At 37.4% G+C, this 72,089-nt stretch overlaps 3 protein-coding genes and 1 pseudogene across 4 annotated transcripts; 2 read left to right on the top strand and 2 right to left on the bottom strand.

Annotated features, from left to right (window-relative positions):
* Positions 1-24,345: 24,345 nt before the first annotated feature.
* Positions 24,346-26,781, top strand: LOC132619532 (DNA repair protein RAD16-like; annotated as a pseudogene).
* Positions 26,782-26,926: 145 nt separating this feature from the next.
* On the top strand, positions 26,927-32,131 carry LOC132618790 (ATP-dependent helicase rhp16-like). 2 transcript variants are annotated; one of them, XR_009574320.1, is made up of 13 exons: positions 26,927-27,060; positions 27,707-27,828; positions 27,911-27,984; positions 28,226-28,289; positions 28,375-28,521; positions 28,610-28,695; positions 29,111-29,171; positions 29,973-30,167; positions 30,688-30,792; positions 30,900-31,052; positions 31,283-31,371; positions 31,438-31,515; positions 31,655-32,131. XR_009574320.1 is itself a non-coding variant. In XM_060333798.1 (12 exons), the coding sequence occupies exons 1-12, from the start codon at positions 26,973-26,975 to the stop codon at positions 31,660-31,662; spliced, it is 1,143 nt and encodes a 380-aa protein (XP_060189781.1). In that variant the 5' UTR covers positions 26,927-26,972; the 3' UTR covers positions 31,663-32,131. The 2 variants fall into 2 exon arrangements, 1 of the variants encoding a protein (XP_060189781.1); XM_060333798.1 differs by lacking the exon at positions 30,688-30,792 and having other exon boundaries at positions 31,460-31,515.
* On the bottom strand, positions 31,764-35,334 carry LOC132619530 (uncharacterized). Its single transcript, XM_060334407.1, has 2 exons — positions 35,050-35,334; positions 31,764-31,859 (listed from the first exon to the last, which is right to left on the bottom strand). The coding sequence occupies exons 1-2, from the start codon at positions 35,332-35,334 to the stop codon at positions 31,764-31,766; spliced, it is 381 nt and encodes a 126-aa protein (XP_060190390.1).
* Positions 35,335-42,003: 6,669 nt separating this feature from the next.
* On the bottom strand, positions 42,004-44,827 carry LOC132617554 (S-type anion channel SLAH1-like). The gene is made up of 2 exons (XM_060332576.1): positions 43,968-44,827; positions 42,004-42,465 (listed from the first exon to the last, which is right to left on the bottom strand). The coding sequence occupies exons 1-2, from the start codon at positions 44,802-44,804 to the stop codon at positions 42,187-42,189; spliced, it is 1,116 nt and encodes a 371-aa protein (XP_060188559.1). The 5' UTR covers positions 44,805-44,827; the 3' UTR covers positions 42,004-42,186.
* Between the last annotated feature and the right edge of the window lie 27,262 nt (positions 44,828-72,089).

The raw sequence follows: 72,089 nt of genomic DNA, 5'->3' as shown, positions 1-72,089 counted from the left end.
ACTCGAAGGATAACAGCCAACAATCACTCAACCTTTTTCGTTTTTGGTTTTGAAACTTTAACTACTTTAATCGGGTTCGTTCGGTTCGAGCGTAGATTCGAGACGTCGACACCCACGTCACTGCGCACAAAAAAGGTAAACTTCGACACATTTATCGCTTATCGTCTTTAATCTCTGCTCGGTTTAAGAATTCAAGTTATTCTGCCGTCTTTAGTGGTTATATATTTTCTTTGTTGCTGTATCGTTTGTTTGATGTTTAGGAGCTGTTAGGATAGGATATTAATCGCCAAAAAAATGGAATTCGAAAGATGTCTGTTGTAGTTGGATGATTAGAATGAATTTACAGGATTTAGGACATATTTAAAACCGCATACACATAGGATACACAGTGGGTTATCAAGATAAGAAGAAAATATACATTCGATATACATTTGATATACACACCACTGTGGGTATATCTTAGGTATATTACGTATATGATTAAAACATGCCAGCATTGTCTCTCTTTTACTCTATTTGTTCAAATAATATACCCTATCATGAATGTAATCCGCTTAGATTTAAATACGATAAAATGATTATACAACATGTCGGTATTGGTTGTTGAAATCTGTTTGGTTCCAATCCGAATTTTGTGTTTAGTTTTCCTGACCAATGTTCTGGTATTAACATATTTGTTGCTCTTTTTGTTGTTCCATTGTTGTCTTTTCATTTCATTGCTTCAAACAATCCATATGCAATGAACTACAGGTTTATAGCTGCTGATACACTTCAAAAAATCATAGTCATGTTTGTGTCAGCCGTTTGGTCAAGAATTAGTTCAAGAGGGTCCCTTGAATGGTCCATTATTTTGTTTTCACTTTCCACTTTACCAAACACTTTAATTATGGGAATACCTTTGTTAAAAGGTATATATAGTAAGGAATCAATGAGTTTAACGGTGCAAATTGTTGTTCTTCAGGGAATTATTCGGCACACTTTGATGCTTTTTGTTTGAGTATAGAGGTGCTAAAATGCTTATGGCTGAACATTAAGCGGTTTTCCTTAAAATTGGTTGAGGCAGTTTAGGCACCCGATGACTATATATTTACATAGAATATATATGCTCTGCCGATTTATTTGAGTTAGTGTTTTATATGTTTTAACATTATCCATTGATCGTATACTAATCCTTTTTCTTTTTATTTTCTATGCATGACATCTCGCATACGAGTCCGAGCGACTTGTCATCTCCTCCCGCATTTGGCTTCGGGCAAAGCCCAACAAAATCTTCTCGAGTCAGCCCACCCGCAGCGAAAAAATAAAATTCTGGGCCGAGGCCCATAGCAGTGGCAACGAACAGCAGCAACCCAAAATGGGCTGAGCCCATTTAAATCATTTTACTCCCCTATTTTATTTTATTTTGTGCATTTAATTAGTAATTGTATGACTGATACTTTTACTTGTTTATTTGCTTAGATTAAGTAAACCTTAGCGAAATTAGTGGGGTTTGGGTTTTAATAATGAGTAGTTAATTTAAGGAAAATCAACTATTAATTCCATAAGTTTCAACTACTTATAATATCTATACTGTCATTTTCTATTATTAGAATAATTTATTTTAGAATGGCATGACTACATACTTTGAGAATCAAGATTCATTCTTACTATTTTAGAAGTTTTAAAACGTTACTAATTTTACATTAACGTTAGCTTATTCTAAAAAAGAGGCAAACTAGTTTCAACGGATAACTATTCCACTTTAGTTCTTTTCCAACACTTCAAAAACACATTTCGTTTAAAACAGTCTTTGCATAATATACATTGAATTAATAGCCATTCTATAAAACCTTTAAAATTTTATTAAATATCTTTTAAATTTGTTGGTCATTTTTTCCAAATACTTATAAACATTACACATCTCGTTTCTTTTAGTAACTAAACTCTTTTATGCAACTATTACTTTTCTACAAGTTTTATTTTGAATAATATTCTATTTCTATTCATAACTTTAACAATACTTACAAAGCTATTTTCTTTTATAACATTTACACTTAGCCTAACTAATTATAAGTCCGGTCGGTTAACCATTGTTAATGGGTCTTAAAGGGTGCCTAATACCTTCCCTTTAGACTAATTGAACCCTTACCTAGAATCTTTTGGTTTCGTAGACTTTAAAATAAAATCAACTTTAGATAATTACTTTAATTAACTTTAGGTGTCCTAATTCACCGTAAATAATTAGGTGGCGACTCCTTAAAACAAATAAACAAAAAACAGGAATCTCCAATATGTCGTACTTCTAATTTAACTCTCCGGGGTTAAAATGGGGTATGACAACTTGGCGACTCCGCTGGGGAATATTACCTAGGTTCTAACCATGACGGGCTTGTATTTAATTAGGATTTGTGTGCTAACTTTATTTGCTTAAACTATTTTTACATGCTTAACTGTCTTTTCATGCTATTAATTGTTTGTTTGATATAAACTGTTTGTTCGATATAAACTGTTTATGTGTTACTGCTTTGATAAATTGTCATTCCGTTCATATTTCTTCCACTTCTGGAAAACTCACACTATCACACGTACACACGAGGTGTGTTTTGCGCACCCGCAAATTTCTTTCGTAGAATCCAAATTTTAGGAGAGTTGGCGTATGCGCGGGGTGCCCGAGTAACGGGGACCGCGTAGCCTTCTCACTCGAGTAGTCCGCTCGGGAACCTTGCGTCTAGTAAACCCACTCTTAGTCAACCTAAGATAGAGCTAAACCAACACCCTTTATTAAGAGCATACATTTCATGACCTAGGAGGTTTAATACCCTTGGTGTATTAAGCCCATTAGATGACTTTACCTAAACGTCCAAGCGGGTTCACAACCCCAAGCGACAATAATCATACTTTATATGCATATTTGAAGGATAACTGTGCCTATATATTGACTATTTGCTCTAATTAATTAAACTTTAGGAGGGAGGGAATAACTAACGTTTCTATGACAGGTATGGATTTGCATTGGAGTACAATGAATGACGAAAACATCACAAATGGAGTTAGAAGTTAGACATAGGAAACTGTATTTACTTAGATTAGGAAACACTCCATGTTGTATTCATTTGATATTTAATAAATATTACACAACTTTTGTACTGTATTTTTGGGAAATATAATTTGTTTAATTAATCAAAGTAACGGGATGACGTATTATGGCACACTTGACCCTTCAAACAAACGTTAGGCCTACCTCTGGCACAAAGAGGTCACATGCATATTAGGACGCGTTATTGTTTGATATACTTGTTTGACTCTATTTGATGAATTATTTGCTACATGACTTACTTGACTCTATGTGATCATGACTTTACCTAGATATGTTGTGAGACTGACATCATTTTGCATTTTTATGTTCTTATATCCCTAAAAAAGTTGATTCGGGTCGACACCGAGACACCGACCATCCAGGATGCCGAACCAGGAGAGACTTTGAAGAATTGGATTCTTACTCCACGAGTCTTGGTAGTTTGAACATGTAGAAAACTTTTGAAATAGCACAATTTTAAAATTGAGGTTTGAATCATGCTCAAGACTTTTGTTGCTTTGCCTCATCTTTTGAAAACTTAATCGCAAAATCTATGCATTTCTGATTTTCCTTAATCATCTATTATTATTTTCTACTTTATTTATCAAATCTGCCAACTCTATGATTGTGACATAAGATGAAACATACATCCCGAAAGAGTAATAAAGACATTTGAGGACAAGACAAGATTACACTCGGAAGAAATTGAAATAGCCGATAGGTGATGACATACGCCGGAAAGCTAGAAATCCAAGAAGAAATCAAAGGACGACATTAGGTTAGACAGCCTAGTTTGCAACCTTTCCTTTAACAATCGGTACGAACTACGCTGACCTGATTCCCGTGGCGGGATACGTAGGCAGCCCACATAGGGTTCGGTTGCATTATAACATAAATCCTTATGTAAGGAGAATTACACATGACTTGATTCCTTTGGCGGGATTCGTAGACTTTCAACATACGGGTTAGTCATATTTAGATAGAAAACCAACAAACCTTTTACCATTTACACAACAGAACTACGCTGACCTGATTCCCTTGGTGAGATACGTAGGCAATCCATATCGGGTTCGGTCCCTTTATTAAATTCTCAAACCATATTTTATGAACCTCACGAACTACGTTCTGACCTGATTCCTTGGCGGATACGTAGGCAACCTATACAAGGTTCGGTCACACCACAACATAAATTTAGCATACCCTTCTAAACCAAAAACTGGGGCATATTTTGAAAAGATACAGACAAAAGAACGGTTGGACATCGACAAGATTAAGGCTACCAGACAGGAAGTATTATAGACCATTTACTTTGGAAGTGTCACAATCTAAAAGTTGGCAGAATATTTTACAACTTACATATATATTTACACGTATATATCTTTCCTTATACATACACTTACAAATGAAATACTTTTTTTTTCCCACTACTGTTCATCTACCGAGGTTTGAACGGAGATCACAAGATCCAAACAAACAAGACGAATGGAGCGCCAACAACGTCGAGCTTCGAGTCAACACGAATCAACTTCCCCCTCCCAAACTAAGAATTTTTCTTTGAGTGCAGGAACCTAAAATCGCGAGATCAACAATCAAGTCTATCAATCAGGGCCAAAAAGCATCATTTGGCTCATTATGGCCTCGCCTTAAAAGCCAAACGAATTTATTTCTAACTCTATCTTATTTTTATCACAACAACTTTATGACTTCATTAACAAATATACCTGTTTGCAGGTTAAAAATGAATCAAATCAGGATTACGTGCCATCAATTCAGCCTGTCACGATACCGTCAAACATCATCAGCCAAACGGCTATTCTATCGCTTTACTCCATACTTTATCAATTATTTTATCATATACTTTACCAGCTTTAACCATTTTACTCTGAACTTTGCAGGAATCATTGTTAAGTTTCCAAAGACAGCTGAAGGCATCTCCCAAGACTGCTTGAGGCATCAATATCACACCCCGAGGATAACTATACATTTAGGCTCGTCCACCTTTAATAGGACATCATTTCTTCAAAAGCATCGCACTGCATATGCACTACTGCTTTCAAATGCCCGCACTGCAAAGGCACCGCATCGCATTGCATTATTACTTTCAAATGTCCGACAAAGGGACAACATCATTGTTCGCAAACGCACAGCATTTAGGCTCGTCCACCTTTAATAGGACACTCTAGGATTGTCCGCCTTTAATAGGACACTTTAGGCTCGTCCGCCTTTAATAGGACACTTTAGGATTGTCCGCCTTTAATAGGACACTTTAGGCTTGTCCGCTTTTAATAGGACATTTTAGGCTCGTCCGCCTTTAATTGGATATCATTTCTTTAAAATGCCTCACACGGCATATGCATTATGTCCTCGAAAACAACCGGAGACATACTTGGGTTCGTCCACCCTAAAATACGACATATCGGGTTCTTCCACCCTAAAATAGGATACTTGGGTTCGTCCACCCTAAAATAGGACATTTTAGGCTCGTCCGCCTTTAATAGGATATCATTTCTTTAAATGCCTCACACGGCATATGCAACATGTCCTCGAAAACAACCGGAGACATGCTTGGGTTCGTCCACCCTAAAATAGGACATTTTAGGCTCGTCTGCCTTTAATAGGATATCATTTCTTTAAATGCCTCACACGGCATATGCAACATGTCCTCGAAAATAACCGGAGACATACTTGGGTTCGTCCACCCTAAAATAGGACACTTTAGGCTCGTCCGCCTTTAATAGGATATCATTTCTTTAAATGCCTCACACAGCATATGCATCATGTCCTCGAAAACAACCGGAGACATACTTGGGTTCGTCCACCTTAAAATAGGACATATTGGGTTCGTCCACCCTAAAATAGGACATATTGGGTTCTTCCACCCTAAAATAGGATATTAGGTTCTTCCACCCTAAAATAGGATACTTGGGTTCATCCACCCTAAAATAGGATATCGGGTTCTTCCACCCTAAAATAGGATGCTTGGGTTCGTACACCCTAAAATAGGACATATTGGGTCATTCCACCCTAAAATAAGACTTCACATTTTTATCTTGAATTTTACAGGAATTAGCATCGAGTCCCCGAAGACAACCGGAGACATAGCATCAAGTCCCCGAAAACAACCGGAGACATAGCATCAAGTCCCCGAAGACAACCGGAGACATAGCATCAAGTCCCCGAAAACAACCGGAGACGTAGCATCAAGTCCCCGAAGACAACCGGAGACATAGCATCAAGTCCCCGAAAACAACCGGAGATGTAGCATCAAGTCCCCGAAAACAACCGGAGACATAGCATCAAGTCCCCGAAGACAACCGGAGACATAACATCAAGTCCCCGAAGACAACCGGAGACATAGCATCAAGTCCCCGAAAACAACCGGAGACATAGCATCAAGTCCCCGAAGACAACCAGAGACATATCATCAAGTCCCCGAAGACAACCGGAGACATCGCATGGCTACACGGCCTCACCTGCATAAAGCCAAACGGCTATACACTTACTTCATTCCTTTATTTCGTCATCTACTTTACCACTTTAATGAATTTACCTTAAAATTCGCAAATATCAGTTATCATCGAGTCCCGGAAGACAGCCGGAGACCTTATCACTATCATCTTCAAATGCAACTAGAGACATTATCACATCCTCAGCATACGCATCACGCATTCATTCAAGTCCCTGAAGACAACCAGAGACAACATTGGCCACACGGCTTCATTTTCATTCCCACACACATATTTACTATCATTTTACACTCTTTATAATTTTACACTCTCAACGTTATTATTAATTTTGACATGAATTTCAGTTTTGGCAGAAAATACAACCTGCAGGGACGCAACACAACGTGGAACTTTATCTTACGCAGTGAACTGGGGCAAATTTGCTGAAGAGGAATACCAAACTCACAAGCAAAGGTCATGAATCTACTCTCGAACTCGATCAGTCTACGTCCACAAACATGTGATACGTAGGTTAATTTCTCTTTCACATCCTCCAACTAAAACTCTACTAAATCTACTCTTTTCACAATCTCATATTCCTTTCTACATCCCCAGCGTCTCCATAACTCAACACTGGGGCATTTTTGGAGAATTTACATCATGTCTAGTAGAGTCCTACTTAAAGGTGTGTTGCGCGCCACATTTATAATTAGGAGGCTATAAGCATATGTTCCATTCTTGAACGTTCTCATCACCTGTCTACAATACCCGCAAGATTACGAATCCACAAAAACTTTCGAACTACACATGGCCTGATCCTCGTGCAGCCCAAGATATGTAGGCAACTCGAAACTGAGATTCGGCCATAATTTTCCATAATTCCTTCGGTCCTCACAATATTTTCCGTCAATTTTCCTAAACCGTACTTTCTTATAAATTCATATTCGTCGGTCCAAACAAAATTGGCTACTACGTCAACTTCTTCGCCCGAAGATTCTTACATCATCTCCGGTCGAAGAGGGGCATCTGTTGACACCCAATTTTGTCCCTCCCTTATTTAATTTTATTCACTCGGGCATCTAAATTTATTGACGAGCTAAATACTGTATTTTCACTACTATTATTTTCACTACTTTCATTTTCAACATCACGAGCATTACTTTATCACAAATTTTTAAATATTCGTCATCGTTCCATTTTTTTCGGGTTTAGAATCGTTAAAATTAATTACAAGACAACACTTTGTTAAATCCTTATTTTTCTACATATTAATTATTAATTGTCTTCACATAGTATATATTGTACTAGTTACTAAATTAGAAACCCAAGAATAATTAAATAGAGGAGGAAGAATCAACAATTTTCACCTCATAAGCAATTGCTCGGAAGTATATCAATGTTGGACTCATTTTGAAGCTCGTATTTTAAAACAACGTATTATAATTTTTATTTCATCAAAATATTATTTTACAAGGGGTAAATCCTTGATAATAGCTATCTACCCCAAAAGAAAAAAAGAAAAAAAAAAGAAAGAAAGAAAACTTTGCATTTGTATTCCTCTTTCCATTCCACGCCACACATTTCTGTAACGACCCGATATTTTTACTCTCAAGTGAATTTTAGAGTTATTCCCTTAATTATAACTAACTAATTTTAACGGATTTCATATCGGAGGGGTAACTATGGAATATAGTCCACATCATAAGCTTATAATTATTTATTTTCTTGAAAGTGTTAGTAGTATATTTATATAGTTTAAGATAGTACATTTACATTTATATATATATAGTTGAGATAGTCAGTTAATTATGCATAATGGGCCAATATCATTATATGGATTGAATAATTAAGGATTTAAATATTTTTTTAAAGAGAAGGAGTGGGCCGAGTCACCCCCAAATTGCAGGCCACGTTTAAGAGGTTATTAGGGATTAGAAAAATTTCTGGTATTGAGAAGGAAACATTGTAGCCTCAGGAAAGGAGTTGGTAACGTGTACTGAAAGGGGGAGAAGTAGAAGTCCAAACTGTCGTATTCAAGTACTATGCTAAATTTATTCTATAGCTATGTTTCATGAATTGAATTAGAATGAGAGTACAGTAACTTTTTATGGCATAATGTAAAGAATTTAGTTTTTGGGGGACACAATGATTATGGGGTAAGTGATGGTGTTTAATAGGCATTGGGAATAGCGGTATAATCTTTTTATAATGGAAAACTTTTCAAGATTTTAGTTCCACTTTTATTTGCACAGAGAATTCGTTTGGGGCTATTGTTAGACTAGTTTTATAAATTACAACTAATGGGTTGGTAAAGATTAGAAAGATAGAATCTGTACCGTAGTCTGTAGGGAAAGCATTTTTAAAACCAGTGCATTTTTTTTATGTGAGTAATTGAAGGGATAAGTCGACTAATAACATGTCAATTATTGGACTTTGAACCCGAGGTGTCTTACAATTATGGGATTAGTTTCTCTTCACTAATTTGGACTCGTTATTTATGTTTTGAATAGATTGAGGCTATCGGATATAGTTTGAAGAGATTTTGGCGTTTCAAGAGAGGTTTGCGCATGCTTATAAGGCAAGTGAGGCTTAAACTCTTAGTCTACTTGCTTTTCATAAAAAGCATATGGTTTGTGTTGTATGTATGCGTTTAAACCATTTAGTTCGTGTGAGTGGGCAAGCATGATCTAAATTGGATAATTTCCAAATTTCTAAAGTAATGACCGTATGAGTCCTTTAGCGTAATTTCGCTTAAATAGATACTATTTATAAAAATGTAAAGTTTAGAAGTGGTATTGAATGGATGTATGTCCCACTTATCATATCATCAGAGGGGCATACTTCTACAGGTCCCATTGATGTTCGGTGAGAGATAGATGTTAGAATTTTAAGTAACCCGGGTAAGATGGGGGTAAATAATGCCCTCTCCGGAAGACGGGGTAAGACATAGACAAATACGTACTATGTCCCGTGAGCATACATTCAGATTCAGTGTATTTCATGTATTGTTCGTCCGGGTAAGATGGGGGTAAATAATGCCCTCTCCGGAAAACGGGGTAAGACATAGATAAATACGAACTATGTCCCGTGAGCATAGATTCAGATTTAGAGTATTTCATGTTCTGCTTGGTTGTGCTTCATGATTTTAGCTTAGCTTCAGTGTTTGTATATATTTAATATACTTGTACTGTGTAATTGCTTTTATGCATTATCAGGAATTTCAAAGACTTGCCCCAGGGGTAAGCTGAGAGTGTCGATGATCTTGCTGGGTCTTTTAGACTCACACTTGTTGATGTGGTATGTGTGCAGGTGTGGTTAACGGTGACCAGGTAGCCGATACTTGATTCATTCCAGCTTTGTTCAGTCCAGTTCAGTGGAGGTGAGCCACCATTAGATCATGTCGGCCTCTTCTTCTTTAGTTGACTTAGTAGTATTCCGAGCTACGTCTCGTACTTTTATATTCAGACTAGTAGTTCTATGACTTAGACATTTTTATGCGGTTTATGGGCAAGACTCAGTATTTGTATTTCGCTTCCGCACTTTTCTTTAAATTATGAGACTTTGCGTATTATTCATTTTATTCGTTAATTTTCGCATGATTAGCTTAGAGGGTTCGCCTCATGGGTAGAAGCTCGTCAGGTGCCCGGTCACGGCCTGAGTGTCAGATTTGGGTCGTGACAAACTTGGTATCAGAGCCCTAGGTTTCAATTTCCTTGAAGTCATGGAACGATGCCTGGTAGAGCCTTGTAGATCGGTACGGAGACGTCTGTACTTATCTTCGAGGGGCTGCTTGGGTATTTTAGGAAAAAAATTCCCTTCTTTCTAATTCTTATCGTGCCATTAAAGTTGAATCAGGAATTAACCCTTTTCTTGTTCTGGAACAGATGGCTAGGACTCGATCTTCTGCATCTGCGGGGCGAGGGGGTGCACCAGTAGCACGAGGGAGAGCCGGGTCACGAGGACGGCCTCCAGCACGACAGGCTGCTATGCCTAGAGGTAGACCCCCAGCCGCCAGACAGGCACCACCCGAGCTCCCGGCAGAGGAGGATGTCATGGACATACCAGCAGCAGGCCCAGTTGAGGGAGCTACAGTTTCAGTACCACCAGAGTTGTTGGTCAGGATGGTTTCAGTTTTAGAGGCTATTGTTCCTCGTCTAGGTGGAGTTATGCCTCCAGCTACTTCTCAGACTCAGGAGGGTGTGGGTGGTCAAACACCAGCCACTCTTACCACAGAGCAGCGGGTCGCACAGGATTTTCAGACACCACCACCCGGTTTAGCTCCACCACCAGCTGAAGTGGTAACACAGCCAGCAGTTCATCTAGGGGGTACAACTTCAGTTACTGGTAGGAGGGCAAGTGCTACAGAGGAGCTTAAAGCTTTCATGGGTTTTGGACCACCAAACTTCGATGCTACCCCTAAGTCGGTGGGTCCCCAGAGGTTCATAGACAGGTGTGAGAAGATTCTGATGACTCAGGGTATTTTACACACTCACGGGGTTGACTTCACAGTTTTTCAGCTTTCTGGATTGGCAGAGTCATGGTGGACTACCTTGAGTCGTAATAGGCGTGCAAATTTGCCCCCAATTACTTGGGCCCAGTTTGTGACACTTTTTATGGACAGGTTTCTACCTCCTAGTCAGCATGATGCTTTGCGCGATCAGTTTGAAAAGCTTCGTCAGAACGACATGACTGTGGCACAGTATGATGCAGAATTCACCAGGTTGTCTCGTTATGGCCTTGAGATCATTCCTACTTAAGAGGATCGGGTCAGGAGATTTGTGAATGGGTTGAAAGGGTCCCACCGTACCGCCTTGGCTACTGAGGTGCGGAGGTCTACTTATGATCAGGTTCTAGATAGTGCTATGCGTCGAGAGGTATACTATTTAGAGGACAAGACTGAGCGAGAAGGGAAGAAGTCGCGCACATCAGTGGTACCCAGTTTGGCTCTATCTGGGAGCATGGGTGTTCAGGGTAAGAGGTCAGCTAGACCTCCTCAGTTAGCTTCACATAATCATTCTCAGGACTCACTTAGTTCTCAGTCAGCCCGGCAGGGGCAGGGGCAGCAACACCAGAGACGTAGTTATTTTCAGAACAGGGCTTATCATTGTTCTTCTTGTGGGAAGAACCATTCAGGCAGGTGTATGAGGGGTTTCACTGGATGCTATACTTGCGGGGAGCAGGGTCATTTGTCTTTTGCATGTCCTAGAGTTGTAGGCGCAGTCCAGCCGGCAGCCCAGTAGCAGGGTGCCATTGCGGCGCCACCTATAGCCGCAGTTCCAGCTAGATCAGTACCACAGGCAGGTCGTGGAACAGCTAGACAGGGTACTCAGGGTGCACAGGCAGTGGGTGGACAGCCCCGTTTCTTTGCTTTGGCCAGACAGGATGTTGATGCATGTGATGCAGTAGTCACAGGTATTCTCACAGTTTGTTCTCATCCGGCATTTACCTTGATGGATCCTGGATCCACTTATTCTTATGTATCCCCATTTTATGCTACTTGTTTGGAGCGGGTACTCGATTACATAGATGCGTCTTTTCTAGTATCTACCCCAGTTGGGGAGTCTATAGTGGTAGATCGAGTATATCGTGATTGTATAGTATCTATTCAGAGTACAGAGACCTTGGTGAATCTTCACGAGCTTCAGATGGTCAGTTTTGATGTCATCATGGGTATGGATTGGTTGGCAGCCTGTTATGCTACACTTGATTGGCGCAACAAGCTAGTTAGATTTGATATACCTAGAGAGCCGAGATTAGAGTGGAAAGGTACCACAGCCGCTCCAGAAAAGCGGATCATTTCTTATTTCAGGGCCCGTAAATTGATTAGCCAGGGCTGTTTGGGATTCATAGCCACGGTTTGAGATACTCGAGCTGAGACAGTGACTATAGACAGCATTCCGGTTATACGGGACTACCCGGATGTATTTCCTGAAGATTTGCCAGGATTGCCTCCCACTCGAGAGATTGAGTTTTGCATAGATACTTTATCGGGGACTCAGCCTATTTCTATTCCCCCGTATCGTATGGCACCTGCCGAGTTGAGGGAGCTGAAGGAACAGATTCAGGATTTGCTTGATAAGGGCTTCATCAGGCCCAGTGTGCCACCTTGGGGTGCTCCAGTATTATTTGTGAAGAAGAAGGATGGTTCCATGCGAATGTGCATTGACTACAGGCAATTAAACAAAGTCACAATCAAGAACAAGTATCCACTACCTCGTATAGATGATTTATTTGATCAGCTTCAGGGTGCGGTCTGTTTTTCCAAGATTGACTTGAGATCGGGTTACCATCAGTTGAGGATCAAGAAAGAGGACATCTCGAAGATAGCATTTCGGACTCGTTATGGCCATTATGAGTTTTTGGTCATGTCCTTTGGGCTTACTAACGCCCCTGCAGCATTTATGAATCTTATGAATCGAGTGTTCAAGCCTTTTCTCGACACTTTTGTTATAGTATTCATTGATGACACATTGGTCTACTCCCGTAGCCAGTTGGAGCATGAGGGTCATTTGAGGGCGGTGTTAGAGAAGTTGCAAGAACACAAGCTTTATGCCAAATTCTCGAAGTGTGAGTTCTGGTTAGATACAGTGGCGTTTTTAGGTCACGTGATTTCTAAGGATGGTATTCTAGTTGATCCAAAGAAGATTGATGCAGTGCAGTAATGGCCTAGACCTACTACTCCTACTGAGATTAGGAGTTTCCTGGGCTTATCCGGTTATTACAGACGTTTCGTGGCAGGATTTTCAGTAATAGCTGCACCGTTGACCAGATTGACGCAAAAGAATATCCAGTTCAAGTGGACAGAGGAGTGTAAGTTGAGCTTTCGAAAGCTCAAGACAGCTTTGACTTCGGCTCCAGTATTGACTTTGCCTACTGGGGAGGGAGGCTATTCAGTGTATTGTGATGCCTCGAGAGTGGGTTTAGGTTGTGTTTTGATGCAGAGAGGCAAGGTGATTGCATATGCCTCTAGACAGCTTAAGAATCACGAGAAGAACTACCCGACTCATGATTTAGAGCTAGCAGCAGTGGTTTTTGCCTTGAAGTTGTGGCGGCATTATCTGTATGGCGAGCCATGTGAGATATTTACAGATCACAAGAGTCTTCAGTACATCTTTAAGCAGAAAGATTTGAATTTGAGGCAGCGGAGATGGCTTGAGTTACAAAAGGATTATGATATGACAATTTTGTACCATCCGGGAAAAGCTAATGTAGTGGTGGATGCTTTGAGTAGGAAGTCAATGGGTAGTTTGGCTTCTATTTCAGCCTCAATCCGACCTTTAGCTATAGATTTTCAGCGGTTGGCCAATAGTGGTGTTAGACTTGATGCCACGCCTTGTGGAGGGATACTTGCTTGCGTAGTTGCACAGTCTTCTTTGATTGAGCAGGTCAAAGCTCATCAGTTTGAGGATCGCCGGTTGCTTAAGCTCAAAGAGCAAGTGGAGCAGGGACAGACTAAGAGAGCGACTATTGACTCTGATGGAGTGTTATGGAATGATGGCAGGTTATGTGTACCAGATGTAGGAAACCTGAGGCAAACTATTATGGAAGAAGCTCATAGTTCTCGCTATTCCATACATCCGGGAGCTACAAAGATGTATCAAGACTTGAAGAAACATTTCTGGTGGATGAGGATGAAGAGAAACATATCTGATTATGTGGCTCGTTGCTTGAATTGCCAACAGGTTAAGTATAAGCATCAGAAACCTGGAGGGTTAGCTCAGAATCTGGTTATTCCCGAGTGGAAGTGGGAGAGAATCACTATGGACTTCGTGGTGGGCTTGCCACGTACTCTGAGGAGACATGATTCAGTTTGGGTGATTGTGGACAGACTTACCAAATCCGCACATTTTATACCGGTTCAGACTACATTCACAGCAGAGCGATTAGCACAGATCTATACTCGTGAGATAGTTCGATTGCATGGCGTGCCCATTTCTATCATTTCTGACAGAGGGTCACAGTTCACAGCTCAGTTTTGGCAATCTTTTCAGAAGGCTTTGGGTACTAAGGTTGAGCTCAGTACAGCATTCCATCCGCAAACTGATGGTCAGTCAGAGCGGGTTATTCAGATCTTGGAGGACATGTTGAGAGCATGTGCTATCGATTTTGGAGGTCATTGGGACGAGCAGTTGCCTTTGGTAGAGTGTGCCTATAATAACAGCTACCAGTCCAGTATCGAGATGGCTCCATATGAGGCTTTGTATAGTAGGCGGTGTCGTTCTCCAGTTGGTTGGTTCGAACCAGGTGAGAGGAAGCTTTTGGGTCCAGAGATGGTTCAGCAAGCTTTGGAAAAGGTAAAGGTAATCCAAGACCGGCTCAAGACAGCTCAAAGCAGGCAAAAATCTTATTCGGACAAGAGAGTCTGTGATCTTGAGTTCATGGAGGGTGATTTGGTATTGTTGAAAGTATCGCCCATGAAGGGTGTCATGAGATTTGGCAAGAAGGGCAAGTTAAGCCCGAGATATATTGGTCCTTTCGAGATCCTAAAGCGGATAGGAGCAGTTGCGTATAGATTGGCTTTACCGTCGTCCTTAGCAGGAGTTCATTCAGTTTTTCATGTTTCTATGCTCCGAAAATACTCTAGAGACCCGAGCCATATTGTTCAGATTATTGACCATGAGACAATTCAGCTTGATCAGAAGTTAGCCTATGAGGCGGCCCCAATAGCTATCTTGGACAGGCAGGTTCGCCAGCTGAGATCCAAGAGTATTCCTTCTGTAAAAGTCTTATGGAAGAATCATCCGAGTGAGGAAGCTACTTGGGAAGCAGAGCAGGACATTCGAGACATATATCCCGAGCATTTCTCTTGAGTCATTTCAAAGAGAATAAGCTAATGCATATGCGCATTGGTTACAGGTATACTCTTTATGTGTTTTCACGAGGATTAAACTAATAGACAGTGTGTTTACATATTCACATTTATGTGTTGACTTATTTGAATTATATAGATGCATATATTCCTTATTGGTAGGTTTTGTATGATGGTATGGGGTCGCCTGGTACCCCATTTGCATGTGATTGATGGTATGGAGTCGCCCGGAACTCCCTAGTATATGTTAGTTTATAAATTTTGATTGTTGGGTGTTGTTGTTGGTAGTTTATGACAGGTATATAAGTGATATTAGTCGTAATTGTAGGGGAAACTCTGCCCAAATTTCAGTTGGCCTAAGAGACTGGTTGAGACAGTTAAGGTTGTCAATGTGTTCCTCTTTGACCACGTGAGGAGTTTTTCTTACGTTCGAGGACGAACTTTATTTTAAGGGAGGGAGAATGTAACGACCCGATATTTTTACTCTCAAGTGAATTTTAGAGTTATTCCCTTAATTATAACTAACTAATTTTAACGGATTTCATATCGGAGGGGTAACTATGGAATATAGTCCACATCATAAGCTTATAATTATTTATTTTCTTGAAAGTGTTAGTAGTATATTTATATAGTTTAAGATAGTACATTTACATTTATATATATATATAGTTGAGATAGTCAGTTAATTATGCATAATGGGCCAATATCATTATATGGATTGAATAATTAAGGATTTAAATATTTTTTTAAAGAGAAGGAGTGGGCCGAGTCGCCCCCAAATTGCAGGCCACGTTTAAGAGGTTATTAGGGATTAGAAAAATTTCTGGTATTGAGAAGGAAACATTGTAGCCTCAGGAAAGGAGTTGGTAACGTGTACTGAGAGGGGGAGAAGTAGAAGTCCAAACTGTCGTATTCAGGTACTATGCTAAATTTATTCTATAGCTATGTTTCATGAATTGAATTAGAATGAGAGTACAGTAACTTTTTATGGCATAATGTAAAGAATTTAGTTTTTGGGGGACACAATGATTATGGGGTAAGTGATGGTGTTTAATAGGCATTGGGAATAGCGGTATAATCTTTTTATAATGGAAAACTTTTCAAGATTTTAGTTCCACTTTTATTTGCACAGAGAATTCGTTTGGGGCTATTGTTAGACTAGTTTTATAAATTACAACTAATGGGTTGGTAAAGATTAGAAAGATAGAATCTGTACCGTAGTCTGTAGGGAAAGCATTTTTAAAACCAGTGCATTTTTTTTATATGAGTAATTGAAGGGATAAGTCGACTAATAACATGTCAATTATTGGACTTTGAACCCGAGGTGTCTTACAATTATGGGATTAGTTTCTCTTCACTAATTTGGACTCGTTATTTATGTTTTGAATAGATTGAGGCTATCGGATATAGTTTGAAGAGATTTTGGCGTTTCAAGAGAGGTTTGCGCATGCTTATAAGGCAAGTGAGGCTTAAACTCTTAGTCTACTTGCTTTTCATAAAAAGCATATGGTTTGTGTTGTATGTATGCGTTTAAACCATTTAGTTCGTGTGAGTGGGCAAGCATGATCTAAATTGGATAATTTCCAAATTTCTAAAGTAATGACCGTATGAGTCCTTTAGCGTAATTTCGCTTAAATAGATACTATTTATAAAAATGTAAAGTTTAGAAGTGGTATTGAATGGATGTATGTCCCACTTATTATATCTTCAGAGGGGCATACTTCTACAGGTCCCATTGATGTTCGGTGAGAGATAGATGTTAGAATTTTAAGTAACCCGGGTAAGATGGGGGTAAATAATGCCCTCTCCGGAAGACGGGATAAGACATAGACAAATACGTACTATGTCCCGTGAGCATACATTCAGATTCAGTGTATTTCATGTATTGTTCGTCCGGGTAAGATGGGGGTAAATAATGCCCTCTCCGGAAAACGGGGTAAGACATAGATAAATACGAACTATGTCCCGTGAGCATAGATTCAGATTTAGAGTATTTCATGTTCTGCTTGGTTGTGCTTCATGATTTTAGCTTAGCTTCAGTGTTTGTATATATTTAATATACTTGTACTGTGTAATTGCTTTTATGCATTATCAGGAATTTCAAAGACTTGCCCCAGGGGTAAGCTGAGAGTGTCGATGATCTTGCTGGGTCTTTTAGACTCACACTTGTTGATGTGGTATGTGTGCAGGTGTGGTTAACGGTGACCAGGTAGCCGATACTTGATTCATTCCTGCTTTGTTCAGTCCAGTTCAGTGGAGGTGAGCCACCATTAGATCATGGCGGCCTCTTCTTCTTTAGTTGACAATGTAAGGCTTGCCTTAGGCGAATCCCACATCGGTTTAGGCGAATCCCACATCTGTTGGGGAGGAGAACGAAGAGTGCTTTATAAGTGCTTGGATACCTCTTCCTTTTAGACGCGTTTTAAAACCGTGAGGGGCGAAGGATCCAAAGCGGACAATTTTTACAAGTGGTGGCCTGGGCTGTTACAGTTGGTATCAGAGCCGGTGCCGGGCCGGTGGTGGGGCAAACCCGGTGGTGGGGCAAACCTCAGCGAGGACGCTGAGTCCCAAGGGGGGGTGAATGTAAGGCTTGCCTTAGGCGAATCCCACATCGGTTTAGGCGAATCCCACATCGGTTGGGGAGGAGAACGAAAAGTGCTTTATAAGTGCTTGGATACCTCTCCCTTGTAGACGCGTTTTAAAACCGTGAGGGGCGAAGGCTCCAAAGCGGACAATTTCTACAAGTGGTGGCCTGGGCTGTTACAATCTCCCCACAATCTGATTTCTTTTCCCTTTTTCTTTAATGGGCTCCACATTTTTTGTTTTTGACTACATCTCAACATCTAACATAATTTCTCTTTCTCTTTTCCCTTTCACCCTCACAGCCGCACACCCCTTCTCCCTTCTCTCTCACGCTCCCTCCACCTCTCCTTGTCCTCTGCTCTTTCCACTTCCCTCTGTTCCCCATGCCTGTCCCCCTCCGCTCCTTCGTCTCTCTCTCTCCTCATATTTCTCTATAAAGAACAAAATCACTCAACATTTGAGGGGGGATTGTTTAGAAGAGAGAGGATTTGATTAGCAAGAAACCCGAATCAACAAGGAGTTGGAACCGCAAAATCCCTACAAAAAATAAACATCAATTTTAATCATAAAAAGGATCCTTACTCGAAGGATAACAGCCAACAATCACTCAACCTTTTTCGTTTTTGGTTTTGAAACTATAACTACTTTAATCGGGTTCGTTCGGTTCGAGCGTAGATTCGAGACGTCGACACCCACTTCACTGCGCACAAAAAAGGTAAACTTCGACACATTTATCGCTTATCGTCTTTAATCTCTGCTCGGTTTAAGAATTCAAGTTATTCTGCCGTCTTTAGTGGTTATATATTTTCTTTGTTGTTGTATCGTTTGTTTGATGTTTAGGAGCTGTTAGGATAGGATATTAATCGCCAAAAAAATGGAATTCGAAAGATGTCTGTTGTAGTTGGATGATTAGAATGAATTTACAGGATTTAGGACATATTTAAAACCGCATACACATAGGATACACAGTGGGTTATCAAGATAAGAAGAAAATATACATTCGATATACATTTGATATACACACCACTGTGGGTATATCTTAGGTATATTACGTATATGATTAAAACAGGCCAGCATTGTCTCTCTTTTACTCTATTTGTTCAAATAATATACCCTATCATGAATGTAATCCGCTTAGATTTAAATACGATAAAATGATTATACAACATGTCGGTATTGGTTGTTGAAATCTGTTTGGTTCCAATCCGAATTTTGTGTTTAGTTTTCCTGACCAATGTTCTGGTATTAACATATTTGTTGCTCTTTTTGTTGTTCCATTGTTGTCTTTTCATTTCATTGCTTCAAACAATCCATATGCAATGAACTACAGGTTTATAGCTGCTGATACACTTCAAAAAATCATAGTCATGTTTGTGTCAGCCGTTTGGTCAAGAATTAGTTCAAGAGGGTCCCTTGAATGGTCCATTATTTTGTTTTCACTTTCCACTTTACCAAACACTTTAATTATGGGAATACCTTTGTTAAAAGGTATATATAGTAAGGAATCAATGAGTTTAACGGTGCAAATTGTTGTTCTTCAGGGAATTATTCGGCACACTTTGATGCTTTTTGTTTGAGTATAGAGGTGCTAAAATGCTTATGGCTGAACATTAAGCGGTTTTCCTTAAAATTGGTTGAGGCAGTTTAGGCACCCGATGACTATATATTTACATAGAATATATATGCTCTGCCGATTTATTTGAGTTAGTGTTTTATATGTTTTAACATTATCCATTGATCGTATACTAATCCTTTTTCTTTTTATTTTCTATGCATGACATCTCGCATACGAGTCCGAGCGACTTGTCATCTCCTCCCGCATTTGGCTTCGGGCAAAGCCCAACAAAATCTTCTCGAGTCAGCCCACCCGCAGCGAAAAAATAAAATTCTGGGCCGAGGCCCATAGCAGTGGCAACGAACAGCAGCAACCCAAAATGGGCTGAGCCCATTTAAATCATTTTACTCCCCTATTTTATTTTATTTTGTGCATTTAATTAGTAATTGTATGACTGATACTTTTACTTGTTTATTTGCTTAGATTAAGTAAACCTTAGCGAAATTAGTGGGGTTTGGGTTTTAATAATGAGTAGTTAATTTAAGGAAAATCAACTATTAATTCCATAAGTTTCAACTACTTATAATATCTATACTGTCATTTTCTATTATTAGAATAATTTATTTTAGAATGGCATGACTACATACTTTGAGAATCAAGATTCATTCTTACTATTTTAGAAGTTTTAAAACGTTACTAATTTTACATTAACGTTAGCTTATTCTAAAAAAGAGGCAAACTAGTTTCAACGGATAACTATTCCACTTTAGTTCTTTTCCAACACTTCAAAAACACATTTCGTTTAAAACAGTCTTTGCATAATATACATTGAATTAATAGCCATTCTATAAAACCTTTAAAATTTTATTAAATATCTTTTAAATTTGTTGGTCATTTATTCCAAATACATATAAACATTACACATCTCGTTTCTTTTAGTAACTAAACTCTTTTATGCAACTATTACTTTTCTACAAGTTTTATTTTGAATAATATTCTATTTCTATTCATAACTTTAACAATACTTACAAAGATATTTTCTTTTATAACATTTACACTTAGCCTAACTAATTATAAGTCCGGTCGGTTAACCATTGTTAATGGGTCTTAAAGGGTGCCTAATACCTTCCCTTTAGACTAATTGAACCCTTACCTAGAATCTTTTGGTTTCGTAGACTTTAAAATAAAATCAACTTTAGATAATTACTTTAATTAACTTTAGGTGTCCTAATTCACCGTAAATAATTAGGTGGCGACTCCTTAAAACAAATAAACAAAAAACAGGAATCTCCAATATGTCGTACTTCTAATTTAACTCTCCGGGGTTAAAATGGGGTTTGACAATAATTACATTTGTTCCATTGGACATTTAAGACATGAAAACACTTACGATCATCTAATTCGACGAACAATCTTATTCTATTCATTTTTGTAGCTATTTTGTTGCTAAAAGATTTCCCTATAGTTATAGCAAAAATAAAGAAAATTAACATCTTACAAATTCTTTTTAATTTAAAATTTACAAATATTATTTTTTATTTTTAAATTTTTTAATTATTAAATGTTGATTCAATTTGGTCTTACCGTTCCCACTGAGCTAATGATGTCTATTTCTCTCATATTTGATAGGAATGTAAAGAAGAATTAGGGGGGAAATATAAAACTAGTAATTTAATACATGTATAAACATAAAAACAAAACTTGTTTAAAAAAAACTCGTAATAAAGTAGGAAAAGTGAGAAAACCTTAAATATATTTATGGCTGAGATAATGTCTTAGCTAGAATTGTGGAATTTCCAAAAAAAAAAAAAAGTAAATAAATGAAATATTTGTTTTTTTTTAAGCAAAGTCCACTAGGCTTTTTGGGCCTAGGTCTAGTTTATTAATTTTCTAGAAAACAAAAAAATACCCCAAAGGGAGAGTACAAGTAAGGGGGACTAGGTCTTACCTTACTAATCCTATGAGGCAAGAAACTCTAAACTAATAGGAATGGAGAAAAAAGGAACTCGAAATGATCAAATAAGCTATGATCACCACAGAATTTATAACACCCTCTATGATGATATTACACATGATAATGCTAAAATAATGAGAAATTAATACAAGAATAAAGACAAAATCCTTAATCTCTGTACTTGTAAAATCTTCTATATTCATTGAATTTTCCACCTTGACTTGTTCTTCATGCCTTTCCAAAAAGTCTTGAAACTTTATCATTTCTTCTTGGATCTTGCGGATTTTGTTGAATTGGCAGGAGCTGCCACATTCTTCTTTGCTTGTCTCATTGGTATCTGCCTTGGGACAAATTCTTCAGTCATTTTCCCACCCCAGCCGCCCTTCCTTGCATGAGTTTTGTGTCGTTTTACACTTTCCACCTGTCTAGGAGACAAATCCCCATCCCTTGCAGCATTGCGGAAGTTTTGTGCAATCGACTCTTCATCCATATCAATTTTTGGACCATCTCCCTTAGGAATAGCCACCTGCAGATGCCTTTGAGTGCTTAGAATAGCCATCTGATTAGCATCATTTCCATCTGCACGTGGCACCAAAGCAATATGTTTCTGCATATTAGTACTAGAAGTACTGGTACCAAGATGTTGATGAGCTTTTTCGTGAACATGTTCGGAATCATCTGCAGCCTCGGTAAACATGGCTTTCATTCCTTCTAATGAGTCGACTGCTTCTTCTAATGAGTCGACTGAATCAGGAGACTGCTCACCAACTGCTTTATCTCCTGAGATCTCACCCTCTTCAATATCTTCTTCCATTTGTTCACTCCAAAGCTTCCTCTCACCACTAGTGCCATTATCATTAACAAAAGTAGTAGAAGGGACTTCTTCACACGCTTTATTAGTAGTGACCATTGTCTCCACTGCTTTTTGAAAGGAACTTTCTACCCATTGCTTTGTTGAACTCATCTTTTTGCTAGGGGTGAACACTTTTGCATTCACATTTAATTGTTTCACAACACCATCACCAAGAAATGGTTCCTCTGATGAAGCCCCTGGTGCTGCGACCAATTTTTTCTGCAACTTGTTACCACCATCTACTGCATTAACTTGCTCCACCAGCTTTTTCTCCATACCAGATACAACTAAAACAGCAGCAGTTTCTGCATTCTTTGGAGCCTCTGGTTGTAATGAAGAAACTGATGCTGCTACTAGTTCCTGCTGTAACTTACCACCAACTGCATTGGCTGGCTGCACCTTATCTACCATGTTTGGTTCTGCAACAACCAGTTGTTTATTAACTTCTCCATCTACCACCTCAACTACATCATCATCTTCACCATTCCCTAGTGCTACAAATTTGTTATTTATTACAATCACATTAGACTGCGCTGAACCAGTAACATTTTTCCCATTTTCCACATTATTTCCACCAGTACTTTTAACTTGTATTAATGCCAACTGGTCTTGATTGTTATCAGCAACTGAATTTCCTCCTGTTGCACTAACTTGGTTAATATTTTGTAACCTTCTTGGATCAACTGAAACTAGCTCCTTCCCAGTGTTGTTGTCATTTACTTTTCCTTGTTGTAAACACAACTGGTTCTGCCCATTATCATGCTTGTGGTTTTTCCTCTTTGGGGCATACCATTGATTTGCATTATTCCTTGGATTAACAAGAACAGATGACAATACTAAAGCTTGGTCAACATTAAGATTGGCAGCTGGTTCCAACAGTGGTTCCTGCGCATATTTCTCTATACTTTCAACACCATTATTTGTTGTAAAATTTATATCGTGAGACTGCGCAGCCAACGTTCCTCCACCATCAGCTTCTTTATTCCTTTTTTCATTCAGAAACTGGCGTAAATCACCATCAAATTTGTCCACATGAGGCTGTTCCATAACCCTTGCAACATCCTTACCATCGTCATCATTATTTTGCTGCTGCGACACCCTCTTCTTCAATATCAACCTACAGTTGATTACTTCATGCCCTTGATGATGACAAAATTTACAATATGGAGGAAGATTGTCGTAAAAAATCTGCTGGAATTCCTTTACTATTTTCCCAGTAGCCTCGTCTAAAAAATTCACCCGAACACGACTTGGTAATTTATCAAGCAAATCTAGTTCGACTTTTACCCTTGCCGTACTTGGACGAGATCTTTCATTGGTCGCCTTATCAATTGCAATTGGTTTCCCAACTGCCGATGCAATGGACAATAACGAAGCACGAGCAAACAGGTTCGGTGCCAAATTTGGCAGTGAAATCCACACAAAAGCCCTCAAAGTTTCTTCGTTTGGTTTGAAGTTCCTAGTCCAAGGGAAAATTCTATACATATAATCTTCACCCTTACTATGTAACGATCAAATTAATCTTGAAACATCCATTACATAGTCTTCATAAAGATCAAACCTTACGAGGATGTGCCTATACACAAGCCACCCGATCACACAATTTCCATGTGCACCTAATTGCTTAGGAATAATATCACGTAGTGCATGAATATCGGGATGCCCGAATGAGAATTTCATGATTATAGCTTGATGCAAGCGTTCCTCAATAATGAATTGCTCCACTTCCTTCAAAGTAAATTGAACAGTAGGTTCACCATGTATATATTCAACCGGTTTAAGCTTGGTTTTTGGTATGACTTGGACGTATTTTTTGGGATGTAGCATGGCAGCGTACAGTGGTTGAGGTGTAGGGTTAGTAGTCGCCTCTCCCACAGCCATGGGAGGTTGGGGAGAGGCCAAAGCAGCCATGGGAGGCTAGGTCTCCATCGGCCAAAGAGAAGAGAGAGGAGAGAGCGGAGGGGTTTAGGGTTTTTATGAAATATTTGTTATTCTAACCATCATTAGGATTTTATTTTAGGCAATTAAATCTTAACCTTTAATTCTTAACTATGACATGTGTCTATCGTCTAAATAGGAAATTGGGGAAAATGGAGAAGAGCATAATTAGTATACTGGTATTAAAAACGACTCTTTTTAATTCTGGGTATAAATAGTCCTTCCCGCCTATCAAACTTCCCAGTTGCATTTCGACTTAGCTCTCTCTCACCACTCTTCTGTTCTGTGGAAACAAATTAAACGATCAAGAATCGCCCCTTCTTTCTTTTGTGTAAAGCCCTCTAAAAATGGATACTTCAATTCCAGGTTCTTCTTCTTTATTCTTCTTGGTTTTGTTTTCTTTTTTTCTTTTGAAGTTTTCTTCGAAAGCTTCCTCATTTCTTGAAAGTTTATGTGAAATTGGATTATGTTCAACATTTTGAAACGCCCCAAAATGACATGTAATTGGAATACCATGGATTATCTTCTTGTTTTTTTCTTTTCAAATTTTCTTCCAAAGGTTATTGAATTTCATGAAAGTTTATGTGAAATTGGATTATGTTCAACATTTCAAAATGCCCCAGGATGGATTGAAGGAAAATATTCTATTGATAAACTCTATGAATTCTCTGAATGCTCTTTACAATTTCATAATATAAAATAACTAGCAGCAACCCTATTTATAATAATATAAAATCACTTTAACTCAAAACAGGAATACCTATACTAATTTGACTATGAATCCTAATTAGACATGAATTAAAATATCAAATTCTAACCAATTTTGGTTTCCTACAATTTTGAATTATTATTTCCAACATTCTCCCGTAATTCAAAATTGTATATCTAATTCTTGATGCACTTGTCACCATCTTCCAATTTTGAAACATTTGTTTCCAGCCCATCAATTGTTGAAGCACTTTCTCTTCAACTGTCACTCACCATCTTCTAATTTTTTGAAATACTTTCACTCCAACATTCCAGTTTGTTGATGCACTTTCTCACCAACCTTCAATTGTTGAAGCACGTTCTCTTCAACCTTCACAATCGTTGGAGCACTTTCTCTCCAACATTCCAATTTATTGATGCACTTTCTCACCAACCTTCAATTGTTGAAGCACTTTCTCTTCAACCTTCAACTGTTAGAGCACTTTCTCTCCAATATTCCAATTTTAGTGATGCACTTTCTCACCAACCTTCAATTGTTGAAGAACTTTCTCTTTAACCTTCAACCGTTGGAGCACTTTCTCTCCAACATTTCAATTTTGTTGATGCACTTTCTCATCAACCTTTAATTGTTGAAGCACTTTCTCTTCAATTTTCACAATCATTAGGACACTTTCTCCTAACATTCCAATTTTGTTGATGCACTTTCTCATCAACCTTCCATTTTTTTTGCCTTCTCTTTAACTTTTAGAGACGATATCCTTCCTCTTGTGCCATATGTGCTTGCATCTCTTTAAACTTGCAATAGTTTGTTATTCCTTCTCAACATGATTGTTTTTCATGCATATCATTAGCCCGATATTTGCCAACATCATCATCATTGGCCAGACGGGCGACATATATGAGTCATAGCCGTCCGCCGGTAGCGGAAGCTCTTTAATTCTTTACGAGGATCGTAGAAGCTCTGATACCAATTTGAAGAAAAATATTTTATTGATAAATTCTACGAATCTCTGAATGCTCTCTACAATCTCCACAATATAAAATAACTAGCAGCGACCCTATTTATAATAATATAAAACCTACTTTAACTCAAAACAGGAAAACCTATTCGTATACTAATTTGACTATAAATCCTAATTAGACATGAATTAAAATACCAAATCCTAACCAATTTTGGTTTCCTACAATTTTGAATTATTATTTCCAACATGAATTATCTTCTTGCCCTTTTTAATTTATTGGTGTCAAATTACTTATGGAGAAAGGTAACACATTTCTGAAATCCATTCTATTGTTGACAGAATCGGATGGTAGGGGCCATCTTTATGTGAAGTTTGAGATTTATAACTTGCTGGGAGGGCTGCTCGACAGGGAAAAAAATGTGAGAGGATAGAAAAGAAAAAACCACTTTTGATATGGGAAAAACTGGAACAAGTAATGGATAATTTCCTTCTTGAGAATTATTCAGATGATTGAGACTTAGATAATCAGAATGTGTCAGTTTCTGAAACTACCGAGGCACCATCCGATTCGATCTTGCCACTGCTGAGGTACCAAAAGGAGTGGTTGGCTTGGTCATTAAAGTAATAAGAATCTAAAGCCAAAGGGGCTATTCTTGCTGATGAAATGGGAATGGGGAAGACTGTTCAAGCCATCGCACTTGTGCTTGCTGAACGCGAATTACAGAAACTCTTGTTGTCTGTCCTGTGGTTGGAGTAATGCAATGGTTTTGCGAGATTGAATGTTGCACTACTAAAGGAAGCAACAAAACTCTTGTTTACCATGGCGCCAACAGGGAGAAACTTATGCACAAACTGGAGGAATATGATTTTGTCATTACTACGTACTCTACTATCAAGGCCGACTATAGGACAAAGTAGTCAAAGCAGCACAACAAGAACTCAAAATCTCGGGTAGAAATGTTGGACCAGAAAACAGATTCTACAGAAAAATTGAGTGACGATGGTTCTATTGATAATTCAGTCAATGTTTCCAGGAGGAAGTCAGTTTTGCATTCAGTGAAGTGGGATCGCATCATTTTGGATGATGCAAGTCATACGTTCACAGATTCATGCATTATGTTGTTTTCTTCAATTGGCGTTCAATTGTTTTCCCTGTATATGTCCATTGGCTGTTTAAACGATCTCTTTATCTAACTTGTAAGTACCAGACATTCTTCAAGCTTATTATAGATCTTCCCCTCATGAGCTAGATTTTGGGTTGAGTTAGGCCAAGGCCATATCTTACAAAGCTAGACTTGAAAACGTGGAGATTGGTGTGGTGAATTCTTAATGAGCTATGGCGGTTATGGAGAAACCTCTACATAGCTAACTGCTGAATAATGAAGCTATGGTGGTTATTAGAATGTAAATAGTCTTATGTTGGCTCTTAGAACGCCGTGAAGAGTCTTATAATGGTAATGATGAAACTTTTATAGTTAATTATTGAATAATGTCGGTGAGAGTACCTACATACCTCTCTGACATTTTAGGTATTAAACTTTATCAGAATATAAGAACATGAAATTTGTCTTTGTCCTAAGTTAATTCATTTATTTGCTTAACTGCTCATCATGTGAAATTTTATCTGAAAGTTTAGTTTGATAGCCATCTTTTATCTTCATAGCAGATCATGGATTTTATGTGATCTCTGCTCCTATATTAAATGATGTTGCATGTTATTTTACTTTCTGCCTGCCCTAGTCATGGGAACTAGTCGCTCATGAGAGTAGAATTCCTAAATTACATTTGATACTAAATCTTTTTATCTGGATTTTTTTTACCTGATTGCACTTCTGTGGCATAGGCTCATTATGTAAAAGATGCACACTGCAACAAGGCAAGAGCTGTTTTTGCTTTAGAATCTTCTTACAAGTGGGCCTTAACTGGTATACCCTGCAGAACCGTATGGAAGAATTGTACTCGTTCGTAAGTTAAACTTCTGCAGGTTCATCGTTTTTCAGAACTTTTTATTGTTGTGAGGTTAATTACGTTCTTTACTTTTGCACAGGTCCGTTTCTTACAAGTTACTACTTACGCTTATTACTTTTGCAAAGATTGTGATTGCAGAGCATTTGATTATAGGTATACATAAAGTTTCTGTTTTTAAATCTTGATTCCTATCCCTGAGGGTGAAAAGATGCAATGGCTCAAGTACTTAATATCTGTTATTCTTTGCTTCTCAACCAATGCTATTGAAATGGTTCAGTAACTGTCTCAAAAAATCTCTTTTATAATATGTTCTTTGATAAATGTGGTCTACCCCTACCTGGCGCGATAACAATTTATAATTTTGTCTATTTCAAAAAAATGTGATGTACTACAGCTTCTCAACTGAGTGCCCACAGTGCCGCTACAAACGTGCACGCCACTTTCTCTGGTGGAATAGAGTAAGTAATACGTAATTAATATACATACTTTTGAGGCTTCATCTTATTGCTAACATGGTAAAGTTGAAACATCTTCTTTTTCTAGTATATTGCAAAACCTTTAGAATCAATTCAATCCAATGCGACTGGTAGAGATGCGATGGTTTTTTTGAAGCACAAAATTTTGAAAAACCTATTGCTAAAACGTACCAAAAAGGAGAGAGCTACAGATCTTGGACTTCCCCGGAAGACTGTAAGTTATGTCTTACATTAATGCTGTTTGCTTCAATTTGATCATAATTTCTCATGGGTGTAGTTTGTTACTTATTTTTTGGATTCAGGTTATTGTGAGAAAAGATTCTTTGGACGTGAATGAAAATGAATACTACCTACAAATGTTAGAAGAAACCATGGCAAAGTTGGATAAGTATGCTCTCTCTGATACTTTATTTTCAAAACTGAGCTCTTTTTGTTTGCAAGTTCCACTTTGCTCGTCTCTTGGGCTGCAAATTTGCTGGTCACACTAAAGTAGCATTTTCCCATAGAATTTATTTCACGGGATTGGCTCAGTTTTGTTTTCCTTTTTGGGTTGCATATCCCGTTTTCTCTTGTCTTATGCATGAAGTACTTGCATGTGATGTGTTTCCGACAATTACTTGTTCTTAAGTAGTTTTGGAACATATTGGGTTAGTTTCTAGGTATACTAAATACCTAAGATCTTACAAGTCTTTTTCTTCCCATAAAATTCTCAAATCATTTGTGTCATTACCTCGCCTGCTAAAAGTACGAAGAGGATATTTTTATTTCTAACTGTATTTTTTTCCCTGATGTATTTTGTGCAGATATGCTCAGGCTGGACCTCTAAGGAAGAACTATCCCTCTTTAAATACACGCATACAGCAGGTACGAAGACAATGTTGTATAAATGACATGCGTGAAACCTGCATATATATTTATTGTTCTGCAGGTTCTTTTATATTTTCATCTTCTGTTTCCTATTCAATTTTCTGGTGTAATTTTCACATAAATATTTTCTCGTTAAAATTTAATCACTATAGTATTACGAGCCAGTTTGGATTGGTTTATAAGTAGCTTATAAGCTGTTTTCAGCTTTTTTGAGTGTTTGACTGGTCAGCTTAAAGTCATTTTGTGCTTAAAATAAGCTCAAAAAAATAATTGGGCCAGTTTGACTTAGCTTATCTAAAGCATCTTATAAGCTGAAAACAGCTTATAAGCCAAAAAAAATAAGTTGGGCTACCCCAACTTATTTTTTTTTAGCTTATAAGCTGCTTAAAATAAGCCCATCCAAACAGGCTCTACATTGTTTTAGTTTTATTGAAGTCTTGGATTGGTGGATCTGTATTTGGACGATAAAATGGACAGTTAATACAATTTGGTCAAGAGAATTATGTAACCACAGGAATTAATTTGACAGTGGACCAAATGTAAATCGGTATAAAAGATTGGACTATGGAAGACTTATTTGATGTGCATTGTGAAAGTTATTTAAGATATTTGTTTGCTTAAATTATTTTCTCATGTCAAAGCTAAATCTTTTGCATTATATGAAAAAACTGATTTTTAAAGTGGCTGCTTTTAGTTTTCTTGTCCTTCTATTATGCTTGGCCCACGTATTATATAGTTTTACCTCCCTATACATGAGCTTAAATGCAAGCCTTTTTCTTTTGCTTCCTCCATTTGCAGGCATTGGATCATCCTTTCCTAGTGGAATTCTCTGAAACATATTATGGGTGTTGGAAAACAGATGCTGAGTCCTACACAGATAATGATAAGCGGCATTCTCTTACTAAACCTACTGTCAAAGGGTTTAAGTCCACAAGTATATTGAACAAAATTAAGCTCGATCCTTTCCGGACAAGCACTAAAATAGAAGCTCTGGTATGCAATTACATTCTACACTATTATCATATTTCTTCTCAGTTTGCTTTTCTTCTTTTCCTAATATGTTTCTTTCCTTTTCACAAATAGAGCAAGGAGTGTCATGCCGCTAATTGATTCTCAGAGTTATACCATCTAAATGACCAGATTTAGAACTAAGATGATGTTCTAACCCAAGGGGTGTGAACTCATGATCTTGTATCTCTATTAATGTGCTTTTGCATTGGCGAAAACCCAACTGTTTTTGTGAATCTAGTTGTGCTCCATTCACCTGAATAAGTGAGGCCTATGCATTAGTTATATTCCCCATTTCAAGCGTGAAAGAATTGAAGAATCTAAATCTTATCAATTTTATTGACGCTGCACTAGTGTGCTTAACTCTTCGATCTACTTCAATAATAGTGCTACAGTATCTCTACTTTGATATTACGGAACTCCATCATGAATTTCAAAGTGAAGGGTGTCTGCTAAATACATGCTTGATGTTCATTTCTACTTTTTTTTTTTTTTTGAAATGTAGAGAGAAGAAATTAGGTTCATGTTTGAAAGAGATGGTTCTGCAAAAGGAGTAGTTTTCAGCCAGTTCATATTGTTTTTAGATCTGATACAATATTCTCTTTAGAATGTAAGATATAAAAATATTTTATGTTCTTCCTTCCCATTTTCCCCTCTTTTTTTTTTTTTTTGTCAGTGTGTAACAAAAAAGAAGCTTGTCATGTATGTTTTTGGCAGTCGGGCGTCACATTTTTTCAATTAGTTGGAAACATGTCTGTTTCTGCAAGAGACACAGCAGTTACCAGATTTACTGAGGATCCAGATTGCAGGATATTGCTTGCGAGCTTTAAAGCTGGAGGAGTTGCCCTCAATCTTATAGTTGTATCACATGTAAGGGATCTATTTTCTTTCTCTGTGAATGTTGACTCTGGTAACCATTTCAGATCCAAAGACTTGTGGATATCTAGTGTCGCATTCCTGTTTCTCTTTAGATCTCCTCTTATGTTGTTCACTTGATATATTTCAACTTCACTTCTATTTGCACTTAAAGAACCATTATGACTTGTAATCATCTATTAAAGAAGTACATGATATGTGGCTCATCTCTTGACCTATGCTAGGTTTTCTTGATGGAACCCTGCTCGAATCCTGCTGTAGAGCAGCAAGCCCAAGATAGAGTCCATCGAATAGGGCAGCATAAACCAGTCAGGTGTGTTTTGTATTCTTGTATTTTTATGCCCTTGAATGGCTCTTATTTTTGTCTTCTCATTACTAGGATTGTGAGATTTATTATTTAGGATACGATTGACGAGAGGATCTTACAGTCGCAAGAGAAGAAGAAACATCTTCAAAGGTGTCTTTTTCTTACAGTCGTTTAGATTGTTGCATATGTTATCTGACAAAAAAATGTCGATGAGCTGAAGTTATTTACATTCTGATTTCTTGTTCCCCTTCTTTGCTTCCACCCTTCCCTCCTCCGCTCTTTATTGCAGGACGATGACTGATTCTTTTGAGGCCTGGGAGAAACTGTCGTTTGAGGAGTGGGGGTTACTGTTGGAGCGCGACTTCGTTTAGAAAACAGATTAACATTTACATTTTTTTTTAAGCTTCTAGCAAAACATTTGTACCTAGTGTCTGCCATTTGCCCTTAGGCTGTTGTACAACTTTTGATCTGTCCAGAGTGAGTTTCTGTTGCTTCTGAATCACAGTGATTAGTTCCATCAATTGTAAATTGTTCTAATTGATTCCACAAGTATCTTTCCATTTTAGTGTCACTAACATCATAAAAGTTGCATCTTCATACCCTCTCAAGGCATGGTCATAGAAATGTGTATCTTTATTTTGCCTTTGGTTTTTGTGTTTACGTGATACTTTCCATCTTAGGCCCCTTCCAGTTCTTTCGCGATTTGGTTCAGACAAGCTTATCCTTTGTTCTATTCGTTAACATAATGAATAGTGATTTTTTTTCAGATTCCTCTCTTTACCCCTTTGCCTTATTTATATATTTTTATGGTTGTCTTGTACATAACTTGGAGTGGCAACGTGTGTCAGATATAGATGGGTCGAAAATAGGTTAAACAAAAATGGAGGAAAAACACTTTAAAATAAAAAATTACTCGTAAAAAATTTTAAAATAAGGAAATAAAAAAAAATAAAAATAAAATCTAAAAACATTAAAAATAAATATGATTACAAAAATAAAGTTAAATACAACAACAACAAGCCCAGTATAATCCCACTATGTGGGGTCTGGAGAGGGTAGAGTGTACGCAGACCTAACCCCCACCTTGAAAGGTAGGGCGGCTGTTTCCGAAAGACCCTCGGCTCAAAAGAGGAAAGAAAAAAAAAAAAGGACAAGACAAAAGGTTAGATATGATCAAGCATATCAAAAACAATATGAAAGCAAGGAATAACAAAGCAAGAAAGTCATGGTAAAAGGAGAATTAACTGCTATAAATAACTATGAAAATGAAAACAATGAAAGTAAATAAGTCATTATAAACTAACAGATACTCGCAGAAAATCGCAGAAATCAAGAGACAAGAAACTATAGAACAACATAACTACTCTTAAGGGAGGATAAACGCGACTACCTACTATCCTTCTACCCTAATATGAGTCATCCATACCCTCCTATCTAAGGTCATGTCCTCCGTAAGCAGGAAATGCGCCATGTCCTGTCTAATCACTTCCCCCCAATACTTCTTCGGCCTACCTCTACCTCTTCTGAAACCGTCGCTGGCCAACCTCTTGCACCTCCGCACTGGGGCATTTTCATCTCTCCGCATCACATGCCCAAACCATCTCAACCTCGCTTCCCGCATCTTGTCTTCCACTGAGGCTATTCCAACCTTGTCTCGGATGACTTCATTCCTAATCCTATCACTCCTAGTGTGCCACACATCCATCGCAGCATTCTCATTTCCGCCACTTTCATCTTCTGAACATGATATTTCTTGACTGGCCAACACTCCGCCCCATACAACATAGTTGGTCTAACCACCACTTTGTAGAACTTGCCTTTAAGTTTCGGTGACACCTTCTTGTCACACAACACTCCGGAAGCAAGCCTCCATTTCATCCATCCTGCACCAATATGATGTGTGACGTCATCATCAATCTCCCCATTTCCTTGTATAATAGACCCAAGATACTTGAAACTATCTTTCTGCTGTATGACCTGGGTGCCAAGCTTCACTTCCACGTCAGCCTCCTGTACTATATCACTGAACTTGCACTCCAAGTACTCTGTCTTGGTCCTACTCAACTTGAACCCTTTAGACTCCAGAGTTTGTCTCCAAACCTCCAGCTTAGCGTTAACCCCGCTGCGAGACTCGTCAATCAGGACTATGTCATCCGCAAATAACATACACCATGACACCTCACCTTGAATTTACCGCGTCAATCCATCGATCACCAAGGAGAATAAAAATGGGCTAAGAGTTGATCCCTGATGCAGCCCCATCACCACTGGCAAGTGCTTTGAGTCTCCTCCCAAAGTCCTTACCCTGTTCTTGGCCCCATCATACATGTCCTTGATCGCCCTAATGTACGCCACAGGTACACCTCTAGCCTCCAAGCATCTCCATAGAACCTCTCTCGGCACTTTGTCGTATGCCTTTTCTAGGTCGATGAATACCATGTGCAAGTCCCTCTTCCTCTCCCTATATTGCTCCACCAGTCTCCGTACGAGATGAATAGCTTCTATAGTTGAGCGCCCCGGCATGAATCCAAACTGGTTCTCTGAGATAGACACGCCTCTCCTCACCCTCATCTCCACCACCCTTTCCCACGCTTTTATAGTGTGGCTTAGCAGCTTGATCCCTCTGTAGTTGTTGCAACTTTGAATGTCACCCTTGTTCTTGTACAATGGAATCATTGTACTGCATCGCCATTCTTCGGGCATCTTAGTCGTCTTAAAGATGACATTAAAGAGTCGAGTCAACCATTCTAAACCTGCCCTGCCTGCAGTCTTCCAAAATTCCCCCGGAATCTCATCGGGCCCGGTCGCTCTTCCCCTACTCATCCTACGAACAACACCCTTAACTTCTTCAACCTTTATATTCCTACAATATCCAAAATCACGACACCTCTCAGAGTACTCCAAATCTCCCAACATAATATCTTTGTGGAAGTATGACTGCCATCTCCGTCTAATGAGAGCGTCCTCCACTAGTACCCTACCATCCTCGTCCTTGATGCACTTCACCTGATCCAAGTCGCGCGCCTTCCTCTCCCTCGCCTTGGCTAGTCTGTACAACATCTTATCCCCGCCTTTGTCCTCTAGTTCGGCATACAGGCGTTCAAAAGCTGCTGTCTTTGCCGCCGTAACCGCTAACTTTGCCTCCTTCCTCGCCATCTTGTACAATTCCCTATTCGTTCGCCTCTCTTCATCATCCTTGTTGTCTACCAACTTCGCATACGCCACATTTTTTGCTTCCACCTTCTCTTGAACTCCTCCATTCCACCACCAGTCCCCTCGGTGCCGACCACGACTACCCTTCGAAACCCCCAGCACCTCTCTAGCTACTTCCCTAATGCAACTGGCCGTCCTATCCCACATATTGGTCACCTCCCCACTACTCTCCCAGGCTCCCATAGATCTCAGCTTCTCCCCCATCTCCAGGGCACCCGTCATGGTCAAACTCCCCCATTTGATCCTAGGCCTATCGTCCACGACCTTCTTTTTCTTCCTCATCTTGATTTCTAAATCCATCACCAAGAGCTTATGCTAGGTCGATAGATTCTCACTCGGGATCACCTTGCAGTCTTTACAAAGACCTTTATCTTCCTTCCTAAGGAGTAAAAAGTCTATCTGCGTCTTAGCCACCGAACTACGAAAGGTTACCAAGTGCTCCTCCTTCTTCGGGAAACTCGAATTGGCCACCATCAACCCAAAGGCTTTTGCAAAATCCAACAGTGCAACTCCTCCTCCGTTCCTGTCCCCGAAACCACAACCTCCATGCACATCGTCATATCCCCCTGAAATTGACCCAATGTGCCCATTGAAATCTCCTCCGATGAATAGATTCTCAGTGGACGGTATACTTCCCATCATCTCGTCCAAATCCTCCCAAAAACGTCTTTTCGCCTCCTCGCCCAAGCCCGCTTGCGGCGCGTAAGCACTAATAATGTGCAAAATAAACCCTCCAACAACCAGCTTAATCGTCATCAACCTATCGCTGACTCTCTTAACCCCTATCACCTGTTCTCGTAAGTCATTATCTACTAAAATGCCTACCCCATTCCTATCCCTCGACCTACCTGAGAACCATAACTTATACTCATCCACATCTGTAGCCCTGGATCCTACCCATTTAGTCTCCTGGACACAAGCTATATTGATCCTCTTCTTCTTAAGAATCTTAACTAGTTCGATGGACTTCCCCGTTAGAGTCCCAATATTCCAAGACCCTACTCGTAGACTAGAGACTCCCTTAACCCACCTACCCCCTCTAACCCTCACCCCTATCCGAGAACATGACCCTAGTCCACAATCATCTACCAAATTCAGTAAAGCAAATATAAACTACTCGACCAGGCAGTAATCAATACTAAAACACAAGTTAGTACTAATCTAGATGAAAGTGTAACTACTACGACAAGAACGAAATAAGTAATTCAAGAATGAACATTAGCAGCAAGGGTAAAATACAGAGAATTAAAAAATAAAATTAAAAAACCGGAGGTACCAACTCCAGTTGACAGAACCTGCTGACGTCGGAGTCATTGTTCACTGTTCACGTCGGAATCACTGTTCACGCCGGAAACACTGTTCACGGCGGGAAACTTGAATCTGTCGGACCAGAGAGAAGGAGAGGAGAGAAGAGAAAAGAAGAAAAGGAAGATAGGAGAAGAAGAGGAGTGGGGTGGGTATAGGGCTGTCACAAACCCTAGGAGAGAGAAAGAGAAAACTTACCTGGGGAGGCCACCGGGAGGTTGTTGGCCGTAGTTTGGGGGTGGCCGGAGTTGGGGGGTAGGGGTGGGGGTAGATGAGGGAGTTGGGGATGGGAAGAAGAAGACCGTTAGTTTCCTAGAGAGAGAGAGAGAGAGAGAGAGAGAGAGAGAGAGGCTTTTCCAAAATTTATTATCATAAATAGAAAGAAATTCCAGAAACTGGATGAAGACACGGGTGAAATAGCAAAGATCATAGACTAATGCCCTGATCTAGTTAAACAGATCCAATTAAAAATGAAGTTAATCATGTTTTGTAGCTTTTATACTTATGAATGAGTGACAATTGATGGGTCAGTTTGCGCTCATTTGATGGGTCACTTTGGGCTGATGATTTGTGATGGGTCAACTTGAGCTAGCCCAAATCATCCCATCTTCAAAATCACTCTAGTCCAAACCCATTAAAGCTTGGGAGGATCAAGTGGATTTGGGCTAGTTTTGCCGCCCCTAATGACCTTAGAGATTATTCGGAAAATGTGTTTGTAAACTTACTACAAGGTGAATTTGTCCAGCTCAACGTATGAGTATGTTTACCTGTTTTATTTTTCAAGTAACTCATTTTACTATTCTGGACAATAATTTGTGATTTTTCTAAGTGACCTCATAATTTTAAAACACCCAAGCAATTGAGTTCAGTAGTTAATCATACAAAATTATTAATTATAGGGATAAGACAGTAAGGAAAGACAAAATTGTTTCAAGCACCGACAAAAACGAAATTGCCCCTTCTTTCAAAGAGAGGGACGTGTTATTTACAACTGGCATACCATTGTGTGTTGTGGTTCTTGCTAGGACTGGAGATCTTCCTTGGCGTTCTTTTGATGGGTTTGGCCGCATTGGATTTGTAATTGCAGTAGTGTAGGTGTTTTTGGACTGAATTAGGACGGTAGATATGTTACTCAGGAACGGATGTAGTTTTTTGGCTACGGATTCATTTGAAATCACTACTTTTGAGACGGAGTATAGATATATATGTAAAAACTTAGTAAAATATCTAGAAATATTATATTTTAACTAAGCCTGTCAATTGGGCCGGGACCGGCCCACCTAACCCGGCCCATAACCGACCCGGCCCCCAACCCGGTAAAAGGTTGGTGGGCTGGGCTAGTGGAAAAAATTAGGGGGCTGGGCCGGACATGCCATTTAGCCCGGTAGCCCAGCCCACCAATAGCCCGGGTTCTAGCCCACCTGGGGCCCGGCCCGACCCACTTGGAATTATTTTTTTAAAAAATCATAAATAAGCATTTTTACATATATATAATAACACTATTGAGCATCATGGATATTATTATAAAAATAATCATAATTAAAAGGAAGATAGTTATGTCGAAATGCTGTGTCATCAGTCATCCCTACTGATAGTTGAGTTTACAGAATCGTTAAAATAAAATAAAAGGATCAACTCAAAGAGAAATTGGAAGATAGATTGTGATGACGTACGAAAATGTAGAACAACGTAGGAGAAAAGTAGGAAGAGAGATGTTCTTTTGATATATTTATGGATAAAATAGTTGTAGCTGTAATTGTGGGATAATCATTTGAGTGGAGGATTATCATTATCCATTAAATTTAAATTTTGAAATTTGAACTTGGAAGTTGAGAGAGAGAGAGAGAGAGAGAGAGAGAGAGAGAGAGAGAGAGAGAGAGATTTAGATGAGTAGGAAATTTAGAAAAAAAGGAGAATAGAGAATTGTGAGATAATATGGAGAAGAATGAATGGTATTTATAGATTGAAAATAGGGTCAAAGTATAATTTAAGGAATTTGATGGTTAAAATAAAGTTGAGTCCAGAGCCAAAATGGCTTATTTTTACAGCCATTAGACAAAAATAGTTTTTTTTTTAGACCAAAATGGATATTTCGTTGGATAACCAACGAAATACCCACACAACGTACTGTTCCGTGCCGATGAATTTCTTGCATTTCGCTACATGTGTAGCGAAATGCAAGTTTTTTTTTTTTTTTAATTTTCCTTTGCATTTCGTGAATCAATTCACGAAATAGGCATTTTTTTTTTTTTTTTTTTTTTTTTGCAATTCGTGTAATTAAAACTGTTTTTTTTTTAGCATTTCGTGATGCAATTCACGAAATGGATTTTTTTTATTTCGTCAATTAAATGAACGAAGTTGATACGAAATGCAAAAAATTGCAAAAAAAAAAAAAAAAAAAACCTATTTCGTGATTTGATTCACGAAATGCAAGAATTTTTTTTTTCCTTTGCATTTCGTGAATCAATTCACGAAATAGGCATTTTTAATTATTATTTTTTTTGCAATTCGTGAAATTAAAACTATTTTTTTAAAATTAAAACTTTATTTTGAATATAAATCTAATTCAATTAGATAAAAATATAGGAGAAAGAGTAGTTGTAAATTGGTGAAAGAGTAGTTGTAAATTGGTGAAACTTTAAACAGTCATAACTTTGCACTCGGATATCCGATTTATCCAATTTACAACTACTCTTTCTCCTATATTTTTATCTAATTGAATTAGATTTATATTCAAAATAAAGTTTTAATTTTAATTTAAAAAAAAAACAGTTTTAATTTCACGAATTGCAAAAAAAAATTAAAAAAAATGCCTATTTCGTGAATTGATTCACGAAATGCAAAGGAAAAAACAAATCTTGCATTTCGTGAATCAAATCACGAAATAGGCTCTTTTTTTTTGCAATTTTTTGCATTTCGTATCAACTTCGTTCATTTAATTGACGAAATAAAAAAAAAACCATTTTGTGAATTGCATCACGAAATGCTAAAAAAAAAAAAACAGTTTTAATTACACGAATTGCAAAAAAAAAATAATATTAAAAATGCCTATTTCGTGAATTGATTCACGAAATGCAAAGGAAAATTTAAAAAAAACAAATCTTGCATTTCGCTACACATGTAGCGAAATGCAAGAAATTCATCGGCACCGGAACAGTACGTTGTGTGGGTATTTCGTTGGTTATCCAACGAAATACCCATTTTGGTCTAAAAAAAAAAACATACTATTTTTGTCTAATGGCGGTAAAAATAAGCCATTTTGGCTCTGGACTCAAATAAAGTTGACAACAACTAGATTTTAAAGTATCAAACTTAATAAATTTTAGTATTAGATTTTTTTTTTTAAAACTAACTAAAACCCGGCCTGGCCCACTTAGCTCACTATGTATCCCTACTCGGGTAGGGGGCTAGGCCGGACACCCTTTCCCTCCCCCAACCCGGCCCACTAAATATGGTCCGGTCGGCCCCATGTGACCCACATTTATATGGCCCGGCCCACTTGACAGGCATAATTTTAACCCATAGTTTAAAAAAAAAACATGGTACAATGCTAAAATTCTTAAAAATTGACACATTAACTTTATAACCTGGACTTGTCTCTGGTATTACGTACTAACTGTAGATCACTTAAATTTACCTGATGCACCTATGGGCTGCCGTCGATGGGTCTATGATGGTGGAGCGTTACACTCAATCTCTATTACTGAAATGTTACCGCAATAATACAAATAGGGTTTAGAGAGGGAAAATATACAAAAATGTATTTACCTTAGTGATGTTATAACCTAAAATTCATCAGGTCCCGTTGTGATCAATAATCAAATGGAAAGCCAATGTCCATATTAAAAAGTAAAATTAAAAAGAGAATATTACATGAAGCGCTCAAGTAGAAAGGGTAAGGGATTGAGTACAAGTAGTCAGTGTTATTTAGAGCATGCTTGGAAAGCCACCATGTAATTGGATTTGAGTGTAATTGAATGTAATTACATAGTTTTGGTCTGTTTACCTGACAAAGTAATTACTTGGTCTATTTATCTGACAAAGTAATTACTTGGTCAGCATGTAATTGGGTGTAATTGAGAGGTTGTAATAACACTCTACAATTCTCAGGATGGAGGTGAGAATTGCAGGTAATTACATGGTGTAATTTCTTTCCTTTTTGTTTTTATTTTAATTTCTTTTTTTCTTAATTTTTTTTATTTCTTTTATTTTTACTTTTAAAATTGTTTTTATTTTTAAAATATATTTTTCTTATACATTTATTTATCTTTTATTTCTTTTCTTCTCATTTCCCAGCCTTTGCTTCTTGTGATTCCATATAATTGCTCTTTTTTAATTTCTTTATTTTTTTTTCTTTTAGCATAACGACATTTTTTATTCTAATTTTGGAAATTACACCTCCTAATATTAGAAAAAATGAGTCATTAATAAACTTGGTATACAGTGAGAGATAATTAAAGTAGAATTTCATTGTTGAATGAGATTATAGACTTATGTTTTTCTTTTCTTTTGAATTATATTTACTTAAGTTATATTGGAACTTATTTTATGTTATGTTGGAATTTGACATAAGAATATTATGTTAACCTATTTTATGGATTTTAAAATTCTGTTGTATTTTCGTTTTCGATTCATTTGCTTTAGTAGTATTGACTTGTTATTTCAAATTGCATGTCGTTCATTTTTCTGTTAGAATTGAAAGATTTTTTTTTATCTAACATTTGAATAATGATATAGTATTATATTTATAAACATTAATCATTTTGTTAAACATGCCGTCCGTGATGTTCTTACAAAATGATGCTTTTAATTTTTATAATTAATTAAATTAAAATATTATTAATTTGAAAAAAATATATCAATTATTTTTTACAATATTAGTCACAAATATGTAATTATTATTTAATATATTTTCAAGAAACAAGGTGTATCTTAAATACCTAATTTTAATATCATTTATAAAAGCACATCTGTCAAATATTAAACTTTTAATTTTTGACAATTAACATTTATTTTTAAATTTAATCTAACTGTGTAATTACACTTGTACAACCAAACAGTACGGTTGTAATTATACTGTAATTAAATTATGACAAATAAACAGGTCGTCGTAATTTCTAGGCCGTGTAATTACTACCCAAGTAATTACACCAATTCCAATTCCCAGGTGGTTTTCCAAGCAGACCCTTAAAGTACACAAAATACCAGTTAAAGGCAACTAGATTAAATGCTTTCCTCTTTAACGTCTTTTTTTTTTTTTTATATATTTTATCATCTAGATTTAATAAGATTAATTATTTTGTGCAGTTGTGTGGTAAAGGAAATTTCTAATCAACTATTAAGTTGTCCTAGAACTAAAAAGCATTTTATCGATGTCTTAATCAACTTTTGAACTCCTTCGTCCTTTTGCAACTTTCTACCAAAATTCTAGTTACACTTTTCTTTTTCTTTGTTGCCGAATTCAATACCATTAGTGATTGTTCCTTTTGAATTTTGATTGTAGTGACGAGATATTAGTTTTCCCGAACTAATCATAATTCGTGTTTTCCCGAACTAATCATAATTCGTTTTGTATATTTGTTCTGGTTTGTTTCTATGATACTACTACTAGACTATATATGCATTTTAATGCTTTTAACTACGCAATTATATGAGCTAAACTTGGGTGAGTTAAATCAAGGAGTGATAAGTGTCTGGAAAACCACTATTTTAACATAACGCTTTAATTAGTACTCGTAGCCTTAAATTTTGCTTTTACAAAATGATGAATTCTCAACTTTTTAAATATTTTGTTTTAAAAGCATTTTAGCTACCTATTGGCTGGAGTAGTGACGACTGTAGATGAATTTGTAGTCATTTGTAAAGAACAAATTGGGGGGTTTTGAGCAAAACACAGGCTTATTAGTGACATAAATTTCGATTTTGCTGATGTAGTGGAGTTACTAGGGCTTAAGCTTATGAAATTGAAATTGAGAAAATCTCTCGATATTCTTATTTTTAAGCTTTTCCACCCTTTAATATTACTTATTATGTTTCTTTTAAATGGTTCAGTTGATATTTAATTTTCGTTAGTTCACACAAGAATTAATATCGGAATAAAGAACTAACCCAGAGGCCAAAATCACTATTTTTTCATAACATAGATATTTCCATCTTTGGTCAGAAATACACGTTATTAACGAATGCCTAATTAGTATTCCTTTACAAATGTTACATACGAGTTGGCTCTAAAAATTCGAACCAAAACTACCGAATGAAAAAATAATTACAGTAATACATTTGATTTTTCTTTTCGTCAAATAATTATACAATTGATGACCGTTGATTGTTAGGCCTGCAGAGCATTGGATCATCGCCTGGTAGAAGTGCATTGGAATTAAACGCAGTGAAAATCATTAACACAAGTGATACTATCACTGATAATCCAGAAAGAAGCAGCATTAATATATGGGAAGCAGTGTTCTTCATTTCTTGAGCATATTTGGTTGATGCAATTGCCATCACTGTTAAAGGGAATGAATATGCCCAGCATGATACATTGAATTTCCTCATTGATCTCTTAAATAACGCTGGTCTTGATATCTGTACGTTTTCAACAAGTTAGGAAACAGCTTTAGCCATACATTCATAATTTTCCAACTATCAGAAATGACTCATTTATACCACTCGTCAATAGTTTGGCTCATTTATGCCATCGAACTATAGGAAATGACTCATTTATGTCATCGAACTATAGAAAATGACTCATTTATGCCATTCATCAATAGTTTGACTCATTTATGTCATCGCATGTTACCAAAATGACTTATCCATGTCATATTTCATTAAAGCTGGTTTTACAATACTATATATGACACGTGGCCTCCAACTAGATTATGGTTGTGGGTGGATTAGGTGTATGGGTTGGATTTTTTTATTAATTTGGCATTTAAAATTGGGCCGATTTAATTAAACGACATAGACTTCTAATTGGAGGCCACGTGTCATATGTGGTATTATAAAACCGGCGTTAATGAAAAATGACATGGATGAGTCATTTTGATAACGGGCGATAGCATAAATGAGTCAAACTATTGATGAGTGGCATAAATGAGTCATTTCCTATAGTTCGATGGCATAAATGAGTCATTTTCTATAGTTCGATGGCATAAATGAACCATTTTCTATAGTTCGATGACATAAATAAGCCAAACTATTTCTGATAGTTGGATGATATATTTGAGCCTTTTCGATAGAAAAAATTACTTCTATATAAGACAACTAAATAAATCTTAGTGGTGAGGCCTTAGGTTTACAAAAGAGCACACACGTGTTTATGATGGTGACAGCATGACCTAAAATATGGTTGGTAGCTAACTACCTACATCATTTCTTACAAAGAAGAATAATATGAAGACTGCTTCAAAATCGTGCAAAAGCCAACTCGAATACTTCTAATAGGTCAATTTAGGGGTCACCTTCAGTCTCTTTTTTCTTATGTTCAATTTTCTTTTTTTCCAAAGAACGGCAAAGACCAAACAAATAAAAGCAGGAATATGCGTCGTGTTTCGTTAATGACATTCCTTCTAGTCCGTTAAAAAATGACTTTTTTTTCTGAGAAAGTAAGTGGGTTTTTACTTCTTCTTTTTTGGTGTTTGGTAAGCACGAAGCAAAAAATATTGTCTCAAAAATATTTGTATTCTATAATCTAGGCACACACTATAGCGGATGGTGGGGTGGGGGTAGATATAGGATGTGTTGGAGGGTGGAAACGAGACAATCATTGTGTAATATTATATAAAATTTGTTTTCTCTACTTCCATTGAGAAAGTTATTTTTCTTATTCTTAATGAACTTATTTTCCTAATGAAAATATTTTTCAAATACTTTAACCAACCAAAGATTCAAAAATTCGAAAACATCTATGTCAAACACACCCTTAATTATATGTTCTTATAATCATACAATGTCATCACATATTTAAGACAACAAATTTAGACCACTTTTGATTTGTGTCAAAATTCTTAGCTTTTCTTTTCATAAGCTCGTCGAACATTAGGACTGCGTGTAAAATGAAACATATTGCAAGAAACAAAAATGCTCACCAGTGAAAGGAAAAGGAAGAGGGAGAGGAAGAAAAGCATCTTGGATGAAATATCGAACTCTCCATAAATAGAATCCCATGCCAAGCTTGCCATGCTCGGAGTAGCTAAGAACAAGAAGAATACTGGCCTTAGCATTGCCGGAATTGAACTACTTCCTGGCAACCTCTGATAAAGTGTCACAAAAAGCACTAAATAGTGTGACATTCCAATTGCAAACAAAAAAAGTGCACACTCATTCCATCCCATTTGAGCAGCTGCCCTTGCTCCTACCAAATTCCCAATAACCGATAATTGGCTCGTAGGATTCGCTACTCCTGATAAAAAGCGCTTCCCCTTTGTGATCCATTGTCCATATAACTTGATGTCCAGTGCCAGTATAGGTATAATAAAGATCAACCAAAGTAGAAGAAAATAAACCTCTTTGGGTTTGAAAAATGGGGTGGCTTGAAGCAAAACAAGCCACGAAATCCACGGGGTGAAAAGGTAATTTACTCCAACATGGTGTAAGAATTCACTTTTAACCATGTCAAAGTGAAAGTGGAGACGAAGTAGATATAGTAAAGAGAGTGATACTAATGAGAATAAAGCTAAAGACCATAGAAGAATGAAGGCTGTAGAGGGAAGCAACCGAAAAATATTTCTAAATTTATGAATATCATCCGATGGCTCACTTAATGTTTTCCATAATAATGCTTGGCCACAAAAAGAAAGGCTTATTCTAAAATAACCTGCATGAAATCTACTTAATATTGATAAAAACTGGTTCTTCTTATGTGATATAATAGTAGTAGCATTTTTCTGTGTTGGGTACAAAGCATCTTTGCTATGCATTTCCATTGGAAATTAGTAATGAGTCAAGTTTCATAAGTGAGAACGGGGTATTAATAGGAAAAACAATTGGTGGATGAAAAAGAAGTAATAATTACGTACGTACTTTCGTTGAAGCATAGGTAGGAGAAAAGTCGGCCGACTTAGGCTAACCAACTTGTGCGTGGATTGTATTGTGCTTCTATGAGTTGTTCTCCAGTCTGTTACAGCTGAATCTTGTCTCGAGGGGACCAAATTTTATCTGGTCAAAATCTCTTCTAGAGTGTGCGAATAAAAACCTCATATTGATAATGGATAAAAAGAATGAAGTAAGCTATAGATAAAATGTCGGGCAAGTTAGATATTTGGCCAATTAATAAAAATAATTACATTCGCTAGCTAAATATTAAAGAAATACATTATTATGTATCAAAAATGTGTATTTTATGTACATTAATATACATTTACTGACTATTATTTTTGTGGGCGGCTATTATGTTAATTTTTCTAGCAAAGATATTCTAAATGGTGTGGCATTCTTAGAGTATCACACCATATTAACAATGTCTGGACTAGTTTAGTGGAACACCTCTCACTTGATAGAAGGTGTTGCTCTAAAAGAAATAACACTTAAAACTAAGAGATAGAATCACCTGTTTGTTGTTGTTGTTTTTTTCTTTTTTTTTTTTCATTTATGTGTGTAGTGGATGATGATATTCCTTGATCCGCTTTTGGTAATTAGGATAGGGAGGAACGTCATCCTAGTAATATTGGGAGTACTCAAAATGCAAAAATTTTAAACAAAAAGAAACAAAAACACGGAGTGATGAGCTTTTGAATAGCTAAGAATTTCGAATAGTTAAGGTTTTGATTGATTTGAAGGAAGAGGGAAGAATAAAAAGAATTAATTGAAAGTACTATTCTATCAAAAGGATCAAAACGCACTATCAAGCACATGTGATATTTGCATTCCGTTTTTTCCTCCTCGTGTCTTCACCCATTAGCTACATCTTTATAGTGGTGAGAGCACTCTTTAGTAAAAGGTTAGAACTTGTAAATTTCTGTGGGGTACTTTTATTTTAGCTAAGTACTGTTCTACTCATCCAGTTGCTTCTACTATTCAGCCCACCCATTCCCTTGCTTGGAAACAGTTTGTCAAGATAAGAGATCAAGTGGAAGAACTTTTAATTTGAAAGATCAATAAGGGCAATAGTAATTTTTGGTGGGATAACTGGTGTGAAATGGGTGCTGTAGCTCAGATTATTCACAGAAATGATTTTAACTATGACCAAACTGTTACTGATGTTATTACTAATGGAGATTGGGATGTAAATAACTTACAGTTTCCTGAATATCTTGCTGAACGCATCCATTCCATTGACATAGGTAATCAAGATCTAATTGATACTCCTATTTGGATGCCTAACAGTAATGGTACTTTTTCTACTGCTTCTGCCTGGAGACATATTAGACAGAAAATGAGGTTTCTTATTTCTTAAAGAAGATCTGGCATAAGCATGTACCTTTTAAAATGTCTTTCTTAATGTGGAGATTTCTGAAAAGAAATTTGCCTTTTAATGATACTATTGCTTCTAGATTTGGGATTGACAGTGATGCCATGTGTTTTTGTTGTCCTATTGATCAAACAAATGCTATGCACCACACTTTCATTGGTGGGAAAATTGCTGAACAAATGTGGAATTTCTTTGGAAATCCTGTTGGAATTTCTTGGGAGGATATACCTATCAGGTGTGTGCTTCAAAAGTGGTGGAATATCAAACCAAAAAATTCACTTCATCAGACTATTCTACAAATTACTCTTGTAATAATTTATTGGGAGATTTGGAAAGTGAGATGCTCAATCATATATGGAGGTAACATATGCTATACAAAACGGATTCAATATAAGATTCTTTCTCATCTAAAATGGGTTGTCTCCAAAGCAAAGAGTAATACTGAATGGAGTTCTAGGTGGGAAAATATGTATCAAGAGGTTATGAGCCTTATTCCCAAGATTGAATGTATTGTGGTTAAATGGTTGAAGACCCCTGAAAATTGGGTGAAGATTAACACTGATGGAAGTAAGGATGCAAATGGTAGAGCTGGAATTGGAGGAATTTGTAGAGATCACAGAGGAATAATTATCATGGCCTTTGCTCGAAGGGTGGGTATGGATACTAGTAATATGGTTGAAGCCAAGGCAGCTCTAAATGGCCTGGAATGGTGTTATCGAAATGGGCATAGCAATGTAATCTTGGAATGTGATTCAAAGATTGTGGTTGAGATGATCAAAGGCAACTACTATATCCCTTGGCAAATGAAGAGCATCATTACTCACATTTAAAATATATCAAGTACTATTGCTTGCGAGGTTCGACATTGCTATAGGGAAGCCAACCAAGTCGCAGATGCCTTAGCAAAATGGAGTATTACAAATGAGGATTTGAATATATTTGCACATGCGCATCTTCCATCGAGAGCCAATGGACCTTACAGACTTGATCTCATACAAATGGAGTCCCTTCGGCATAAACAGAGGAAGAATTCTTTTGTATAAAAATGGTCCAGTTGAGATTGCCTATCACACTAGATTTGGCGTAGAACCTGGTCATTGTCATCTTCTACGTATATTTTAACCATTCTTGGGATCCTTTGATGCTACATTCCGAGATCTGTTGCTTTATTTTTTGTGAGCAGTCATTAGCTGTAAACTGAAACAGAGGGTTGAGCTTATGTTCCCCTTCGCTTTGTAATTCTTGATTTATTGATATAAAGGTCACGCCACCATACGACGATAATTTTTTTTTAATTCGTTTAAAATAGTATATGTGTACATATATAATATGTGAAAATTGCATGAAAATAAATACTCTTTCCATTTCATTTATATGAAACTATTTCCATTTTAGTCAGTTAAATGATAAGCTTTTACAGTAAGGTAAAAAGTGTAGGAAATAAACCAAGAGTAGGAAACCTAAGTTGTTTAGGATTTAGGTTATTTAGTTCATGTCTAGTTAGGATTTATTTATCAAATCCATATTGGAATAGATTTTTCTAGTCCTAGTCTATTTTGGTTTCTAGTATTATGAATAGGGATGTTATGTCACATATTTTCATTGTAGTGAGATTCAAGGATTTTTGAGTTATCAACTAAAGTCTCCTACCTTCTCTCTTTAGTTTGATAAATTTCTTCTATATAGCCATTGTTGAGTCTTCCGCTTGTGCTTATATTATTCCTTTGAGTATTTTTGACTTCCTTCAAATTGGTATCAGAGTCTGTGTGAGATCCGACACATATAAATGAATATGGATATTCCATATTTACCAAATTGTCCCGTTTTTATGTTTCATGGCAAAAATTATTTTGAGAGTTGGTATCAACAGATGAAGAATTTTTTCAATGTTGTTGGACTATGATCCATTATTGATACAGGGTTTGTGGAAACCCCAGAAGGCACAACATTGATCGGTGAAGCAGCTAAAGAATTGGAGAAAAATAGACAATTGGATTATAAGACACATTTTAACATGGCAGCAAGGTCAAATTTCATGTATACAATAAATTTTCACATGCAAAGTCCGCAAAGGAGGCTTGGAAAATTTTGGTGAATTCACATCGAGGTTCCGCAGACGTAAGGAAAGTCAAATTTCAAGAGCTTAGAAGACAGTATGAGTTGGCCCAAATGAAACGTACAGAGTCTGTCAAAGAATTCTTTACAAGAGTTATTGATATTGTCAACGATATGACGACTAATAGAGAAGCATTATACCAAGTTAAAGTTGTTGAAAATATATTGCGGTCCTTGAGTATAAAATTTCACACTAAGAAGGCGGTTCTTCAGGCAACCAATGATCTTAGCACTTTGACACTTGATGATTTAGAAGGTGAACTGGTGACGTATGAGATGTCCCTGAATCAACAAACAACTGAAACAGTTGATGAGGCATTGCAAGCAAAGGTGAATCAACCTAAAGAAAAAGAAGAAACATCAAATCATGCTGAAACAAATCAAAGAGGTCACTATTTTAGAGGTAGAGGACGAGGTGGTAGAAGTGATTATCGAGGCTGTGGTAGAGGTAGTTTTTCCTATCAACAGAGAAATGGTAATAATTTCAGGAGGGAACAACAGAGTAGTCAAAATTTTCAAAGACGTGATAAATCAAATGTTCAGTGTTATAATTGTGGAAAATATAGACATTATCAACGTGATTGTTGGTACAATGAATCTGAAAATAAGGAAGAACATGCAAAGATGGCTGAAAATTATGGAGATAAACAAGAGACAATATTATTTTCTTGCTCCGCGACTAAAGAAAATAAAGGGAATGAATGGTTTATTGATTCTGGTAGCAATCATATGTCTGGAAATAAGGAATTATTTGTTGATCTGGATGAATCATTTAAAGCTATAGTAACACTTGGCAATAATGCAAAGGTGTTTGCTGTTGGAAGGGGAAAAATTCTAATTACTTCGAAAAATGGATCTTCTCATTTTATATCTGAGGTATATTATGTTCCGAGTCTTCATCACAATTTATTGAGTTTGGGGCAACTAACAGAAAAAGGTTATGAATTGCGTTTTAAGTACGGAATGGGAATTATCAGTGACGATAAAATAGGACTAATTGCAAAAATAAAGATGAATAATAGTCGTTTATGGCCTCTTTATCTCAATCGTGGTGATTTACCTTGCTTTAGTTCTATGAATTGTGATGATACTTGGCCGTGGCATCTACGCTTTGGGCATCTGAATTTTGGAAGTTTGAATTTTCTTACAAGAAAGAATTTGGTTGATGGTTTGCCTTCTATTGATTTTTCTGACATAAGGTGTGAGTCTTATATTTTGGGAAAGAAGTACAGAGAATCTTTTCAAAAAGGCAAAGCTTGGAGGGCTAATGCACCATTAGAGTTAATCCACTCAGACTTGTGCTCAGTTGAAGTTCCTTCTAATGGAGGTAGTAAGTATTTTATTACTTTGATCGATGATTTCATCCTAAAGACTTGGGTATATTTTCTGAAAAATAAATCTGATGCATGTGAAGTTTTTAAAAGCTCAAGGCTTATGTACAGAAGCAAAGTGGATATTTTATTAAGACATTGAGAAGTGATAGGGAACTGAGTTCCTTATGTGTGATAATTTTTTGAAGAAGTATGATATTAAGCATCAATTGAGAGCTAGATATACTCCTCAACAAAATGGTGTGGCTGAAAGGAAAAATAGAACAGTGATGGATATGGTGAGATCTATGATGCATTCAAAAAATATTCCTAAAGATTTTTGGGCAGAAGCTGTTTCCTGTGCAATTTATGTTCTAAATAGGACACCTACTCGATCTAATTTTGGAAAAACTCCACAAGAAGTTTGGACAGGTAAGAAACCAAGTATTTCTCATATAAAAGTATTTGGTTGTCTTGCTTATGCTCATGTTCCTAATATTTTGAGAAGGAAATTGGATGATAAGGCAGAAAAGTGTATTTTTATTAGCTGCAGTCATGAGACAAAAGGTTACCAATTATTTAATTCGGATACAGGAAAAATAATTATTGGCAGAGATGTTACCTTTGATGAGCAGAGGGCCTGCGATTGGTCAAAGAAGGATCCCTAAACCTTCCAAGAAGGATCCTAAACCTTCCACGTCTCAACCAATAATTCCAGTCATGGAGGAAGGAAGTTCTAGCAGACATCAAGAGGAACAAATAGTGCAACCTGTTCAAGACATCCAATTGCCCGCAAAGACATCACCATTTACCAGCTCGTTTGTAAGACTATGTTGTTGGTGATGATAATGACTTATCCGACGAAGATATTGTGAATTTTGCTCTATTTGCAAACTGTGATCCAGTTACTTTTGAGGAAGCTGTGAAAGATGATTGTTGGATACATGCAATTAATGAAGAAAATTCATGCTATTGAGAAAAATAACACATGGGAATTGACTACTTTACCACCTTCTAAAAGACCAATTGGAGTCAAGTGGGTATACAAGACCAAATACAAATCAACTGGAGAAGTTGATCGCTTTAAGACAAGATTAGTTGTTAAAGGATATAAACAGAAAACAAGTATTGATTATTTTGAGGTATTTGCACCTGTTGCAAGACTTGATACAATTCGTATTTATTTCTCTTGCTGCCAATAATTGTTGGAAAATTTATCACATGGATGTGAAATCTGCTTTCTCGAATGGTGTTCTGAGGAAGAAGTGTATGTTGAGCAGCCTGCAGGGTATGTCAAAAAGGGTCAAGAAAATAAAGTTTACAAGTTGAAGAAGGCGTTATATGGGTTGAAACAAGCTCCTAGAGCTTGGTATACTCGTATTGATTCTAATTTTATTGGACATGGGTTTCATAGATATCCCTATGAGCATACACTATACATCAAATTTAATTCTAGTGGAGACATTGTCATTGTGTGTTTATACGTGGATGACTTAATATTTACTGGCAATAATCCCAAACTAATTTATGAATTTAGGGAGGCCATGATTAGATAGTTTGAGATGACTGATTCGAGCCTAATGTCTTATTTCCTCGGCATTGAAGTTTCTCAATTGGAAGTTGGAATTTTTATCTCTCAGAAAAAATATCCTAGTGATATTTTCAAGAGATTTAATATGGATAAAGCCAAGCCAATTGTAACATCCCGTAAATTCGAATTAGGTATAAATGTATGAATCTAGTATAAAGGTGATATTTTAGCTATACGAATCTATTTGGGATGAACTCGGGTGATAAACAGTCGTTTTGAAGTCAAACCAAAAAGTGAAGTTCTTAAGGCCTTCTAAATTCGTCTAAGTCTAGGACAGTCTGTACTTATGCCTGTTTTCGGGTACTTGCGTTAGGAATTTGTGAAAAATTCCTTCTTAAAAGTTGTATCCCTTTGAAATACCTTTCCAACGATATATTATGGGGGGGTCAAGGGGACATCCGTACAAAAAGTTATGGCCATTTTACTGAAGGAGTACAGAGTAGTCCGTTCACTAGTCATGTTATACAAACTACTTATACGGCCCATATAATTTTATACGGACCGTATAAGTCGTCCGTACTTCATGACGCCACAAATCGACGTTCTGTTCAGCCATGATGAAATATGGTCATATTATACAGACTGTATAACTTTATACGAACCGTATAATACGTCCATATAACTTCCGCCTCACTTTTGTATAAATTCAAGCCTTGAGTTCTTTTATTTCATTATTCACAATTCCAAGCCCAAGCAACAATCCAAAACATCAAGGTAAGTCAATCCAAACCCTTCGAACTCAATTCTAACATATACTCTAATCATTTAAGCAAGAAATCATTGTTCCTAAACTAGGGTTTTCAAGAAAACTCATCTCAAGGTTCAAGATTCAAGATTTTGGAAATCTTCTTCAAAGTTAAAATCTTTAATTCAAGTTTAGAGCATTACCAGGTATGTAGAGTTACTATCTACGTGTAGGAACATCATTGTTCTTCCCCACGCCTCTTAATCCATAAAGTATGAAACTTTACAAAACTAGGGTTTCTATTCTATACTATGCTCATGATAACCCTAGGTCCATGTCTATGACTATATTATGTTTGAATTGCTATTATTCTATCATTGTGTTCTTGATACTCATTATGATTATTGAGATTCTGTCCGTAATCCATGAAAACCCACATTTTGTATTCCATGGGTTCTTGCATGCATGTTTTTGACTAAGAATGATTATTTCATGAATATCCTATATGTCTACAAGTTTTCATGCAATTAAATCATATAATTACTTTCATGCCATGATACAAGAAATATACATGCTAAATACAAGTTATTTCATGAAACCATGCTACAAGTTATCTCATGAAACCATGATACAAGATATGTTACAAGTTACTTTGTGAAATCATGATTACAAGTTATTTCACGAAAATCATGGGCTTCGTAGCCAACTATATTATGTTCATGTTTTTGGGAGTTGCACGAATTACCGAGAAGGCTCAGATAGCCTGAAACTACGTAGCCACCGTAGGACAAGAATCGCTCCACCCTGTTAGGACGATACCTTAATTTTACACTGAATGGATCCATCAGGCATGTTACCACCTTATACCCTGGCAAGGTATGAGGGCTCTGCTGGTCCGGCGAGGTACCAGACTCCACGTACCCACGTAGTGATATCACATGGTCGGTTTATGAAATGCTCTCCCTACTTATCATGTTTTACTTATATATATATATATATATATACCTATTCTCATGTTCATGTTCATGTCCAGGTTTTCAGTTTCAGTTCTTATCATGTTATTCCATGTCCCATGTTATTTCTTTCAGTTGCTTTACATACCCGTACATTCAATGTGCTGACGTCCCCTTTTATTGCCCGGGGGCCTGCATTTCATGATGCAGGTACTAATTTACAGGATGACGCATCTGCTCAGTAGGACAACATTCGTATCAGCTTATTGGTGAGCCCCATCTCATTCGGGGTTTAGTCAACTCTTTATTTTATGATTAGCTATGCATCTAAGGTATGCTGGGAGCCTTGTCCCAGCGAGTATATTTTCCATGTTTAGACTTATGTTAGAGGTTTCATAGAATAGACAAGTCAGTTATGTCATGTCACACTTTCGGAGTCGTATAGCCATTTTGGCGCATTCATGATATTTCCGCACTCATGTTTAAACAAGTATTTTTATTAAGTATTATGACTTACTACATTTTATAAAGGCTCATCATGCCTTCACGTTATATTCCGCTCATGTTATGCCTCATGATGAATCAGCAAGCCATGTGGTTTGCTCGGTCACATCCAGTAAGGCACCGAGTACCGTGTTTCGCCCAGGCCATGGTTCGGGTTCGGGGTCGTGTCCAGTGGGGTCACTTTTATATGTGTGAGGGGCCTATACATATAAATAGTTGACCACCAAGACATTCAGGATTGTCTCACTTCTTTCAACTCTAGATCGTGCAATAGAGCTATGTTCTCAGAAATCACTCGGACTCGTGTGTTGTTTCCCATTCTACCGAATACGCCACATCTCAATGGATGAGAAAGATATAAATCTAATCATTATTGATGTGTTTCTTTCAGATGGAGTCATAAGGAATTATTCTAATTCGTGCCATGAAGTTTAGAGCAGTAAGTAACATTCTTTTCCAATCGAATTCTGAACGTATCAAATGTGTAAGCGGCAAGAAGGAAATTCGAGACCCAAGACTTGACAAATGGTGTGTGGTGTGCTTATCAGGTGTTAGTACCATTTGAAAGACAAATTTCGGTATGGTAGCACACGTAGGTTATATACCCTATAGAGTAAGTTTATTTGGACTCTTTGACCATGAAGCTATAGTATAAGGGTGATGGTTTATATTTAAGACCCACAAGGTAGCATGTTACGAAGTTAACTGCAGCAGGCATAAATTGTCCACGGTAGTTTTGAGCAGAGGAATAGCCTAAGAGCCAACCACTTGTAATATTAGAAAGTCTCGACTTTTTCAAGGATATATATATTTTTTCCATATGATCTATGCACATGACTAGGAAGGGACTGATGCGATAAGAAAACCACGAGAAGACGTTATTGAATTTTTTTGTAGGGTTAGTTTTAAATTATTTAAGCTTATTCAGATCAAACCTAGAGAGTATGACGTTAGTAAGTTACTACAAGAAGCAGATATTACTATGAGATAAAAGATATGACAATTCCCTCTTAGGTTATGTGATTAAGTATTTATCCCTGATGTGTATAGTATGATATAATTTTTAAAGTGTATAGGGAGTTTGGGGTTAGTTGTTACAATAGTATGATATAATTTTGAAAGTGTATAGGGACTTTGGGGTTAGTTATTCCAATTCCTTGTTTGCGACAGATGAAATTTCCCTAAGTGCGATCCATGTCTATAGTTCAGAAAGATAGTATACAACCCTATAATAGAGTCAGATAAGGAGGAAAAGTTAGAAATAACCTTATGCTTCACTTTAGTACTCAGAGACGAATTAGAGAATATGATACTAGCAAGTGGTTAACCGAAGCATAGTGAGTAAGTTTGAATAGATACATTGAATTAGAAATTTTCAGCAGAGTTAGTAAAAGTATGATTTGAGTCACTTAGTCAAGTTAGCACTACTAAGTGGGTAACTGTCTGAATACACTGAAGGCGTGTTAGAACCCAAAGGGTTTAAGTTAAATTTGAGGTATAGAAATTGGTGAAAGAAGAAAACTATCTAAGCAGTAAGAGAGAAAGCTACAGAAGAAGAGCCTTTAAGAGTTATCAGAAAAGAGTTTTCCCTAAGACTGACAAAGCTAGTATGCCAATTATGTACATTAGAAACCCGTTCATTTAAGTAATTCAGGTTTCCCAATAAGTAAGACTTGCTTGAAGTAAGTGGAAGAAATGAGTCGTCAGTATTTTAGAGGAAATTAGCAGAGCCACTAGATGACCACTTATCGCTAACTCGAGAGATCCTTAGGCTTTAAATGTCAGTTTTTGAACTAAGGGGAAGATCATGCGATAAGGTGCCGATATAGATTATGTGTTTCGTAAGTTGATAGGTGTTAAAGAGATTATGTTAGAGGATCACAGTTTCATGTAGCCAAGATAAGATGCGTAAAATGTGATTTTTGTCATGCTGTTGAGATCAAGTACTAGGTAATTATGTTATAAGATAAAGTTCTAGAGCGAATAGCGGGTTTTAAGTGTATAACGGTTCCAATTCCAGAGTAATTCATGTACTATGTGGTACTAATGCCCAGATGTACTCTACTCGTGCCTTTCGTACCCATATCATGCCCATGTTAGAGATTGACACTCCACGTTTAAGATACAAGAATTAAGACATCATACGGTAGTAAGCTATGCAAGGGAATGTCCTTTCATGTTTAGCACATCAGGTGTGCTCATGTCTAAAGTTAAAACCGCATTCAGGTCTCACGTATCTATCATGCTTTTATACTCATGTTCATGTTCTATCATCTAAGTGCTTTTCAAATCTGATGACGATCTTGACTCCTATGATTATGTTCTCCATGTTACCACATACTCGTGCCCCAATCCATTTCGCTGTGCATCCCACTTATAGCGGTATCATAACAATGATGTTGTTAGATGATAATGAAGGTGAACCAAGATGGATGTCCTACCCATTATTGATAACGTCCAAATCCACCCTATTAATTAGAATGGGCACGGTCGTATGCAAATATATTTACCCAACTATGAGTCGGGGTCGAATCCCACAGAGAACAATATGTAGGCGAGTAGGAAAAGTAGGAATTTTCACCAACTACGCTAAAGCCAAACGATAAATAATATTTTGGTTTTGTTTGAGAGAAAATTATAACTAATGCAAAAATGTAAACTAACCTAGAAAGCAAGTAAAATGATCAATGGCCACAAGCATGGATACAAGGGAAACTACGCTCAAGTAACGATCCAATGTATTTCATGATTTACAAATAATGGTGAGTTTATATTACTTAGCCTCGGATAATGACTCCAAATTAGCTTTTTACGAAGACTAACTAGACTACCTAATTGAATATCCCTAAAGCAATTAGGAGCATTAAGAACACCCGAATATGGCTACAAGTGGTGTCGCCTATTCCTAGGTCGATTTCCATTAGATGAGGGTTAACGCCCCAAATTCTTGTTAATTAATCTTTCCCAATCCCGAGTTTGCCTCTTCCAAGTTTAAACCGAAATAAATAGGCAAGTCTTAGGGTTAGCTACTCCCTTAAGAATCATTCAAAATGAGATTAATTAAAGAAACAATAACTCACTTCATTAGGAATAAAATCATTCAACACATAAGCAAAACAAGAGATTCAATCCAAACTTAAACAATATATACTTCCATAAACAAGGTTCAAGTATTGAAATGAAATACTACACACATAAATATTCAATACCAAACAAGAAATTGAAGAAAGGATTAAGAATATCTCATTAAAGTGCTTCCAATCTTCTCCTCCAATGTGTTGGTGTGAAACCCTAGCCTCCAAGGACTTGTGTTGAGCCAAAGATCTCTGATGTTTTGCCCTAATTTTCTATTTATATGAACTGGAATGGAAGAAATCGTCAAATCCCAGGTTCTGGTTGAAAATTCCCGAAAAACCTTCAGTGCGATCGAGCCACGTCACTGCGCGATCGCGTGCAATTGCTTCGTTTATGTATCGCGAACGCGTGAAGAAGTATCGCGATCGCGCAGAGTCACGAACGCGCGTGACCGCGAACGCGTGAACTTACTGCGCGTTCGCGCAGAGTCACGGACGCGCGTGACCGCGAACGCGTGAACTTACTGCGCGACCGCGCAGAGCAATATTTCGCCAATAATTTCCAGAACCTCCAGTTATTTCCAGTTTTTGCAACTTTTTTGCTTGTTTTCCATACTTAGGCTCTAGGGACCTCGTATTACCTGAAACATGACAAATACTACGTAAAATGACATAGACTTGCTTAAAAACAAGTAAAACTTATAGTTAAAAAGCATCGATAGTGGCGTAAAATCACACCACATCAACACCCCCAACTTAAAGTATTTGCTTGTCCTCAAGCAAGCCATACAAACCACGACTCAATCTAACACCTAGATATTATAGAATAACAATGTCTACATTGGTTATGACTCTGAACTACCGGCATGCATGTTTTTCTTCCAAGGACCACCCCAATTTCTGTTTTAAAGCAACATACACAACTCAAGAACACTACGACTAACCATGAAGCTTCAATGAATGACATCATATTATCGAACATATTATGGTGCACACAAACGCTACTTTAGGCTGTCACTTTCTTTTGTTCAATTTTCATCCTTATGCCCTCACATAGACCAAAGGATGTCCCAACACACATATATACGACAAGAATGGGACGAAGACGAAAGAGAAGAGAAAAACACTCACACTCACAAAGACAATTCATATTTACACATGCAAATACCATAGGCTTGCCCTTATTTTCTATGTTCTCATCCTAGGATCGTTCGGTTGTGATCTCATTAGGACTTGTTTCGGCTTGTAATGTAGGTTTAGGGACGGTTCAGATACTTTTTGGATATTAGTGACTCACCCTCCTTGAACACTACAACATCTTGTCACCTTAATTCGCCTCTTTTCTTTCCACCCCTTTATTTTCTTTCAGTTTTCGACCTCGATGTGGTTTTACTTCTAACCAACTTACAATTCTTTTTGTGTTACAATTTTCTGATTTTTTTTTTATGTATATATATATACGCAGCTACCACATCGAATCTTCACTAGCAAACCCAACTTATGTTTTGAACATATACTCCACATTTAATTCACCCCCAACTTAGGCATTTTGCCTCATCTAATTAATAGCATCAAGGAGGGAACGGGTGTGAAGATGGATTAATTTCACAAAGGGTAAGGTTTCATAATTGGCTAGCCAAGAAAAAGGTCAAAAAGGCTCAAAAGGGGAAACTAGGGGTATTTTCAGCTTTTGGAGAAGCTTATTTAGGCATAGTGACTTATTTACACAAAGAAAGCCTAAGATCATTTCACAACCAAACTAACTTTCGCATTTCAAACAAGACCAACCGGGCAAGTTCTAGATTATACATGCATAAACAGAATCAAACTAACACTTCACACACACATCGGCATAAGGACAACAATTTTTACACTTGTGACCTCCTAAGTAGTAATTCATCACACACAACACCCCAATAATCACAATGTCATATAAAGAATCAATCATGTCAGACAATAACTGTTCTAAGTATGCATTTTTCAAAATTTCGAGGGGTCCAAAAATTTCAACAAAACACAATACATGCCATTAGTTGCCAAGTAGTACCAAATAAAACAAAATTACTCTATTCAACCTAAGTAACATCCTAAACATGCCAGTTTCAACAAACTGAAAATCCCCCTCAGGAAAAGAACTCTGGCAAAGAAAAGCCGAAGGGGTTCCTAAACACCTATTTACCCTACAACGATACCAAATAGCCACCCCCAACTAAAAAAACTTGCAGTGTCCTCACTGCAGTACATCAACACAGATTTGTTTTTTCATACCTCCTAGCACTGCGTGCTATGGTCATCTCTGCTCACCCTCTGAACTGGAGCTGCTGGGCTCTGGTAGGACAAAATCGTCCTCATTTTCCTCCTCTTCATGTTGTGCGCCGCATACACGCTCATCATTTTGTTCAGGAATTTGCTTTGCTTCTTGGCATGCTCCCTCGCCTTTTTCTGCCTCCTCTCTATTTTTCCCTGCTTTTCTTTGATATGCTTCATGTCCTCCACCACACCTGCTAATGTCGGACCAATAGGAACAGAGGGAGCTGTAGATGTGCCTTCTCCATGTGGGCCCGAAGGGAGACTAGCCACTAGCTGCTGAATCCGATTGTGCACCCCATGGACCTGGGTGGAGATATATTGGAAAGGCCTAGCGGCTTCTTGCAGTGGTGGCAAGATTGGTATAGCCATGGGAGGAGCAGATGCCCCACCAATAGAATCTGATGCAGTAGATGTGAACTGCTCAAATGATGAGGCTGCTATATCAACCTTCCTTTTCTTCTGTACATTACCGGGTCCTCTCTTTTTCAACGGATAAATCGGTCCACCAGGCCCTTTTTCTTTGTCGCCTGGTCTTGTGGGCACTCCATCAGTGGAGCACAAGTAAGTGATCAATGATCGGAAGAATAAGCTCTTAGTCCGTTCAAGCACCACCTCCCGGATTTCCTGCATAATGAGCCTCCCCACGTCAACAGGCAATCCTTCCATGACAGCACAAATTACTTTAGCCCTCTCAAACGGCACCTCTGAATCATGTTTTGAAGGCAGCACCCTGGATGTGACAATATCAAGCCAAGTTTTGGCTTCAGCAGTGAACTCTGCAGAGTCAATCCTTTTCTGCATTGTGTTTAGCCACTTTGGTTGTTCCCCACCGTGAAGGTGGGTCACAAACCATTGTTGCCGCAGGTTTTCGTACATCTGTGCCATCTCGCTGTTGTCACCATCCTGCAGATTGTAATAGGCATTTATTCTTGAGGCATTGCACAGGACATCCACACCTCTGACTTTGACAATTGCTCTATGTGTAATGCCTGCCTCTGCAGCATTTGCGTAGAATTCCCGCACCAGGGTATGATTTGCCCTGATTGGTTCATCTGCAAAGCGTATCCAACCGCTTGTTACCAACCTTCCATAGAACTCGGGCATCTTTTCTTCCAAATTTTCTGTTACAAAGCCCCTCTCTTCAATGAAGCTCTTTCCCAGCAGTCTATCATATAGCTTCGAACATTTTGCTGACTGGAAGGTGGTGGTGTCATAGTATTCAATCAAGGGTACTTGGGCAGCACTGGATGATGAAGCCATTGTTTGAGTTTAAGTACCTACAAAACAAACACAATGCATATGAACACCTACAATGATGTATAATGAGGAGTTGGGTTAAGGAAATTGGCCACCCAAGTTTTGAGCAGCTCTTGTGCGAGCAATCTGTTTGCGCACTGGGTATTTCCCTTCAGCGCGATCGCGTGACAAAGAGTCGCGATCGCGTCATTTTGCTGCATTCCTTCAGCGCGATCGCGTAGGGAACTGGCGCGATCGCGCCATTTTATGATTTCCTTAACCGCGGTCGCGGTTAAACAGTATGCGTTCGCGATAATTTTAGTCCATTATTCAGCGCGTTCGCGTCTTGTATAGGCGCGATCGCGCTGACTCGTTTCAGATTTCTTAAAAACATTTTCGCAAACAGGTGGTGTGCATGATTTTTGGGGCTTCGATTCAACGATTTTAAGCTTGTATTTTGCCCCATTTTTTTTTCATATATCAGCACCCAACTCTCAACTCACATCACTCAATCAACAAACAACACTTTATATAACAACAAATTCAACAATTTCATCATATTTTCATGCTTAGACAAGTAAAAAAAAAAAAAATTCTTTCACAATTTCTAACATGGAAAGATGATAAAAACAACCCTAGGAACAAGACAATGAAAGAATCACATACCTTGTGGTTGCAAGTTGAAGAATTTTTCTGAAAATTTGAGAGAAAAGTGAGAATTTTTGAGAAAAAGTGAAGGAAATGGGGGGTTAAGCCGTTTTGCCCTTTTTAATTATGTTTTGATAACTGGACACGCGCCTCTGCGCGTTCGCGTGTCCTTACCGCGCGATCGCGCAACGTTATTATTATTATTATTATTTTTAACGCGATCGCGTGGGTTCTGGTCGCGATCGCGAAGAGTTATCAAAGCCCCTATTTTTCCAGATTCAGAAAATAAGCACAGAACCAGCAGTTGCTGATTTGTGGCTGTTCTGAAAACCTAACCTGCTCAAAATAATTCCAAAAATTGTGAAATTTTGCAGATTAGTCACAAATCATAAACTAAACAATTCTAAAAAAATCGAATTTCAAAAATGATTAAAAATTTTAAAAACGATGGGTTGCCTCCCACCAAGCGCTTAAGTTAACGTCGCGGCACGACGGATACCAACTTTACCGCTTTTCTCGCCATTTGGAGCATATGAATTTGCGCCCCAACTTTGAATCAAGATTATGATGACGCTCATGGGGCGGTGGCAGAAAAACAAAGAGGCCAACTCTCGGATGTCTCATTTTGCACTTTTTGGCCTTTGAGTGAGGAATGCCATTTTGTCTTCTTGGCATAACAAACTTTAAAATAAAAACGCTTTCTTCTTCATATCCAAAATTCTCTATTGGCTCGGTTAGTTCAACTTCCATATCATCAACCAAGCACAATGTTGAAAAATGGTTGGAATGTGGTCCAGCGCGCTCAAATTCCAAATTTGCATGAGTGTTGGCATCTTCACCAAAAAATGAACTAGAGTCTTCAAAAATCATTTCATGAACTTTTCTATGCAACTCTAGTATCATTTCTTCAATCTCGGCATCATTCACTATTTTTGGATTTGTTGGTTGGTAATTTATCATTAGCTCTTGAAAATCAATAGTGACCACTTCTTCATTGGAAACCAACTTAAAACTACTATCCATGGCCTTTTGATATTGAGTGTTACATTCCTCAATCTTTGCATTCAATTCGGCCTCCAATTTTTGGATAGCAATTTCAAGTGACTCCATTTCTTGACTTTGCTCAACATGCATTTTTCGATATTCTTCCATCATCCGTGAAAAGCCTTCACGGTGATTTCCATAGGCTTCAAGTTGTTGAGCTTGATTCATTAGCCAATCTTGGCTCAAAATTTCCTCTTTGTCAAGTTTTTCTTCATAGTGAGAATCGTCCAAAGCTTGTAAAAATCCTAACATGGTGAAATCCATGTTTTGGATAGTTTCATCATCTCCATGTTGAACTACTTCCCACCAATTGGCCACAATCTTCCCATATTTTTCATTTCTCGCCATAATGCCATTCAACATTTCCTCAATTTCCTCTTTTCGAGAATTGGAGATTTCTTCTTTATGACGTAGCTCATTTTCTTCAAGTTGAACCATTTCTTCAATTTCACAACTCTTGTCGTGGTCACAAGAATTTTCGGGTTCATCTTGTAAACTTGAAATCTCTTCTTCAACCATTTCATTTTGAGGAGTCGACATTTCCATGACAATTGAGGAACTGGCATCCTCAAATGACTCATTCATTCTTTTTATGGCTTCTCCATTTTTTAAAATGGATTGTTGGAGGAGCTTTCGCTCTTCCTCCATTTTAGCTTCTCGATCTAAGTATGTTTGGAGCATTGCCATAATGCCTTCATGTCCGGCACTTTGTCCTTCATTTGTCATGTTGTTGTCCCTGTCAAACTCAAAATCACAACTAGCATTTTCGTTAGAACAACTTGGGGGAGGGGAAACAAAATAATTGGGACAATCACCCCAATGTCCACCTTGACCACCACATATATTACAAACACTCTCATCATAGGAATGAGACGGTGCCCACATCTCTCTCCCGGGAGCATATTCACAATCTTGCCAAAAGTGGGGTCCTCCACAATATGGACATGGGTCATCAAAATATGGATTACAACCATCAAACCCATTTTCATTCCAAGATGCCATTTTTTTTTTAAAGAAAGATAAAAACATAGATAACAACTACACAAATATTCACAGGTTCGAATCAAAAGCAAGTTAGCTTATTTCCTAGATTAGCCAAAATACATCAATTGTTCCCCGGCAACGGCGCCATTTTTGATAAATTCCAAATCCACCCTATTAATTAGAATGGGCACGGTCGTATGCAAATATATTTACCCAACTATGAGTCGGGGTCGAATCCCACAGAGAAAAATATGTAGGCGAGTAGGAAAAGTAGGAATTTTCACCAACTACGCTAAAGCCAAACGATGAATAATATTTTGGTTTTGTTTGAGAGAAAATTATAACTAATGCAAAAATGTAAACTAACCTAGAAACCAAGTAAAATGATCAATGGCCACAAGCATGGATACAAGGGAAACTACGCTCAAGTAACGATCCAATGTATTTCATGATTTACAAATAATGGTGAGTTTATATTACTTAGCCTCGGATAATGACTCTAAATTAGCTTCTTCCGAAGACTAACTAGACTACCTAATTGAATATCCCTAAAGCAATTAGGAGCATTAAGAACACCCGAATATGGCTACAAGTGGTGTCGCCTATTCCTAGGTTGATTTCCATTAGATGAGGGTTAACGCCCCAAATTCTTGTTAATTAATCTTTCCCAATCCCGAGTTTGCCTCTTCCAAGTTTAAACCGAAATAAATGGGCAAGTCTTAGGGTTAGCTACTCCCTTAAGAATCATTCAAAATGAGATTAATTAAAGAAACAATAACTCACTTCATTAGGAATAAAATCATTCAACACATAAGCAAAACAAGAGATTCAATCCAAACTTAAACAATATATACTTCCATAAACAAGGTTCAAGTATTGAAATGAAATACTACACACATAAATATTCAATACCAAACAAGAAATTGAAGAAAGGATTAAGAATATCTCATTAAAGTGCTTCCAATCTTCTCCTCCAATGTGTTGGTGTGAAACCCTAGCCTCCAAGGACTTGTGTTGAGCCAAAGATCTCTGATGTTTTGCCCTAATTTTCTATTTATATGAATTGGAATGGAAGAAATCGTCAAATCCCAGGTTCTGGTTGAAAATTCCCGAAAAACCTTCAGTGCGATCGCGCCACGTCACTGCGCGATCGCGTGCAATTGCTTCGTTTATGTATCGCGAACGCGTGAAGAAGTATCGCGATCGCGCAGAGTCACGAACGCGCGTGACCGCGAACGCGTGAACTTACTGCGCGTTCGCGCAGAGTCACGGACGCGCGTGACCGCGAACGCGTGAACTTACTGCGCGACCGCGCAGAGCAATATTTGGCCAATAATTTCCAGAACCTCCAGTTATTTCCAGTTTTTGCAACCTTTTTGCTTGTTTTCCATACTTAGGCTCTAGGGACCTCGTATTACCTGAAACATGACAAAAACTACGTAAAATGACATAGACTTGCTTAAAAACAAGTAAAACTTATAGTTAAAAAGCATCGATAGTGGCGTAAAATCACGCCACATCAATTATTCTATGTAATTTGCGCTTATATTTCTTTGGCTAATGTTTTAAACCATCTCGTAGCTTGGCACAAAGGATGTCGTTATCTTTTCCGAAGTACCTATGCCATTTTTATGTTTAAAGTGACTTTCTACCCATGTCTTAGATGCTCGAGGAACGAATTATTCATGCCTATAATCTATTCTTTCATGAGCCTTATTTATAACAAGGGCAATTACTCACGGTGATAAGTGTAAGCTATGTTGAATCATGTCCCATCATTTCAGTCTAATACTTTATCCATGCCTTACGTCTATCAGTACCCAAGAGTGAGCCTATAATTGTACTCCACGCAAATCACGCTTATGTCTAATTAATAGCTCAATACTCATGAAATCAGGTCCAGACGTCACGATATGCATCTATGATGTACTCATGTAAATGTCAGGTTGCTCATGGTCCCATGCCCCATGTCATGCTATTCACGTTTCATGCCATATGAATCACGTTCCCATGTACGCATGTTCCATGTTACGTCCTTCATGTACAATGCACCATGTCATGTCTGTTCTCTAAAGCAAAGTATCTCATGTGAATAGTACCAATAATTCCTTTTCTCTCAGTCCTCTATGATTCACTCACGAGAATGAGCAAGATGAGCTAAGGTATTTATAATCATGAGTGATAGCTAATAAAATAATCAGAGGTAAGGTGTATTCCTATATTCAAATAGATATCTTTTCATGTACCCTGTGGTACTTATCTCAGGGGTATTCTACTCTGATTTGACTTATTCATGTCATGCCTATGCTAGAGATTTATGAATACCTATGTTAGGATCATATTCATGTTAGACGACTCAAGTCTGTCGCATTCACATCGAGTTGCGCTTACATTCAAAGCCTAAGTCATACTCCTATCTCATATTACCATGGTGACATACGAACGTCTATGATCAAGTCTCTAAGTATCCAAATCCTACCCGCGCTTAGTATTCAACCCTCATGTTGTAACAATCACGTTTTCGATATTCAAATCTCATGCTATGATATCCATGTTTACACGTATTCGTATCTCACGATAGTTTAGCACTTATGTATTCATGCCAAATAGTGTTCTGGTATTTATGTCCCATGTCATGCGTCTTACGCCTAGGTAATCATGTCATATTCGTGCATATTTCCAATACTCCTATCATTCGTGCCTACGGATTTTATTCCAAACCCCATGTATAGTAATCATGTAATCATTCAACCGATATTCGTGTGTTCAAGCCAGCTCAGTATTTATGTTAGCTACATTCAAGATGCAGTAATCACATTATGTCACATCATACGTAGTAAGATACTGTGTGAGTTGTGAGTTGGTACTTTAGTTAGCTGACAGACGTTTGAGAAATGTCGTGAGGGTCCGAATTATGAAGGAAGTCCTGCCATAAAATTTTCTAGATTTCGTAGTTAGCAGTGATTCTTAACCTCTATTCATAAATCAAGGACAGTTGTTTCACTATTCTCATTCAAGTAGGTACGACTCAGTTTCATGCTCCCATGTATGTTTCTATGTAATGACATATTTAATTCTCATGATCCATGACCATGTTCCCACGTAATCATGTTGAGCTTTTATGTTTCATGTCATGTTTCTTCACGTTCATGTATTCAAGCCATGTCCAGTCCCATTCTTAACCAAGACCCATCATTCGAGGATGAATGATTCCAAGGGGGAGATATTGTAACATCCCGTAAATCCGAATTAGGTATAAATGTATGAATCTAGTATAAAGGTGATATTTTAGCTATACGAATCTATTTGGGATGAACTCGGGTGATAAACAGTTGTTTTGAAGTCAAACCAAAAAGTGAAGTTCTTAAGGCCTTCTAAATTCGTCTAAGTCTAGGACAATCTGTACTTATGACCTATTTTCGGGTACTTGCGTTAGGAATTTGTGAAAATTTCCTTCTTGAAAGTTGTATCCCTTTGAAATACCTTTCCAACGGTATATTATAGAGGGTCAAGGAGACATCTGTACAAAAAGTTATGGCCATTTTACTGAAGGAGTACAGAGCAGTCCGTTCACTGGTCATGTTATATGAACAACTTATACGACCCATATAATTTTATACGGACCGTATAAGTTATCCGTACTTCATAAAGCTCCAAATCGATGTTCTGTTCAGCCATGATGAAATATGGTCATATTATACGGACCGTATAACTTTTTACGGACCATATAATACGTCCATATAACTTCCGCCTCACTTTTGTATAAATTCAAGCCATGAGTTCTTTTATTTCATTATTCACAATTCCAAGCCCTAGCAACAATCCAAAACATCAAGGTAAGTCAATCCAAACCCTTCCAACTCAATTCTAACATATACTCTAATCATCTAAGCAAGAAATCATTGTTCCTAAACTAGGGTTTTCAAGAAAACCCATCTCAAGGTTCAAGAATTCAAGATTTTGGAAATTTTCTTCAAAGTTAAAATCTTTAATTCAGGTTTGGAGCATTACTAGGTATGTAGAGTTACTATCTACGTGTGGGAACATCATTGTTCTTCCCCACACCTCCTAATCCATAAAATATGAAACTTTACAAAACTAGGGTTTCTATTCTATACTATGATCATGACAACCCTAGGTCCATGTCTATGACTATATTATGTTTGAATTGCTATTATTCTATCATTGTGTCCTTGATACTCATTATGATTATTGAGAATCTGTCCGTAATCTATGAAAACCCATATTTTGTATTCCATGGGTTCTTGCATGCATGTTTTTAAGTAAGAATGATTATTTCATGAATATCCTATATGTCTACAAGTTTTCATGCAATTAAATCATATAATTATTTTCATGCCATGATACAAGAAATATACATGCTAAATACAAGTTATTTCATGAAACCATGCTACAAGTTATCTCATGAAACCATGATACAAGCTATGTTACAAGTTACTTCGTGAAATCATGATTACAAGTTATTTCATGAAAATCATGGGATTCTTAGCCAACTATATTATGTTCATGTTTTTGGGAGTTGCACGAATTACCGAGAAGGCTCAGATAGCCTGAAACTACGTAGCCACCGTAGGAAAAGGATCGCTCCGCCCAGTTAGGACGATACCTTAATTTTACACTGAATGGATCCATCAGGCATGTTACCACCTTATACCCTGGAAAGGTATGAGGGCTCTTCTAGTCCGGTAAGGTACTAGACTCCACGTACCCACGTGGTGATATCACATGGTCGGTTTATGAAATTCTCTCCCTACTTATCATGTTTTACTTATATATATATATATATATATATATATATATATATATATATATATATATATATATATGTACCCATGCTCATGCTCATGCTCATGTTCATGTCCAGGTTTTCAGTTTTAGTTCTTATCATGTTATTCCATGTCCCATGTTATTTCTTTCAGTTGCTTTACATACCCGTACATTCAATGTGCTGACGTCCCCTTTTATTGCCTGGGGGCCTGCATTTCACGATGCAGGTACTAATTTACAGGATGACGCATCTGCTCAGTAGGACAGCATTCGTATCAGCTTATTAGTGAGCCCCATCTCAGTCAGGGTTTAGTCAACTCTTTATTTTATGATTAGCTATGCATCTAAGGTATGCTAGGGGCCTTGTCCCAGCGAGTATGTTTTCCATGTTCAAACTTATGTTAGAGGTTTCATAGACTAGACAAGTAAGTTATGTCATGTCACACTTTCGGAGTCGTATAGCCATTTTGGCTCATTCGTGTTATTTCCGCACTCATGTTTAAACAAGTATTTTTATTAAGTATTATGACTTACTACGTTTTATAAAGGCTCATCATGCATTCACGTTATATTCCGCTCATGTTATGCCTCATGATGAATCAACAAGCCATGTGGTTCGCTCGGTCACATGCGGTAAGGCACCGAGTGACGTGTTTCGCCCAAGCCATGGTTCGGGGCGTGACACCAATTCTGGCCCCTATTGAAGAAAAATTGAAGTTGAATAAAAATGGAATTGGTGATTTTGTTGATGCTACATATTTTAGGAAATTGGTTGGGAGTCTAAGGTACTTGACTTCTACAAGACCTGACATTACTTATGAAGTTGGATTAATTAGCGGATTTATGGAATCACCTCTTCAATCATACTTGCAAGCAGCTAAGAGAATTTTGAGATATATTCAAGGTACGCAATCTGATGGCATATTTTATTCAAAGACTAATGACAATTGTCTTGTTGGATTTACAGACAGTGATTGGGTTGGTGATATGATGTAAAGAAAAAGTACTTCTGGATATGCATTTTATTTGGGGTCTGGTATATTTTCTTGGTCTTAAAAAAGCAACAAGTTGTTGCTTTGTCAACAGCTGAAGCAGAGTGCATGGCTGCAACAAGTAGTGCTATACAAGCATTATGGTTGAGAAGGATGCATGTATTTCTTCAACACAAGCAAAATAATCCTATAAAAATATTTTGTGATAGCAATTCTGCAATTGAGTTAACAAATAATTCAATTTCATGGCCGCAGCAAACACATTTACATTAAATATCACTTCATTCATGATTTGGTTCAAGATAAGGAGATAGTTGTTGATTAATGGAAGACTGAAGAATAAGTTGTTGATGTTTTCACAAAGCCACTAAAATTGGAGTTGTTCATAAAGTTGATGAAGATGCTAGGCATGGTCAAGTTTGAAGATCTTGGTTTAAGGGAGACTATGTAGGAAATAAACCAAGAGTAGGAAACCTAAGTTGTTTAGAATTTAGTTTATTTAATTCATGTCTAGTTAGGATTTATTTATCAAATCTATATTGGAATAGGTTTTTCTAGTCCCAGTCTATTTTGGTTTCTAGTATTATAAATAGGGATGCTGTCACGCCCCGAACCATGGCCTGGGCGTAACACGACACTCGGTGCCTGACTGCATGTGACCGAGCGAAACACATGGCTTGCTGAATAATCATGAGGCATACATGAGGGAGTATAACGTAAATGCATGATGAACCTTTATAAAACTTAACGAGTCATATTACTTAATAGAAAAATACTTGTTTAATCATGAGTGCGGAAATAACATGCATGAGCCGAAACGGTTAACCGACTCTGAAAGTCTAACATGACACTTGTCTAGTCTATGAAACCTCTAATATGAGTCTGAACATGAAAATATACTTGCCGGGACAAGGCCCCCAGCATACCTTTAGATGCAAAACTAAATAAGGAAAGACAATGTCTAAACCCCGGATGAGATGGGGCTCACCAATAATCTGGTACGTGTAGATCCTAATGAGCAGAGGCGTCGTCCTATAAATCAGTACCTGCATCATGAAATGCAGGCCCCCAAGGCAATAAAAGGGGACGTCAGTACTTTGAATGTACTGGTAAGTAAACACATGAGAGAAATAAGCAGGCACATAATATATAGATATGAAACAGAAACTGAACATGAATGCTGAAACTGAATACTGAAACTGAACATGAACATGAGTACTGTAAGCATGAAATAATCTGTAACTGAGGTGAAAACATGATAATAATTGTAATATCGACATGAACCACCACGGGGAGAAATGTGGAGTCTGATCTCGGCCCGATCAGCTAAGCCATCTTGTACCTTGCCAGGGTACAAGACATGAACATGACATGAATGGATCCAAAATCCCTCAATGGGGAAAACATGAAGGAATCGTCCTAACTGGGCGGAGCGATCCTTATCCTACGTTGGCATACATAGTTTCAGGCTATCTGAGCCTTCTCGGTATTAATACAACTCCCGAACATGAAAGACAACTGAAGACATGATTTTCTGATTCTTAACATGAACATGGATACATGAAGAAATGACAATAAATACATATATAAAAATAAATATGCAAGATTTTCATGAAAATAAGCACAATATCTCATATATTGTGTTATAGAACCCATGGGATACAAGTCATGGGTTTTCATAGATGATGGACTGAGTCTCAATCACCAAAACAGTAAATTAAGACTAATTAAACGGGATTGCAACTGACAATATAATATTTAAATCATGGTTCAAGTGTCTAGGGTTTATCATGAATATACCGAGAATCCTAAAACCTAGGGTATAATCACGGAATACTGAAACATGGGGAAGAACAAGGATGTTTTCACATGTGGATAGCGTCTACATACCTTAATCGCTCCAAAACTTGAAGAAAAGTCTGAATCTTTGAAGAAGAATTCCAAAAGCTTTGAATTTGGAAACCTTGAGAGGATTTTCACTGATTTTCGTAGCTACTGTTCGTGGCTCAAAGGGTACTGTTACGGACCTCCAAATCCAATCTTTACCGTTCATAGTTTAGACTTATGTGTTATGAACACTCAGTTAAAATTTGGGCTCGATCTAACGGTTAGATTATCGGAAAAAACCAAATTAATATGGCTGGTCGGAATGAAACTCAACAGAAAAATACTAGAGTTTTCTCCAATTTTTTACAACTCTTGATTTTTATAGGTAACGGGATGGATGGATTTATTCTAGTCTTTATAAATGATAAATATTATAGAATACAAAGGTTCTTGATTAAAATATTTACCTTGGAGGAAACCTTAGGAACCAAATTCTCGAAGGTTTCTTGATTTTTCTTGATTGCAAGGATGAGTTTCTTGAAAGATTGAAGTGTCTAGGTTCTTTAGGGACGGAGGTAGAGAGAAAAATAATAGTATCATAGGGTTTATAATAGTTTTATGGACGTTTTTTCTTCATAAAATAATAAAATAGGGAGTCCCAATTCGAGTAGGAAAAGGCTTAAAAACGTAACCCAAAATCTGAAAATTCTACTGTAGCCAGCGTTAGTAAAATAGGCATAACCCTTAGCACAAAGCTTTGTTTGAGCTCCACAAGATACCGTTGGAAAGATATTCCAAAGGACTACAACTTTCATGTTTTTAGTTTTCTCAAATTATCAACTAATCCAGGAGTTACGGGTGCCCGAAGTAGGCTGGTCAACTACTCTCGTAATACGTACAAACTTTCAATTTTTTCGCTAAAACTCTAACGTTACAGTCTAACATAAGTTCTAAGATACAAGGTGTTACAGATGCTATGTCACATATTTTCATTATAGTGAGATTCAAGGATTTTTGAGTTATTAACTAAAGTCTCCTTCTCTCTTTAGTTTGATAAATTTCTTCTATATAGCCATTGTTGAGTCTTCCGCTTGTGCTTATATTATTCCTTTGAGTATTTTTTATTTCCTTCAAAATATTTTAACATGTGATAGCCACAAATATGTTATGGTGTGTTAGAGACACAAATGTTATAGTCACATACATATATGCATGTCTACATTTGGAAACACTTCAATTTAAACTTGGCTAAAGTCATCGATGGACCCCTAAACTTGTCCTGATTTCCATTTAGACCCCCCAACTAAAACGTTGACCATCTGAATCCTCGAACACAAGCTAAACTGTGTCATTTGAACACATCGTGCCAGCTTGGCACATGCGTGCAATACACTGCTTTAAACAGAGTGTGAGATACCAAGGTTTTTCTTTTTAAAATTTTTAATCATTAAAAATTAATTTTAAGAAAAACTCTATTTTAAAATCTATTTAAATAATTTAAAAAACCGAAAAACCCAACCCATCCTCTCCGATAGCCCACTTCGCCGGCGGCAGTGGCGGCGCTACTGCCTCCGCCGCCACTGCCTTCGCCGCTCCACTTCAAAATCTATTTAAACAAATCTCCGACAAAAAACGGCACCATTTTTTTAATTATTTAAATAGATTTTGAAGCGGCAGTGGCAGCGGCGAAGTGGGCTATCGGAGAGGATGGGTTGGGTTTTTCAGATTTTTTTTTAATTA

The sequence above is a fragment of the Lycium barbarum genome, chromosome 11 (assembly GCF_019175385.1).
Source record: "Lycium barbarum isolate Lr01 chromosome 11, ASM1917538v2, whole genome shotgun sequence".
Classification (NCBI taxonomy): Eukaryota; Viridiplantae; Streptophyta; class Magnoliopsida; order Solanales; family Solanaceae; genus Lycium; species Lycium barbarum.
The sequence above is the reverse complement of the archived record's forward strand: the minus strand, read 5'-3'. Positions and strand labels throughout refer to the sequence as shown.

Excerpts from the sequence above, each read along its gene's own strand:
- LOC132618790 (XM_060333798.1), top strand. The coding sequence starts at position 26,973 with ATGCATTATGTTGTTTTCTTCAATTGGCGTTCAATTGTTTTCCCTGTA. Across the intron at positions 28,290-28,374 it reads ACTTTCTCTGGTGGAATAGA|TATATTGCAAAACCTTTAGA; the intron begins GTAAGTAATACG and ends TTCTTTTTCTAG. Across the intron at positions 30,168-30,899 it reads GCACTAAAATAGAAGCTCTG|TCGGGCGTCACATTTTTTCA; the intron begins GTATGCAATTAC and ends TGTTTTTGGCAG.
- LOC132619530 (XM_060334407.1), bottom strand. The coding sequence starts at position 35,334 with ATGACGATTAAGCTGGTTGTTGGAGGGTTTATTTTGCACATTATTAGT. Across the intron at positions 31,860-35,049 it reads CAAAAGCCTTTGGGTTGATG|AAGCAACAGAAACTCACTCT; the intron begins GTGGCCAATTCG and ends ACTGTGATTCAG.
- LOC132617554 (XM_060332576.1), bottom strand. The coding sequence starts at position 44,804 with ATGGAAATGCATAGCAAAGATGCTTTGTACCCAACACAGAAAAATGCT. Across the intron at positions 42,466-43,967 it reads TCTTCCTTTTCCTTTCACTG|ATATCAAGACCAGCGTTATT; the intron begins GTGAGCATTTTT and ends GAAAACGTACAG.